Source organism: Prionailurus viverrinus, chromosome F2 (genome assembly GCF_022837055.1).
Source record: "Prionailurus viverrinus isolate Anna chromosome F2, UM_Priviv_1.0, whole genome shotgun sequence".
Lineage (NCBI taxonomy): Eukaryota > Metazoa > Chordata > Mammalia > Carnivora > Felidae > Prionailurus > Prionailurus viverrinus.
Window position 1 is genome coordinate 41,387,045 of NC_062578.1, and position 68,824 is coordinate 41,455,868.

The window sequence follows — 68,824 nt, forward strand, 5'->3', positions numbered from 1 at the left end:
CAACTTTATTTCTGTATGTAAAGTCCAGACTTTATTAGATGTTTCTGACTCTCAAAAGACCATTATTAGGCTATGTCTCATTTAGGCTTTAAAAAATTGCATAATAAAATAGCATAAGTAGGTATAAAGTTGAAACACAAAGTACATACATATTTCTTTCTAATATGAAGGAGAGTGTCAGGTTTCTTTTGGTACAGCCAAAAGATTCCCAGCACCAGGGCATCCTAGTAAATTAACACAGATGTCACAGGGTATTTTAAATTTTGGGGAGTAACACATCTGTTGGACACAACACAAACTACTACTTCAAGGTACTTTAATTAGCACTAAATTTTCCCATGACAGTGTATCTTTGCAAAACCAGGTTTTCAGCAGTTCTGATAAAAAGTACTATGCAAAAAGCATTGTGGAACAGGAAATGATACTGATGGTGTCCAAGCTGGTTCCAAAGTAAGAAGGTGGCAGTGTTCACAGTTACTCATGGTTATGATATAAATTCTTATGAAGCTGTTTGGACCCAACTGTTAATAAATAGAAGTATTAGGTACTTCTTTTGGCTTAGCTGTGCTATGAAAAAGTTACTGCAACACTAAAGGGCACCATGAGCTGAGAAAGTATTGAGGACATCTGTGGCATAGGCAAAAATACACTAAAACCAAAGTCACTTCATTGTTCATTTTCTACCTAAAAAATTTTGTAAATAGTTATATATGAAAGGGAAAAAATATATACAAACGTACATACAAAGTTTGGATTTTTATTGAAATCTTGTGTTAGGTATCAAACAAAATCTGCTTTCTTCAGATAAAAATATTCTCTCAGATGTCTCCAGATAACTGCTAAGTCTAAGTTGGTCCTTTAATGTCTTATTTTACTTTTATTGTCCTCATGAAATGTTCGTATACACTCAGGATGTTCCCAAAAGAATTTTTATCGTGTAAAGGATCGTACATGACGACCTCTACCACTGCCTCCACTGACAAACTTTCCTCTTGAGCCTCCACTGCCGCTATTTGCACTTGCCCAGGAAGGTCCAAGTCCCCCACGACCTCTGGAAGCACGGTCACGAGGACTTGGGCGGTAGCCTATAAAAAAAAGAATATAGTTTTTAGTCATAACACCCTTTAACATTCCCACTATAGAAATAGTAACCTATAAAACTGAGCTCAAACTAAGAGAGGAATTACTCTTTGCCCCTTTAAAATCCATGTGCAGGTTCTTTCTGTAAATGTGATGAAGACTGCTGAACTGTCTACCTTAAATAGGTAAATTGTATGATATGTGAGAATTATATCGCAAATAAAGCTGTTATAAAAAAGTAAGTGAATATGAAACCAAAAGCTACTTCTGACCAGAATAATTCTGGACTTGATATAGTAATGTTTGAGGAAAAACAGGTTATGTGCCTACTCACACAACACCAATATTATAAACAAAAATAGAATACACTGTATGAAGATATCTCTATTACTAAAATACTTTAGTCAAAAAAGCATCTTAAGGATTGGCTTTCATGTTTCCGATTCTGTGTCTCCCTCTCTCTCTGACCCTCCCCCGTTCATGCTCTGTCTCTCTCTGTCCCAAAAATAAATAAACGTTGAAAAAAAAAAAATTAAAAAAAAAAAAAAAAAGGATTGGCTTTCATTATCAGCACATCACTGTGAAACTGCTCAGATTATACGTGTATTCAGAATCCAGAATTTTTATTATTCCCACAGAATATGAACATTGGGCATTCATTTGCAGATATAAAATTAAATTGACTTTAGAATTATAAGTCTATGTTCTAAAATATCCTCTCTCAGAATGAGAGTATATGACATCTGACAACTTAAAAAGGAGGATTCACCACCCCCCCCCCCCACCCCACCCAATTCCCTGCCTCAGCGATATCAACTCGGAAGGATGTATACCTGTAGAACTAAGTGGTCGCAACGGTGGAAGAGGTCCTCTGTTAAAATTGCTCTGGCCTCCACGACTTTCATTGTAAGTTCCTCGAGGAGTATTCTGAGCACTCCAACTGGAGCCTCTTGTTCCCTCCCGACGACTGTAGTTTCCTAAAAAGAGAAAACACAATCAAAACCTACTATTTTCACAACTTCAACTGAATTAAAAAACACTCAACAGGCTTTTCTTATTCTTCAAAGTAATGAAAGAGAAACGGTGAAATGCTGCCTACAGTGTGGCAGCATCGTATGTGGTTAGAAGCTGAGGCTCTACAGCCAGACCGCCAGCATTCAATTACTGGTTCTGTCACTTACATTTATATATCCTGGTCAGCTGATAGTTTTCTCTTCTGTAAAGTGGGTGTACTAACAGAATCTACCTCAAAGGGTTGATATGAGAGTGTTTTACATAATAGTCCCAACACAGCTATGTATTTGCTATTAATATAAACTGCTATTCACTTTCACTAACAACCTCTTTAACTCAGCAGCATGAAAACATGTCAACAATCCACTAGCGAAGTATAATTTCTACAAGTATACCTAGTTTCTAAAATCTTGAAACTTTTTTTAAACAAGGAATAATGTTTAATAAATCACAGAAGCAAAAAATATCATGCAGTAAGTTAAAGTAGCCACCTGTGACAATCAATAAAACAAGTTTTGTGGTTTTTCTGTTACATTCCACAATAGTAGGGGCACCTGGCTGGCTCAGTAGGTGGAGTATGCAACTCTTGATCTCGGGGTTGTGAGTCTGAGTCCCACACTGGGTGTAGGGATTACATAAAAATAAAATCTTTAAAAATTTTTTTTCCACAACAGTAACTTAAAAAAGAAACAAGAGTTGTAACTTAAAGCTCTGCTGTGCAGTGGTCTCCCTAGAGCCCATAAGGAGGGTAGCATTCTGAAACAGGTATGACAGGTGTACAACATTTCAAATGGAATTCATTCACAGGCAAAATCTTGAAATAATTTAAAACAGATTAAATAGGGGTGTCTGGCTGGCTCAGTCGATAGAACATATATCTCTTGACCTTGGGGTTGTGGATTCGAACCCTATGTTGGGTGTAGAGATTTAAAAATAAAATCTTAAGGGGCGCCAGGGTGGCTCAGTCGGTTGAGCATCCAACTCTTGATTTCAGCTCAGGTCATGATCTGAAGTTTGTGGGATCAAGCCCCGTGTCAGGCCCTCCACTAAGTGTGGAATCTGTTTAAGATTTTTCTCTCTCCCCCTCCGCCCCTATCCCCTGCTCACGCATTCTCTCTCTGTCTCTCTAAAATAAAATTTAAAAATAAATAAATAATTAAATCTTAAAAAAAAAAACCCACAACAAATTAAATATAACATCAAGAAGCAAGTAGATAAGAGAATCAATGCTTAACTACTTAGAAGAATCCTAAGGAAATTGTTGCCAAGTAGAACTGTGAGATTGTATATGTACTATTCAGAAAGGATAAACACAATTTTCAATATAAAAAGGAAAATAATTAGCCAACTGACTTCTTTTAAACTTATCACTAAACATGCAATTAATTAAATATTAACTTAAAAAAGATTTTTTCTGGGGTGCCTGGGTGGCTCAGTTGGTTAAACGTCCAACTTCAGCTCAGGTCATGATGTCGTGGCTCGTGAATTCAAGCCCTGCATTGGGCTCTGTGCTGACAGCTCAGAGCCTGGAGCCTGCTTCAGATTCTGTGTCTCCCTTTCTCTCTGCCCCTCCCCTACTTGTACTCTGCTCTCTCTCTCTCTCAAATTAAACAAACATTTAAAAAAATTTTTTAAATTGTTAAAATTTTTTAAAAAATTAAAAAAAAAAAAAGATTTCTTTTTTCTATCCAATAAAGTACTCAGCAAATAGTTACCAGTGGTCTGAGAAGTCGCTTAATTGTAGTAACTGAAAAGTACTTCATCTGAATCACTTATATCTAAATCACTTCTTTTAAAAAAAAATTTTTTTTTTTAACGTTTATTCATTTTTGAGAGACACAGAGAGACAGAGCATGAGCGGGGAAGGGGCAGAGAGAGGGGGAAACACAGAATCTGAAGCAGGCTCCAGGCTCTGAGCTGTCATCACAGAGCCCTACGCGGGGCTTGAATTCACAAACTGCAAGATCATGACCTGAGCCGAAGTCGGACGCTCAACTGACTCAGTCACCCAGGTGCCCCACATCTAAATCACTTCTATTAAATATGCTAATATTCCAATATTCTAACCCACTAGAAAATATACATAAATAATTACCTTTTGAAGCAGGTGGTGTGAAAAACCTATTCTGGCTGTGAAAAGCACCCCGTCCTCCTCGATTGCCTGAAAATCCACCACGAGAAGAAATCTTCTGTGATACTTTGAGTGGTCGTTTTGGTGGGGGTATTCCATCTTGAGGGACCACTTCTTTACTTTCAGCCGCAACAAAGTCATCCACGTGCATAGATGGTGGTCTGCTTGTGTTCTGTTTTCTCTGACGAAAAATATCATGGGGTCGTATACCCTGTCCAAATCCTCCCCTGCCCCTTCCTCTTGGTGGTGGCACAACATGAGCTCGTTTGGCAGGTTCGATGTATTCAGACTTCCCGCTATTAAAATAAAAACACTCCATGAAAACTTATTCTTTTTTTTTCTATTTCCAATGAATATTTAAGTCAGTCTTTGTAATATTGAAAACTACATTTCAATTAGTTCTTATTTCAATTGTGTTAACACTGCAAACATCTCTATTCCTCTCCAGGGATGGACAACAAAACTAGCTAAGAATGGTACTCACATTTTATAATATGACTAACAATTATTTAAAATAATCCAGTTCACCTCTTGTTCAAACCTTCCAAACTCTCATAAAGTAGAAGAACATAATAAAAGTACCAGGGATATCCTGGCCAAAGTATTATCTTAAAAAAAATTCCAGGGGCACCTGGGTGGCGCAGTCGGTTAAGCGTCCGACTTCAGCCAGGTCACGATCTCGCGGTCCGTGGGTTCGAGCCCCGCGTCGGGCTCTGGGCTGATGGCTCGGAGCCTGGAGCCTGTTTCTGATTCTGTGTCTCCCTCTCTCTCTGCCCCTCCCCCGTTCATGCTCTGTCTCTCTCTGTCCCAAAAATAAACTAAAAAAAAAAAAAAAAAAACAAAAAACAAAAAACAAAAAAAAATTCCAAACAATATTCATGACTCAAGTATTATGTCAACTTCCTTTTTTCTCTTATAGTTAGTGTCTATCTTAAAATACATTGCAAGAAATAAGCTTCCATGACCACAATCAAGATCTTCAGTAGAAAAAGTTTTACCTTGAAGTTATAAAGGTCTCATGCTTGTGCTTCCCAAGTTTGAATCCTTTAGTAGTCTTAGTTCTCCCTGGAGATGATGGTTCTGACAAAAATGAGCGCTCTAATTCTGAGTGCAAGTCAAAGTCACTACAGCATTTTTCAGAGAGCTCAATTAGGTCAACCTTTACCTGCAATCATAAAAATTAAACAAAATGAAAAATAATCTTAAATATAATTATTAATGTAACATTTATTAAAATTCTTATTTCCTATAAACTAGCTATGCTATGACTCATAATAAATAAATTATAGGTCGGCCTCTTTCCCTCATCCTTTTTTTTTTTTTTTAATTAATTAATTTTGAGAGAGCGAGAGAAAGAGAGGAGAAAGAATCCCAACCAGGCTCTGCACTGTGAGCAGGGAGCCCAACACAGGGCTTAATCCCACAAACCAGAGATCATGACCCGAGATGAATCCAAGAGTGAGACACTTAACCAGCTGAGCCACCCAGGTGCACCCCCCCACTTTTTTTTTAAAGAATTTATTTTTACGTAATCTCTACATCCAACATGGGGCTTGAATTCACAATCTCAAGATCAAGAGTTGTATGCTCCATTGACTAAGCCAGTCAGGCACCCCTTTCCCTTATCCTTTCAAAAAGCAACATCATTGGTAGTCAAAAATCTTAGGAATTCAGCTGCATTTTGGAGGGATGGAAGAGAGTGGCATTCTTCCTCAAAGAAGGGTTGTCAAATTTGGGAGTCCTCTGCTGTCTGACAAGGAACTCAGAATTTATCTATATAAATTAATAAAGTAGCTCTCCAAAACGTTTCCCAAAGAATCTGAAAATAACATATTTTGTAAGCCCTGTATAGTCAACATATCTATTATAAAAGGATTCTGTGCCACAGATCTCAAAGTTCTACGCATTTAATGAGGGTCCAATCTAAGTTTACTTCCAGAGAAATAAAAATTATGTTTACTTCAGTTTTATTTAAATTTAGCAAACCTAAAACCCCAAATTTTCTAAACCATGTAAGGTTACAATAAAGACAGTTGTGATTCAATATAAAACTTATAAAGAAAACAACATCCTTCTAACAAATATTTTAGATCTATGATGCTAGATATGGTGGGTAGTCCCTTAACCTCTTGTGCCTATTTAAATTTAAATCAATTAAAATTAAATAAAAAATAAAATTCAGTTCTTCAGTCACGCTAGCAACATTTCATTGTTCAACAGTCACATAAGGCTAATGGCTACTATACTAAACAGAGCACATTTCTGAACATTTCTGTTACTGCATAAAGTTCTATTGGACAGAACAGTTCTAAAGAATCATTGACAATTTACACTAAAGAAGAAATTATTTTTTTTTTTAAATTTGAGAGAGCGTGCTAGCAAGGGAGAGGGGCCAGAGAGAGAAAATCTTAAGCAGGCTCCCTGTTCAAGGTGGAACCCAACATGGGGCTCAATCCTACAACCCTGGAACATGACCCAAGCCGAAATCAAGAGTCAGACACAACCAAATGAGCCACCCAGGCGCCCCTTTTTGTAATTTTTAAGCAAGCTTTATGCCCAATGTGGGGCTTTAACTGAAAACCCCAAGATCAAGAGTCACATGCTTGCTCTACTGACTAAGCCAGCCAGGCACCCCAAGAGAATTAATTCTTTTTTTAAATTTTTTTTTTCAACGTTTTATTTATTTTTGGGACAGAGAGAGACAGAGCATGAACGGGGGAGGGGCAGAGAGAGAGGGAGACACAGAATCAGAAACAGGCTCCAGGCTCTGAGCCATCAGCCCAGAGCCTGACGCAGGGCTCGAACTCACGGACCGTGAGATCGTGACCTGGCTGAAGTCGGATGCTTAACCGACTGCGCCACCCAGGCGCCCCAATTCTTTTTTTAAAAAATGTTCATTTATTTTTGAGAGAGAGAGAACAGGGGAGGGGCAGAGAAGAGGGGGACAGGGAGTCTGAAGGAGGCCCTACATTGACAGCAGCAAGCTTGATGTAGGGGTCGAACTCATATAAACTGAGATCATGACCTAAGCAAAGTTGGACACCCAAATGACTGAGCCATCCAGGCACCATGAGAAATTAATTCTTTAATGCAATTTAAATCGGATTTTATGCGATATTAAATTTTTTAATGTTTATTTATTTTTGAGAGAAAGAGACAGAATGCAAGTGGGGGAGGGCAGAAGGAAAGGGAAACACAAAATCCAAAGCAGCTCCAGGCTCTGAGCTGTCAGCACAAAGCCTGACACAGGGCTCAAACTAACGGGTGGTGAGATCCTGACCTGAGCCAAAGTCAGACACTTAACCAACTGAGCCTTCCAGGCACCCCAGATTTTATGCAATAGTTTAAAAGAAGGGAAAGGAGCTCTCAAATATATTAAATACACCTTAAGCATGAAGTAAATAATTCTTTTAGTCTTACTGCATATAATAAACACTAACACTTTTTGGACCAGGGACTATCCAAATATATTTATTTTTCTGATCAAGAAAAAAATAATATATAGTATAATATGTGGCTGAAATCATCCTCCCTAATATGGCTCTGAGAAACATAAATCAGCACGCTTCTAATTTTAAATGTTTAACTATACTCTTACATGTTCAGCATTATGTTTAAGAATGTGAATTCCCTTTTGTACCTATGTTATTTTAATAAATAGATTCTTCACATTTGCCCCAAAATTAAAAGTAGATTGCCACAATACCATTCCTTTCCTTAAACCCCAAAACAGAAATGAATTATAATTCTGTGGGATACTTTTCTCTATTCTATACCCTACAAATATAAGAAAACAAAGTGCCTCAGAGTACTTAGGCAAACACATAATCTTTCCCCAAAGAATCTCATTCTCAGGGCACCTTGGTGGCTCAGTCAGTTGAGTGTCCAACTCTTGATTTTGGCTCAGGTCATGATCCCGGGGTCAAGCCCTGCATCGGGCTCCCCACCGAGAATGGAGCCTGCTTAAGATTCTCTCTCTCCCTCTGGCCCTCTCCCCTGCTCTCACTCTCTCTCTAAAAAACAGAAAGAGAAAAAAGAAAGCATCTCATTCTCAAATATACGTATCACTAACTAGAAAGAAGCAAAATAAGTAGCATAAGATACTGAATGTCCTGGATACCATTAAGTGGGCAGCCGATATGAAAATAATGCAGTACTGGTCCTCAAACGGGCCTTTTTTTGTTTGTTTTTAAGATTTTATTTTTAAGTAATCTCTATTACCCACCGTGGGGCTCAAACTTACAATACAATGAAGAGTTGCATGCTCTACGACGGAGCCAGCCAGGCATCCCCTCAATGGGCTTTTAACAGCCACACAATATGTATCTTATTTTAGTGCTAATAATACACACAAAAACCAAAAAAATCAACAATAACTTTTTTCTAAATATTTAGTAATAAAATTACTTATACCAAATCCAGATCTGTATCAATCTCTTCAGCCTGAAATGGAGTGAACCACATGGATTTCAACTGATCATCCATGACATCAGCTAGCACATATGCAGTCCTAGAACAGAAAAGACATTTGGTAAAAAGCAGAATTCCAAAATCAAATTATTTTAGCTTATCTTCTAAGCAAAATCTGTACAATGTACAATTTAAAATGTCACCCTCGAAACTGTTAGTAAAATTAGTACTTAAAAGCCAAGTTTATTACACTGTAGCAATGTGTACAGAAACTGCCCATATTTAATTTTTCTAAATTTAGAGAGTAATTCCATCACACTGAATAGTTATGCTTTAGAAGTATCAGTAAAGTATAGCCTCCATTCTGCCAGCCTGCTTGTGTACAGCCTGTAAGATAGAAATGGTTTATTATTTAAGTTTTGTTTCATTTTGTTTTTAAGTAGGCCTCACACCCAGCACAGAGCCCAACATGGGGTTTGAACTCACAACACTGAGATCAAGACCTGAGCTGAGATCAAGAGTCGGATGCTTAACTGACTAAGCCACCCCAGGTGCCCCTATTATTTCAGTTTTTTAAAAAAACATATGAAACAAACAAAATGCTACAGAAGAATATGCAACAGAGGCTGAATGTGGCCTACAAAGCCTAGAATTTTTATTATCCAGCCCTAACAAAAATAGCTTGTTGGCCCTCTCTAGACCTCGGTCATTAAATATACAATACTCAACCACAAAACATTGCTTGTTTTACCTATTATTAAACAGATTCTGGAGAGATTCTGGAGCTGAAAGTACTGGTTCTATATCCTGGTCACCAAGAGGTAAAGGATCACCAGATGACTCCAGCATCTGCTTAAGTCCAACTACATTGTCCAACAAAGAATCCAGATTGTCATCATCTTTTGAATGTTCCTAGATATAGACAAAAGCAGAATAAGATGATACAGGTAAAACTTGAACATTTATGCCCATAATCTACTGACTCTTTAGTAGAAAAGGTTGTATTTTTTGATTACTAAGAAATTTGGAATACTGTCAAAAACTTATGAACATTAAACATACTCAGGTAAAACAAATACCAAAACATTTGTCATTTTATTTCTAAAGAATGGTAGCAAGGGACACCCTGCATTCAAATAGATAATTCAAAAACTAATGCCTTCTTCCTTAAGATTCATAACAGTATGGAGGACTTCACTCCAAATTATTAATTCAAAGAGTTATGTCAAATTTTATTACAGGTATCCAACTGAAGGTACACTATTTAAAAAGGTCACTGAAAAACTTGCACTAGTCAAAAAGAGAAAAAAATATATCTTAGGAATGAGCAAATATGTTTATTTTGCTTCTGGTTTTTTTTTTTTTTTTTTTTTTTTTTTTTTTTTTTTTACCAAAACAAGCTTCTCTAGTTCAAGGAACAAATTTTCTGGACTTTCTTCTTTGCTTTGTAGAAGCTGTTTTAACTCTGCAGCATTAATACTCATTGTCCGTGACGGATGAGTTCCCTCTACTTCCATGAGACCACTATCATCTCCACAACATCCCTGTAAATGTCACACACAAGTTAAATTTGAGAGCAGAGAAATTTGCAAAGATGCTTCCACACTTATACAGATATTTAAGCCATTTGCTGCAATCTTCCCCTCAGTGTTTTGGTTTTACACCAGTATAAATGGCTAGTTTTAAGAAAGAGTTAATCAGCTTAAGGCTGAAACACATTTTCTTTGAGTAAGACTCACATAATAAATAGCTAAACACACATATTCAATATACTAGCAGCAAGGTTTCTTTTTTTTTTAATTTTTTTTTTAACGTTTTATTTATTTTTGAGACAGGGAGAGACAGAGCATGAACGGGGGAGGGGCAGAGAGAGAGGGAGACACAGAATCTGAAACAGGCTCCAGGCTCTAAGCCGTCAGCACAGAGCCCGACGCGGGGCTCGAACTCACGGACCGGGAGATCGTGACCTGAGCCGAAGTTGGCCGCTTAACCGACTGAGCCACCCAGGCGCCCCTAAGTTTCTTAACAAAAATATCCAATGGCAAATACACTGGCACTTGCTGGGCATGTAACATACTGATTGATACTTAAGTTAATAAAATGCCTACTACTAAAATAAAGAACTGATGAAACCTGAATTTATCTTTCTAGAGATAAAGCAAACAACTAAAGAAAACAGTAACTATTGTATTTAGGGCTATATTCTGTAATGAAAAAAGTTAATATTTCCTGTTTTAAAAAAAAGTAAGCCATATAGTAAAAGGTATTAAGATAGTGATACTCCCAAATTTCAATACAATTCCTATCAAAATCCCAGCAATTTTTTTGTAGAGACTGACATAGAGATGGAAAAGTAGATTAGTGATTGCCATGGGCTAAAAGGGGAAAAGAGGAGTTTCTGTTATGGGCACAGAGCTTCTTTTTGGGATTACGAAAGCATTCTGAAATTACATAGCAGAGATGGTTGTACAATATACTAAAAACTAAAGGGGTGAATTTTATGAGATGTAGATCATACTTCAATAAACACATTACGAAAAAAGCAGCAGCAGGAAGGAAATCTAAGGTAATAGTGGTAAAATACAAAAGAAAATGAAATATGAAAGGTATTATAAATAAAACTGATACGAATGACAGCTGCTGAAGAGGATGAAGAAAAGGAGGAAAGTTGGCTACTATTTCATGATTTCTATCGTGAAGGTCAGGGAAGATCATGATATAAAAGTAGGACAGATAAATCAAGTTTATGGGGGAAGATAATGAATTTGATTTTGGATATTCAGAGATTCTATCAAGTAGCCACGGGCAAGGAGAAACAGGAGAGGGAAAAGGTGCTAGATAGGATATTAGAAGGTGTAAGATATATGTCATAGATAGAAATGAAGTGATGGGGGAGGGGGGAAGGGATATTCTCCTCTGATTAAGGAAGGAAACAACAGGTCAGAAAAAACAGGGAAAGAATCTAAGGGAGAGTGAAAAGATTGAGAAACCAAACAGGATGGCCTTGATCTTCCCAATGAAGGAGGTAAGAAAAGGAAATGCACTGGTGAGGGATGAATAAAAGCATTAATTAGCAGTCCTCAGGGACCAGCAGCTCCTGGATAACAAGAATGAACACTGGTTAGTGGTTTTTGATTAGAAACTGTTTAATTGATGACATGCATAAGAAAATCTGTCAAACTGATTTATTAACAACATACCACTTAGGATCTGGTAAAACTAATTAGTCTTCCATTACATAAAAACTCCTAAAATTTCTTTATGGTAGCTATAGTCCTACCATTAAATATGCTATTTACCTTTCAGAATCTTTAAGGATCAAAGCATCTGGTAAACTTAATCACTTAAATAAAGTATATCTGACACAAAGCAAACACAAATCTGCCAGTAAAATCAGTATAAAAAAAACTACAAAAACAACAGGGAGCCAAGAGGTGCTTACTAGAGTAAAACAGAAAAAAATTTTTAAGTAGGCTCCATGCCCAATGTGAGGCTTGAACTCATGACCGCAAGAGCCAAGTCTCATGCTCTCCTGACTGAGCCAGCGAGGCATCCCTTACTGGAGGAGTAGATATTCTTAATATAAATTACATGCATTACATGTTTACTAAACAGTAATTTTACTTAACTTTACCTTATGAAATCATCCCATATTATATTTATTTTGGTAAAACTGAACTAAACAGGTCCTCCACAATTCTTTCCAAACACAAATCTTAAATATGAGCTGAATTTTTTTTTTTTTTTTAAAGAAAGAAAGCGTGAGCAGGGGAGGGGCAGTGAGCTGTGCTGACAGCAGCAAGCTGGATGTGGCATTTGAACTCACCAACCATAAGATCATAACCTGAGCTGAAGTCAGATGCTCAACCCACTGACACACACAGGTGCCCTTGAGCTGAATTTCTTAAACCAGTGTTGACAGAATACAGACCCACAGGATGTTAACAGTATATGCACATGTACACACACACACACACACACACACACACACACACACACACACACAAAGTATTTTGCAGGCAATCCATTTGGGAAAAGCTAGATTAGACTATAGTAAAGCAAGTTTCTATTTATCCAGGAACTTTCAGAACTTTTACTATACTAATGTGCACAGTTAAGTTCCATCAGGGGAGACTTTTCCAAACTTATCTGACCAAAAACACTTTTTAAAGGCAAGCCTATTAAAGGTTTCTGGAATTGTGTCTACAACATATACTAGATTTTGGAAAATATGATGGGAGAGATTTTTTTTTTTAAGTTTATTTATTTTGAGAGAGAGAGAGAGAGAGAGAGAACGAGCACACGTGAGTAGGAGAGGGGCAGAGAGAGATGGAGACAGAGAATCCCAAGCAGGCTCCACGTGGTCAGTGCAGAGCCCGACGCAGGGCTCAAACTCACAAACCATGAGATCATGACCTGAGCCAAAATCAAGAATCAGAGGCTTAACAGACTAAGCTACCCAGGTGCCCCAGGAGAAATTCTTAATTAGATTTTAACAATAAGATTTTAGAGAAATAGATACTTAGTATCTATGATGGATCCAAAATACCCTAGTGTAATAAACTTTGCAATCACCCCAAAAGCACAATATCCAAAACACAATGAGTAAATGCTCAATTAAATGACAGAAGGTAAATATCTGATTAAGAGACTAATAAAATTCGACTGCCCTGAATGTCCCTGGCAAGATAACTCAATGTAAAAAATTATATAAAAGATGAAGGCTCTGTAAATAGTATTTTTCTCTAAGTTGCCAAGTTACAGAGTATTCACAAATTAATGATGTTTAATAGATTTAAAAAGAGTTCAGTAAATTCTACTCTAAAACACCTATCTTTTTTAGAAATCAAAACCTTGCATTTATAGTGGAGTAAGGACACAGAAAAAAAAACACTATTCTAAGTTCAAACTTCCAAAAACCATTTCAAGATATTTTTGAATGCAAGTGATTTAACTTATGACAAAAGTCTATAAATTTAAAAAATACCAAATACATACATATACATTTATGTACACTTACCATTGTGTCAGAGTTAAGAATTTGTCTCATAAATTCCAAAAATGAAGATGCAAGTTCACCTGTGTCCTTACTAAATGTGCTGACCACTCGTTTCAGTAAACTATGCAGAGCATTACTGTTTTTCCTCAAAGAACTGTAAATAAAGAGAGAATATGTCTCAAAATTTGAACATATAAATCTAGTATGAGAAATAAATGATCTCCAGTTCAGACAGAACAAAATTCAATCCATCATTTAAAAAATGTTTTGGTGTGCCTATGTACACACACCATTTTACAAAGCAATATCTACAGATACCTTCTTTTAAAAATAAGCTTCAAGTCCCCCACAAAAAAAGAAAAAATTTCCCCCAAATAATAAAGATATAAAACTTAGCAAAAGAAACTCCAAATTCTCTATTTTTTATACTTTTTATAGCCTGAGGATTTCTCTAGTACAAGGAGGTTATAGCTGTCTCAGAAGCCTGACCAGAAAGCCTGCTTTATGTAATAATTATTATGTAAATTATTTAATAATAATAATAATAATTATTATTACTATAATTTGACAGAAGAAAATCAAGGGTATAGACTGGGGGTCTGCAAACTTTTTATGTAAAGAACCTAATGGTACATATTTTATGCTTTGCTGGCTAAATAAAAACGCAGTCTGTTTCTCTCTATACACAACACCAGTGTCAGTCACTACTCAACTCATTTGTGTAGTGGGAAAACAGACACAAACACCACATAAATGCTGGCTATGCTCCAACAGAACTGTATTTATAAACACTGAATTTGGCCTGTGGCCCATAGTTTGCCAATTCCTGATATAGGTAGATTTAAGTATAACAATCAACCATATCCAAGTCCTGCTAAAATTATTCTATACAATTACACAGCTCTTTGTTGATCAAAAGAGAATTTCAAGGACAAAGTATTCTAATATTCAATTGTGCCCTTTGAGTTGTAACAATTCATAATTAATCAAAATGAAAATAAGATTATATTAACACTAAACATGCAGTGTTTACATTTGAAAAATATAACTCAGATGGATTCTGAGATGCCATCATAGAAGACTTTGGTAAAACAATACAAAAGAGAAAGATAAAGACTCCTGCTCTTGAGAACTTTATAAAATACTGGAATGGACAGGCACAACAGACAGGAATGAGATTAAATACAAAGATAATATGATTAATGGAAAAAGAATGGATATAAACTGGACTACACCAATTACTAGTCTCTACATATAACCTTAAGCAAATACTTCCATGATCTATTAAAATCTGGGGTCCACTACATACCTATTAGAATATCTAAACTTTTAAGCTGGTATTTTTATTGCTCAACTTTTTTTTTTAAGTTTATCTTTTTATTTATTTTGAGAGAGAGACAGAGAGCAAGTAGGGAAGGGGCAGAGAGAGAGGGACACAAAATCCCAAGCAGGCTCTGAGCTGTTGGCATAGAGCCTGACGCAGGGCTCGAACTCACGAACTGTGAGATCATGACTTGAGACGAAGTCAAGAGTCAGATGCTTAACCAACTGAGCCACCCAGCTGCCCCTGTTGCTCAGCCTATAAAAAAGTTGTCTATAAAAAGGTGGTACACTGATGGAACTGTTCTGTATGCAACTGTGGCAATAAACACATGACTCTATACATTTGTCAAAATCCACACAACTGCACAACATGAAACATGAATAAGGTTACAAGGAAGGAGAGAAAGCTAGAATCAACATCTAATATTAGAGTCAAAATGTCACTATGGACTCATTTAAAAAAATACATACAAAGTGATGAATCACGGGAATCTACCCCCAAAACCAAGAGCATACTATATACACCGTACGTTAGCCAACTTGACAATAAATTATATTTTAAAGAAAAAAAAGAAGGAGGAGGAAGGCACTTCAATCAACCAGAGCAATGAGGCAAGCTGGATCCTGTCTGCCTCCCCTTGTTACAAACAGCCAAGCACCAAGCTCAGGAATAGAAGGGCTATTCTCCTTTGGGATATCTGATGCTGATGGCTGTTACTGAGCACAGAACCCAGTGGGAACCTGATGGCCAACCCTAGGAGCCCGCTGAGTAAGTGCCAGCTCCATGGCTCCTAAGGGTGAACGAAGACAGAGTCAGAAACACAGTAACAGAGAGGGAATCACTGCAGCCAAGACCAAAGTGCGTTCAACATTTCCATCCAATGGGAATGTGATCAATGTAGAATAAAGATATTTAACTTTATTTCCCTTAGGCCCAGCAAAGAGGCCAGCTCCCCACTAATACATCTGGCCCAGCCTCCATACAAACAGCTCTCGGCAGGACCCCTTCTGATGCCCTAGGGCTCTGGATGTCCATGTAGTCCTAAAACCAAAAGGCCAGGGCCCCTTTGGCTCAACCTGTCCCACAGTCACAAGGGCTGGTCCACATTTGACATACGCAAGCCAGAGATAGTACTCTGAAAGACTGAATTTGTATGGACCCTGAAATGAACTCTGATGGATAATAAAGCAATGTCATGAAACGTGAAAAAAAATAATAAACAAAAACAAAAACAATACATACATACAAATAAATAGATACAAAAAGAAATGTAGACATATATATGCATGAGTTAGGACACAGGCATATATTTCCTAGCTCTATCCAATAAGAAGAAACAAAATCAGTGACACAAGCTGAGCAACAAAATGAATAGCAATAGTATCAGATTATCATACAAAGAGAAAAAAAATAATGTCCATAAATTCATACTTATATCCCTGAATAAGTAAATAAACGAGGAAAAAGTGGTAATTCTTCTTTATAGAAGGATAATTAATAAATTAAAAAGGAATAAGAGAGAGGCACCTGCGTGGCTCAGTCGGTTAAGCTTCCTGACTTTGGCTCAGATCATGATCTCACAATTCCAGAGTTCGAGACTCATGTTGGGCTCTGTGCTGACAGCTTACAGCCTGCAGTCTGCTTCAGATTCTGTGTCTCCCTCTCTCTCTGACCCTTCCCCGCTCATTCTCTTTTGCTCTCTCAAAAATAAACAACCATTGGGGTACCTGGGTGGCTCAGTCGGTTAAGTGTCTGACTTCGGCTCAGGTCATGATCTCGCGGTTTGTGAGTTCAAGCCCCGCATCGGGCTCTGTGCTGACAGCCTGGAGCCTGTTTCAGATTCTGTGTCTCCTTTTCTCTCTCTCCCTCCCCATCTCAAGCTCTGTCTCTCTCTCTCTCAAAAATAATAAACATTAAAAATTTAAAAAATTAAAAATAAACCATCAAAAAAAATTAAAAAAGGATTAAGAGAAATACGAAACCAGCATTGGGATACCACAGTAAAACCTGCCATATGCCTAGATTCACTGATGAATACTAAAATTAGTGGACAAAAGGGTTTTTGTTTGTTTTTAACAATACTTTTAAATGTTTATCTATTTTGAGAGAGAGAGAGAGAGAGAGAGAGAGAGAGAGAGAGAGTGTGTGTATGAGCAGGGAGGGGCAGAGAGAGAGGGAAAGAAAGAAAATCCCAAGCAAGCTCTGCACTGTCAGTGTAGAGTGCGACCCAGGGATTGAACTCACGAACTGTGAGATCATGACCTGAGTGGAAGCTGGATGTTCAACCTACTGAGCCAACTGGATGCTCAACCTACTGACTAAAGTTTTACACAGAAATAAGATCCTGTATTTGCACAATGGAAATATATTTTGGAAATATATTCTCCAAAATATTTAATTAAAAATGGAAAATTATTAAGTTTACAGTGCAGAATCCTGACAGACAGCACCTCAGCCAAGTGATCAAAGTGGATATCATCAGAAATATATCAAGCATTTCCTAATACGGTGCACTGAAAGAGGTATTTCTGTGTAATCTTCTCAATAAAGCATAATCTCAATCTAATTATGAGAAAACATCAGACAAAGCTAAATTGAGGAACATTCTACAAAATAACTAACAAGTACTCTCCAAAAATGTCATGGTCATGAAAAACAAGGATACAGGACACAAAGGATACATTACAACTAAAAGCAATGTAGGATCCTGTCTTGGATCTTAAAACAGAAAAAAACATTAACAGAAAAACTATAAAATCTAAATAAATTTTGTATTTTAGTTAATAGTATTATGCCAAGGTTAGTTTCTCAGTTTTGATAAATATTCAGTGGTTACATAAGACATTAACATAGGGGTAAGGTGGATGAAAGGCATATCTGAACTCTGTACTATTATTTTTGTAATTCTTCTGAAAGTACAAATACCTCAAAAAAGAAAATTTTTTGTGACATGCTTCAGGGTTGTTGTTAGAACTATGTAAAAAGCATAATAGTGACCTGCTCATAAGAAAAAAAAGGCAGATAAAAAACCAGATCATTCTTTGCCTCTGCTCAAAATCTTACAATGGCCCTTATAATAACCCTAAAGGCCCTTGATCTGCTGCCCCCCACCTTCCCCCCAGGTTACTTCTCCGACCTATGCCCTATCATTTTTCTCCTTGCTCTCTTATTCCAAAGATAGCCACCGTGACCTCATGACTGTTTCTCAGACACATTAGGCATGCTATTTGTGATTGTTCTCCCCCAGGATATTAACATGTTTCACTCTTCACCTTTGGGTCTTGGTCTTTGTTCAAGGGTCACCTTCTCAGTGAGGACTTCCCTGATCACCTCCCCGTATTTCTTTTTTTTTTTTAATTTTTTTTTTTGTTTTTTAACATTTATTTATTTTTGAGACAGAGAGAGATACAGCGTGAATGGGGGAGGGGCAGAGAGAGAGAGAGACACAGAATCGGAAGCAGGCTCCAGGCTCTGAGCCATCAGCCCAGAGCCTGACACGGGGCTCGAACTCACAGACCGCGAGATCGTGACCTGAGCTGAAGTCGGACGCTCAACCGACTACGCCACCCAGGCGGCCCTCCTCCCTGTATTTCAAATGACAACTCCTACCCTCACTCTGGCACTCACCAGCAGCTTGAACTGCTCTATTTAATGTTTTTCTGTAATATACTATGTATTTTATTTACTCAATCTTTAGTACCTAGAACAGTATCTGGTCTAGAAGAGGCATTCAATAAGTATTTGTGGACTAAATGAATCCAGTGTCCATTTTTATTCTTTCATAGAGCCTACTATGTACCAGGTTTCTAAATGCTGGGGGACTAAAGTCAAGAAGACACAGTCTCTTTCTTAGGGTAGCTTATATTCAAATAAACAATAAATCTACATAATGCAATGTCAAACAGTATAAATACAGTGAAAAATATAAAGGGGGATAAGGAATGGGGACTCAAAAGATAGACTTATTTTAGTGTTTTGTTGTTGTTGTTTTACTTTAAGTAGGCTCCATGCCCAACATGGGGCTTGAACTCATGACTGTGAGATTAGGAGTCACATGCTTGGGGTGCCTGTGTGGCTCTGTCAGTCAAGCGTCTGACTTCGGCTCAGGTCATGATCTTGTGGTCCGTGAGTTTGAGCCCCACATCGGGCTCTGTGCTGACAGCTCGGAGCCTGGAGCCTGCTTCAGATTCTGTGTCTCCCTCTCTCTCTGCCCCTCCCCTGTTCGTGCCTGGTTTCTCTCTCAAAAATAAATAAACATTAAAAAAAAAAAAAAAACTTCACATGCTCTACCAACTAAGCCAGTCAAGCACCCCAGGATAGACTATTTTAGACAGGTATTTTGACAGGAAAAATATTTATACATATACATGAGTGAAGTGAGAAATAAGTCTTATAAGGATCTAGAGGAAAAACATTTTAGGAAAACAAAACAAAACAAAAAAGTCTGGAGGTAGAAATGAGCTTGACAGGTAGCAAAACTGAGGATAAAAAAGCTATGAGGTTAAGTCAAAGAGATGAGCAAAGGCCAGATTGTATATAGCCTTAAAGAACATTATAGAGTTTGGATTTTACTGCAGTATAATAGGAAACCACTGGAAACATTTCAGCAGAACAACAAATGTATCTGTTTTAAGTTTAAAAAATCAGTCTGAATGCTCAGAAAATAGATTTTAGGGGGACAACAGTGGAAGCAAGAAGTAGACTGGAGGCTACTGAAATGAGTCATGCACGAAATGACAGTGAACTGGACAAGGGTGGTAACTACAGAGTGGACAAAAGTGATCAAATTAGGGATAAATTTTGGAGGTATGATCCACTGGACTTACTGATAGGTTGCACGTAGGAAGTAAGGAAAAGAGAGAAATCAAAATCTTGGTGTTTTGTGTGGACAGTTAACGTGATAACACTTACTGGGATGAACAAGACAGAAACATATTTGAGAGCAAGAATTTCAAGAGCTCTGCTTTAAATCTGTTCAGTTTGAGATGTCCAATAGAAAGTCAAGCAGAGACATCAAATAAATGGATGGGTTATTTGGACCTTAGCAGAAAAATTAGAGCTAAAGGGAGAAACTGGAATAGGTTAAGACAACTTAGGAAAAGATTACCAATAGAAAAAAGACCAGAAACAGGAATCCAGCAAAATTAAAAATATCACACATAATACTATGAGAGCTTAGGAATGGAGGAATCAAGGAAAGTTTTTTGGCTTTCCTGGAGATGGAGAGTAGAAGATGAGCTTTAAGGATATAGAGTAAATACCCAGGCAATAGGAAAAGGGGCATTCCAGAGTAAAATGTAAAGATTATGGTGAGAGACTAAGAAGGGGGGGTAGGAGGAAATGGAAAACTTGGATTTTCAGCAGGTGCCACCAACTGAAAGAGAATATAAAAGAGGAGACAGGTTTTTCAGGAGAAGGAAGTGGAGAAGGTAGGAGCCAGCACCAAAGAGCATTTGGAACGTAAGTTTTCAACCAATGTTACAAGAATTAACGAGAGGCACAAACATGTTTCCTCCTCCTTCCTGTCTCATAATCCTACAAACTTCTACAAATTTCCAAGCAAATCTACATAACATCCAGCTACCTTCCTAGAGAAGAAAAAGATGAGGGCATGGACAGAGAGACTGAAGCAGAAATTACACTTGAGGTTTACATCATCTCAAATTAATTTTATCTCAGCCACTTCTCTACAGAATAAAAAACACAGAATCAGCACAGAGTATCACAGCACCATCACAGCACCATCACTTCTGTTTGTTTGCTTGTTGTTTAAGTAGGCTCCACACCAATGTGGGGCTTGAACTCACAACCCTGAGAAAAAAAGCTGCATGCTCTACTGACTCAGCCAGTCACGCACCCTACACCAACCATCACTTTTAAAGGACTACAGGTAAATGTATCAACAAAACAAAAACAGTGTGAATTAATATCCCTGGAACAGTAAGATTCCCTTCTTAAATACTGTAAGATGTCCACATTAATTTGTCTATCTATTCAATTTATATTTTAATGCTGAAGATTGGATTACTAGCACACTTCACTACTAAAAAATCCTTTCCATAAATACAAATTTCTCCACATGAAAGAAATCATATCTTCAGCCTTCTACAACAGCAATGAGTTAACTAATTTGGGGAGGGATGATAGAGTGAAAAGTTAAATCCAAGAATATATTAAATTAGATAAAGCATTACCTTTTTAAATGAAATAATCCATAATCATGCTCTGCAAGAAACATCATTGTTCTGACACATGTCAGTAAACAGCTATAACTGCTCTCAGAGTTAGCTAGCATAGCCAGTAGACAGTCACAGATTGAGGCCATCAATTCTTTGTTTGGTAGAGAATTGGAGAGCTGCTCCAGTTCAGAAATAGAACCTTCAGAAGAGTTTGGCAAAATAAGCGCAATGTCCTGTGAGGGTGGAGAGGAGTAGGGAAAAATTTTCTTTCATTATTATCACCATCGATTAACATTTTTATTTCAGAAACACACAGCAACTAATACTTAGTAATTATCTCATCAAAACATTGTCACCTTCCTACACCAAATATAAATTCAAACACATTAAGAACAATAGCGTCATTTTGCTCTTCTATAAAAGGTAATTCAAGGATATACGCTTAAAGAAACAAAGACAAATATTTTACTTTACAATATTTTTACTTTAAAAGAATATCTCTTTTTAAGCTTGCACTTATTTATTTGTTTGTTTGTCTGGCTCTATGCCCAACGTGGGGCTTGAACTCATGATCCCAAGATCAAGATTTGCATACTCTACTGAATGAGCCAGCCAGGTGCTCCTACACATTTTTCCTTCTGTACTGCACTGAGTGTAGTTTCTATCTTCAAGTGGTTACATTCTTTTGGTACTAAAAGATTTTAAATCATGTGTTATTGATTCATTTGAATATCTTTTTAATTTATAAAGAAATCATTCAATGAAATAAATTTTTTAAATGTTTATTTAGTTTGAGAGAGAGAGAATGCATGTGCGGGAGAGGGGCAGAGACAGAGAGAAGGATAGAGAATCCCAAGCAGGCTCTGACTGAGCCACCTAGGTGCCCCCAGTGAAATAAATTTTAATGAACATATTGGAATTTAAAACATCACAAAAAGAAATGGATAGAGCAAATAAACATTTAAGCACTGTCTTTCAACTAAATATTTTATTTTCCTCTAGTTTTTATATACTTTTAAAATTCAAGTTTTTCAGCACTAAGCAAGTTTAACCAACAATAACTAAAAACTCTCACCACTCTCTTTATAGAAGTAAATAAAGTAGATCTTACAGAAACATTTTTAGGGATGTCTCATTGCCTTTAATCACTTCAACATACTGTAAACTAGTATTCAACATGGGTTACAACCAAAAAACAAAGTTTGAATCTGAAGGCAAATATAGTAAGATGAGGCCAAGAATGAGGTTTACGTGATCAGGGCAGCTATGGTGCTATGGTGTCATTCAGATTAGTCATAAAACCTGACCTGGGTTATATAACAAACACCAGTCAAATGGACACTTTAGGGTATAAGGACTTAAAATATCCTCTCTGCCAGGTCCAAAACTATATTCTACCAGGTCCTCTTTTTGTGAAAACAAGTCACACCAAAAATGCTCCTTCTTAGGTGTTAAATGTAACCAAACTGGATTTTTGTCAGCTGAATAAAGATAATCTTCCAACATGGGATCCTATTAAAAATATTCTGCCTGGGGGCACCTGGGTGGCTCAGCTGATTAAGAATCCAACTCTTGATTTTGGTTCAGGTCACAATCTCAGAGTTCGTGAGATCAAGATCCCCATCAGACTGCACTAACAGTATAGAGCTTTGCTTGGAATTCTTTCTCTCCCTCTCTCTCTCTGCCCCTCACCCTGCTTGTGCACACATGTGCACTTAAGTAAGTAAATAAATATTAAAAAATATACATTCTGCCTGAAAAAAATCACATCTGATTAGACAGGAGCATTATGATAAGCTAAAGTACCATTAGGTATAGAAATCTTAAAAAATCTCAATCACAATGAGCTTTAAAAGTTAAAACAATTTTCATTAACTCATGGAATTATAAACTGGAAGTCAATAATATACAAAGGTAGAAATACTACTACTTTTGGTCAACATCTGTAAGGAGAGTAGTCGGAAACACACTAAAACTGTAGTAGCCTATGATACCTTCAAAAGTTGTCCTAACAAAAAAACACATGGTATTAATTCAACCAATCGCAAAGCTATAAAATTCAAGAATGAATCTGTGTATAAGTGGAATGAAAATGAACATGCTGGACATAACCAACCCCAACGAATATAGTGGCACATAAAGTAACTATCCAATGATGCAATCTCATAAAGACCTCTTCAGAGAAACCTGTGAAGTACAAACCCAAAGAAAGCTATGAAGCACCAAACCATTTTATTATTGGTTCACTGGTCAAACAAGATCTCCCCGAACAACAGTAGGAATAATAAAACAGATGAGATCTCTGTGTTCACAGACAAGATTTATATCAAGGGAAGCTTTGGAACCATATACAAAAAATGAATTTATAAAATAACTATAAATACCTGATCACAGAGAGACTGCAAAATGGATGTGATATATTCAACACATTGTTGGCGAATAACACTGTCTCCAGGAGACCGCACCAAAGCTAACAGATCCTGGAATATCTCTGCATATCTTTCATCACCTTTAATAGTTCCATTAATTAGATGCAAAATAGCTAATTTACAAGCTTTGTGTGAAGCCAGAGCATCAAGAAGAGCAAGCAACCTGGTGGTTTGGCTAGTGTACTGTTTTTCTTTATCTTCTGAAGTGCTGAAATAAAATCAATACATTTAGTAAACAAAATTCTTAACTTTAATATTTAACTAATATTTATTTTCCAACACGTATCATCTTACACAAATCTTGTATAAAATATTTCAATCCTTGGATATGATGACTTCTCTGGAATTTTACAATTATTATAAAATTTTATAAATTCAGATTTCAATATGTATTTTTTTAAATCAGAGTACTTTATAGTTCACCTTTTAAACACCCAAAATCAAGACCTTCAAGGTATCTTGCACGTGAAATAAAGTTTTCCAATTAAAAACAATCTATATATATTCATATACATACACAAATGTGTATGTATACCTGTGTATATGTGTACACACACACACACATATATATATATATATATACACACACACACACACACACACACACAGACATATATTATCTGAGCATTCTAAACCCTGGTTTCCACATTCTAAGTGAAAAAAAATGTATGTGTCAAAAATAATTTGAGGAAAAAATGTTTAATACCTTTGCAAGTCTTCTACAATCAAATCCAACACAGTTCTCATAATCAGAAGTGCAGTTGGTGAGGCAAGATCACACAATTGAACACAAATACGCCGTAACATATGTTGAATGGGCTGGCAGGTTGTGCCAGAGAAAGAGCGAACTATTTCTTGGAGCAACTTTGCTTGAACATGAAGGTGCATGCTCCACAATTTTCGGGTGTTGAGTGCCACTGATATATCATGTGGCTCAATAACCTGTTAAAAAAGTATATTGTGTGTGTACGTAGATTTTCTTTAATATTTATTTATAGTCACAAAAATTGTTCAGGAAGAACTGTTACGAAAAGAACACATGCTTAAAACATTTTTCTATTATACAATTAAACATTTGCTTGAATTCAATTCATCTAGAAAATCTTATTGTTCTCAGGTTAGCAGTCAGTAGAACAGAGTCCATTGGTGAACCAACCTAGTTAATGGCAAATTCTAACACATGATAAAGGGGAAAAAAAGGATTTAAAAATAACAAAAGTACAAGTATACATAACAGCATAATAAAATTCACATTAACAAAAATTTATTAAAATGTTGCCCCCCATATTTCTTTAATGACCAACTTGCTTCAGTTTTATCTCACCCTCATCCAGTTATTTTATGTCTTTTTTAGGGGAAGGGGATGAGGGTTGTGGGTTTGGTTTTTTTTTTTTTTTTAACAAAATCACTGGCTTTTTTTAAAGTGTTACTGCAGTCATTTATAAGATGCATGTTATATGGAAGTGATACCTGAGTTGTTTGCATGGGCAATGGTAGAGGCAGCAGCTCTGAAAGTAGTATGAGTCCAGAAAAAAATCCTTCAGGAACCTTCAAGATTGAAGAAAGAACTTCTTTTAACATTAAAGACCAAGTATTATTGGCCAGTGTCTCTTCTGAGATTGTGAGTTTTTCATTAACTCCTTGTGTAAAAGTCAGTAAGATATCAATGATATCATTTTGAATTTTCTGTTCATCACTATCCAAACGACCTGAGAGAGGGATAGAGCACAGGAGCATGTGTAAAGTCACAAGTGCTGAAGGAACACGCATGTCCTTAAACTCAAAGGATCCACCTCTCAGGAGTTCCGTTAACATAGTTTTAAGAAGAGTGAGTGTGCAGCGAGCCATTGAAATAGTAGTAACTCTGTGAAGGGTAGTCCCCATGTTGACATGGAGCCTCCAGGGCTGAGTCAGAATACTGTTCAATTTTTGTAGAACCCGAATAAAGGTGTCCATTCCTTCAGCAGAAAAAAGCTGAATAACGGCAAGATTCCATTTCAGGTCTTTCTGTTGACCTTTATATAGGATAAGGGGGGAAAAAAAACTAATTACTTAATATGTTAATCATCAGTTAAAATTTTTTAATATTTTATTTAATAAATGACATTTATACTAGGCCTTAAGAATAGTTTTTAATGTATAATAGCCATATTACCTTCAACAGGAGGTGGTGGACACGCGACATTACAGAGAACACGCAAGGCGGTGGTAAGGCCAACTCCTTCTGGGGTCATCAAATTATCGATATTCTTTAAAAATAAAAATGAACAGAAAGTTTAATTCTTGGTGCTTTGATACAAATCGAGAAAAAATTCCCAAGAAGGCATTAGTTAAAAATACATTTCATAGTAAGTACTTACACTTTAAGTATCTTAATTAAATGTAAAACATGAATAATGCTTATGAAGTTTATAAAGGTTATTTTATAAAATGAATAATTACAAAGTGCAAGTAGACTAAAAAGTGCTGATTAAAAACAAAGGTAACATACAAAACTGAATGAGACTCCTTGTATTAAGAATTTAAAATAGTTCTTTATCATATACTCTTTCTAAATACCCTCCCTCCCAAAAATGAAGCAATAACTGATTTTACAGAGTCTTGTGGGCACTAAACCTCTTTTAAAACTGAGGAAGCAACAAGGAAAGTTTTAGCACTATATAACACACTTAAATATAGATACCTAGTTGTGATGGTCAGTTAGGACATGGTTAAAGGGAAAAGAAATACAGTTGCCTATGTCCTTAGCACCTGCCCATGCCATGTTTCCTGACAATAGTTATGTCTGTTTTTGTAGTTTCTACAGAGAAGCACAGATGGTTTGAAAATCCTCAGAAAAAATAACGTTTAAAAATGTTACTCTTTCAGCTTCTAAACCTCAGAGGAGGAACTTAAAAATTAGAAAATTCCTTTCCCTTATACATTTTTCACCTTACATCTTTTCCTCTGATTTCTTCCTTGCTGCCTTTCCATGATAATTCCACAAACTACATAAGGCAGCATGGAGCCACCAAGGGAAGTTTCAGTCTCAGATGAACTGCTTTTGGTATATCTTGGAATAAGAGTCATTCATTATTAAGTATAATTAACGAATAAGGATTTACAGAAAAGTCAAAATTCCTTTAATTATAGCACGTAATTTAAATTTCTAGAACTAAATTTCTTACTGGTTAAAATCTTGTACCCAAGTATCTGATGTTTACTGGATGTTTCCTTATATATTTTCCTGACCACACACAAGTACCCTGAATACATGACAACTTAAATTTACAGACCAAAAATGATCATATTTCTGCCAAATAAAAGACTGAATATAATGAGAAGCTCCAGACATCATACAAAGCATAGAGTGAGGAACACAGAAGAATATGATGGCACCAAAGGAGATTAAAGTACTCTTAGGAAAGATGGAGTAAAAGGAGAAGATAAGGGAGACAAGTCAGTAAAGAAAAATCTAAAGCAGAGAAACCCAGATTAGAAAGAAATACATGTATGTTATTTTAATAACACATTTCAACTCCAAGACCAAGATGTTTTACACACACACATACACAAAAATACACACAGTTTACCTGTTAAATGAAAGAGGAGATAATTCAAGGTTCATTCTTTTAGCTTAAACTTTTTATGCATCTATGACCACCTTTAGCCCTTCTTCCTATGTTACACTAACTTCTAAAACTGACAGTACAACAATCTTAGTGAATTTTTAATTACTAATTACTTGAATTGTATATGAATTTTTCAAATGTACTATTATGAGTTTTATGATTTTCAACTTTCATGAATATTTTATTTATAGATGTGACCATCCCAAATTAACAAATTTATAACTAGTCCCCACTGTGATTATCTGGAATTGACTCTTGTCAATTTTTGCCTAAAAATTTTGAAGGAAGTTCTTTTTTCACTAAAGTTTAACTTAAACAATTATATGTTAAATTACTTAACTTTAAAACACTGTTGTAAATATCATCAAAATGGCAGTGATATTATTCCAATTTGAGAAAAAAAATATGAAAGAATCTCGTAGTGGAAAGCAGTACAGTACACAGGGTTGTGTGCATGTGTATTCCCATATACACACGGTCACATACCCATCTACATATATGTACGAATCTGCACCCATAAAGTCTAGTAATCAATCAAGTATACTTAACAATTACTGCATTATCTACATAAATGATTTAAAGTAACACTACTATACACTACCATACAGTTCCATAAAATCAAGGTACTTTTAGGTTTTACTTACCTGTTTAACGTATTCAATTAGGTTTGGGATGCAGTTAATTTCAAATCTAAGGTTTTTCAGAGGTTCAAGCCACTTGCCAAGTTCTTAAAAACAAAGAGGTCATTTATAATATAATATTTTAAAATAAAAGCCTTTATAACAAAGGAAGTAAAGGTATTCTTTTCCAAAGAACATTGTCAGATTCATACTGATTTCAATAATCTAAACTTCATACAGGGATGAGCTTATGTCTAATTTTTTTTAAAAAGTTTTAACATGAAATGTAAATGGACTACTACACTGGTTTAGAAGTAAGAAGTGACCATTCTTAGTTACTTGGTTTCTGAAAACTTAAGTGTTTACATGCTTAAACAGGACCATCAACTTACAACATTAAAAAGATTTATAAAAGACTTTTTATAAACTAACATAATAAAATAGTGTTTATTCACTTAATGCTACTGCTGCCTCCCACACCCCCCAAAAAGCATGCACAAAATATATTAATTTCTAACAGGATCAACCCTGTTGGGGGAGTGGTAGACATTTGCTGAGTGTCTTTTCTCTTAACATAAATTTTAAATTTTATCAATTTCCTTATTTGTCTTTATAAAATTAAAAATAATCACTATCATCCCAAAATAATAACACACTTTGCTTATAAACAATTATAAGTGAAATATACCATCTACCACAAATGAATTTAAAACTCTTCTAGAAAAAAATGAACAAACAAAAAAAGAAAAAGCAGATCCATAAATATAGAGAAGAAACTGGCGGGTTGCCAGAGAGGATGGGGGTGGAAGGATGAGCAAAATGAGTGAAGTGGAGTGGGAGGTAAAGGCTTCCAGTTATGGTATGAATAAATCACAGGGATGAAATATACAGTGTAGGAAATATAGTCAGTGGTATTATAATAGCACTGTATGGTAACAGATGATAGATACACTTGCAGTGAGCATCAGCATAACCTTATAGAGTTGTGGAATCACTATGTTGTACAATTGAAACTAATGTAACATTGTGTGTCAATTATACTTAAAAAAACTGAGTGGAATAATGTAAAAAAAAAACCCTCTCCTAGAAGCTACGCTATAATACCTATACTTTATCACCAAAAATGTTTTAAGAAAAGCATTCTAATGTAAAAAGTGATATGCCAGTTCCAGACACTTTGTAGGAAAAACTAAAGGAAACTGAACAGTCATGTCTCTCCTTGGTTCTACATACTCCTCCATGAGGATTACAACCATGCACGTGAGTATTTTTCCTATGTGTTTTTAAATTAACTCTTTCATATATACAAAATATATTGTCCCAATGAAAAATATAAGGAATAATAAAACATATATGTGTACCCATCACCCAGAATAAGTAGTAAGCATTAATAATACCTTTGAAGATGTTGTGTGACCTCCTTTTATATAGGCACACTACAGGGAAAAAACCTATTTCCTAGATGGGAAGCTGAATTTACTACCCAACTTTTACTGGTAGTACCACACATAAAATTTAAGATTAAAAAGAAAAAAGGCCACATGCTATTTATAGTATTTACTCAATGTTTTCAAATTTTCTATTTGGTAAGGTCAGAAAGCCAAAAATCAAAGCAAAATAATAAAAAACTGTGATTAAATACCTTCGATTTTTCAGGACTGCCCATATAAGCTTTGCCATAAACTTCATTCAACATACATTTAAATATTTTAGAAAATAATGCTCGGGGTGCCTGGGTGGCTCAGTCGGTTAAGCATCTGACTCTTGATTTTGGCTCAGGTCATGATCTCGCTGTTTGTGGGTTTGAACCCTGCACTGGGCTCTGCACTGACAATGCGGAGCCTGCTTGGGATTCTTTCTCTGCCCCACCCCTGCTCATGTTCTCTGTCTCTCAAAATAAATAAATAAACTTTAAAAAAATTATTAAAAAAAGAAAAGAATGTTCATATTCACTATCTTTCACTGTTAAAGACAGCACAATGTGTTAATGACAAATAGATTTCTAAGTTGTACTTAGAATAGTGTTATACTTAGAAATATATATAGAAAAACACACACATATGCAAACTATACACAAAACTCAACTTTTGAATTCACCTTTAAGCTACTTCTTCCATTTTGATTAGTAACTTCAACCAACCACCAATTACCATGATTTTCCAGGAAAAGGTACTTGCAACAACTTCCTAAAAATTTTTTTAAGAACACCATATAAAACACTTTCGTATAGGGTACCTTGAGGCAATAACAGAGTATTACTATGTATATTATCAAAACATGATAAAGTACTAATTACAGATATTCAAAGACTTTTCCCTTCACATATCATAAATGCTTAAACAACTTCAAGTACCATACCTTGTAATTTAGCATTATTTTCATCTGCTTTACAAAGCTTCAAGAGAGATGCTGCATGCTGTTCTAGCATTTGGACATCACTGGAAGACTGAACCACCACCAAAATAAGTATGCATGCATAATTATAAGCTACTGACTTCTTAGACTTGGAATCACTGAAACAAAATAAGGTTTTAAAGTTTTTGGTATGAAAACAATTCTTCCAGGAACAATTTTAAACATTTTTTTTTTTTCTATTTGGTTTTAAAGAGACCAGGGAATTTTACAATGAAACATGACTAACTTCCTGAAGACATGAAATCAGATTTTAACATTCACCTCCAATTCACCTGAAAGCACTACTTAAGAGTATGTAAACAAAGAACATGTATCACAATAGAAAGTGAAATTCTATTAATTCTAAAATCTTATTCTATAAGATTGGAAGAACAATGAAATATTAACAATAAAAGATCCAGAAGTCTACTTCAATGGTCTCCTTTAAAATGTTTGTCCACTCCAGATAAGTAGGAACAAGTGTGATGAATCAATCTACTGCCATCATCACTCAGTCTTCTACTGTAAAACTGTTGAGGTAGAGCTAGGCATGGAAGCCAATGGTGTTTGCCTTTCATAGCCCCCACCCCCCCAAAGACCTATCACTCAAGGAATCATAGCAAGACCCTGTTGTGAGGCCAGCTACCTGGATGTCACTGCTCTGTATGACATGAGCCAGGAAGAGCATGTTTACCTCCTCAGACACTAAAATCCTCTGCCCTCCAGGGCAGCTCTTGAAAACTAGTATCATTCTAAAATCCCCCACATCCATTTAGTCAAAGTACGTCTGAAACCAGAGCACCACAGTGTTAAAGGTGAGGGAAAATTCAAGACAGCAAGATAGTCCTCATTACTCTGCAAGTATATATTTTGGTGCCTTAGGATTACTCTACACACAAATTAGCAAGGGTACTACAGTTGCAATCTTGTGAACACCAAGGGGAAACTGGAAGAAGCTGCAAAAAGATCCATTTCGTTGCTTTATAGCACATCTTATATTTTAGAGATTTCTGTCATACTAATCCTTAATTAACAAATTATGTATTATGTCAAAAAATAATTACAGTTTTTACTTTCAAATGCAACACCTACTTTTAAGAAACTAGCCCTTTACTTGACACAGTTTTCCTGAATAATAAAAAATTTAACAAGTAAAAAGAAAATTACCCTAAGGCTTCTTTGGAATAGTACTCCATTAGAGTAATAAGACTTTGGAGATTTTTCTCAAGACTGAAAACATGACCAACAGCTGATCTTCCCACAGGGTTAAAAGTAATCAAATAAAGATTGTGAAGGGTTCCCAAGAGATCTGAATGGTCAGTTTCTTCACTGGCTGTACAACGCTGAAAATGGCTGAAGAGCTCTGTAATACACTGCAATGTCTGTGTTGAGTCCTGTAGCCACAAGGCAAACGCATCATCAATGACACCATCAGACTGAAGACCCTCCTCTTCATCTTGATCATAAAGGTGACACAGAGCTCGGATCAACAAATTTGTTGCTTCATATTCCGACATAAAAAAAAGAAGACCCTTTTGTGACTGTGCAAGAAACTTTAAAACATCTTTTGTGGCTTGCAGCACACCAGGGTGGGCACTTGTTACCGGAATTGACAGAAGCAAGGTAACTAACTCCAAGAAGTGATGACTATGAAGATACCTGTAGAAAAATTAATTGATACGTGTGAAGTCAGTGCAAAACATTCTTCATTTACTCAATATCCGTTAGATAGGAGAGAGGTAAAAAAGTTAATGGCCACAATCTTTACCCTCAGCAATATACTACTTTAAGAACATAATGCAAGCAGCAAGTCTTCTCTCCACTGGGTCAAATAAAAGTGAAATTGCGTGAGGCTTTTTTCTAGCTAACATTCAATGGACGTTCAACAAATAACTGTGGACAAGTTTTCTCTTTCCAGAATCAACCTTGACTTTAAATTCTGGGTCTTCTTTCCAGGCCACTTATCAAATATTTCTTTTTCACCATGGTCTTCCTCTACTCATGGTATATACCAGTGTATCTGAATTAAGTGTATCTAGGAAAAATATAGTACATGTACTACAAAAAATACGTAGTTTATTCAGATTTACTATAGGTAGTATATCTGAATTAGTACTTTCCACTAGAGTAAATAAATTAAAATTATCAATGTTTAGTATTTGAATAGTTAATACTATCATATAGCACTTTTATCAAATCTAAGAACCATTTTTTAGCATACATACTTTTAGTAGAAAAAAGCATGAACTTACTCAACACCCCAAAATAGACACAAGTGCTACTGCGTTGTCCTAAAAATACTGTGCTCCATGTATTTATCCATTTCCCTCCCTCCAACCCCTGGCAATCGCTGATCTGTTTACTGTCTCCACATAGTTTTGCCTTTTTCAGAATGTCATGTATTTGGAATCATACAGTATACAATTGCTTCCTCATATTACTCCTTTAACGCAGGCTTCTACTTCAGGATAACAAACACCCCCCAGTAACTTATTGACTACAAAAGCAAACAATCCTCAAGAAGATAAAATCCCAGAACCACTATACTCTAAGAGCATCTTTTAACTACTTTGTGGAGTGTTCAGAAACCGTTAATACTGCAGGCCTCAGACTGCTTACTCTTAGAAACGCCTTCTTTGAGGCTGGTCCTTGGCTGGCATCTGGGAACCCGGATTTGAGGAGGGGGAGGGTTGCATCCCCCAATTGGTAAGAATGCCCACTTTGCCTAAAATGTTTACGTAAACAACATGGTTTACAGGGAACACCTGCTTTCTTTCTGGAAGGAAAGCATTACTTCAAACTAATCTCTCCAAAATGCAATTATTTCCCCTTTCAAAATTCATTGCCCCTCCTAATTTACCAGGTTCTATCAATAAAATCCCAGTTCTAGTAGGTACCCCCTAGCTAGAAACCTCAAAACACCTTTGGCTCCTTCTCGCTTTCTCTTAGCTATTAGGTCCAGTCACCAAGTCCTAGTAACTGCTCTTTCAAAACCCTCTCGCTATTAGCACAATATTTGTCTTTCCATTCCCTGTAAGTGCTACTATATTTGGTAAGTACTTAAAGTACAATCTAGACTGGCTCATCTACTTCCTTAACTCCAATTTCTTTTCCATTGCAATATATCTTAACAACATAAGATCTTAGAATGCTATTTTGATCAGATCTACTACTCTGAAATAGTGAAGAGCTTCCCACATTCTAAAAAAAATCCAAATTCCTTAGCACAGCATTCAAGGCCCTATATTTCAAGTCTGATATCTAAATGTACCTTCTCCAGTTACAGAGGAGAAAACAATACTTAATAAGCCTTTAATTATTGGTTTCTCCTCAGTAACTAAGAGCATCACTCCCTTCCTTAAAGTCACTACCCTCAGGTATCCTCAGTGCATGACTTCACCTCCTATCTTATTAAAAATAAAGGGGTCAGTGTGAAGTGTCTTTGCTCTTTTACTGTCTCCATGTTATAAATGTATCTATATTTGTACACATAAGATTTCCTTTCTCCTGTTCAAAGCCAAACCTCTACACTTGTACTCTTGACCTCATCTCTTACCAGACCTTGCTCTAGCATTATCATCTTTTATTACCGTAAGAACTCAAACTAAGGCAAGATCTAATAGTTTCAGCGAAAAACAGGAATGGGTATGTACAGATTTTAGAATGGTTAAGATCTCATTTTCTGTTAATGCAGTATGCCCTAAATCAAATGAAAAATTAATCACCGAAATAAGGAATAACAATTAAAATGCCATTTTCTCGTTAGCTACAAAATTATTTACAAGCAAAACGCCAAAAAATAAATTATCAAAAATTAAAACAAAATTTAAAAATCTACTGTGGGTGCTGATCCTAATAATGTCAAACTCTATCAACAAAAAGAGTTAGATAGGGGCACCTGGCTGGTTCAATCTGTGAGCATTTAACCAGGTCTGTAAAATTAGGTTAGTAAAATGTAACTTTAACTTGCAACGTATTAAAATGATAAAGTACAAAGAGGTTCACACAGAAAAGTTCTCTCCTTCCTGGGCCATCTTCTTGTACCACCTTCCCAGAAGCAACTCTACAGTTTCTCATTTATTCTTGCTCATAGACATGCTTATGTAAGCACTGTTGTTAACTATCACTATCTTTAACTTAAATTACTATTACTAGTTTAAGTATAATAAAATGCAGCTCTCCCACAGTAGCATACTTCTCAGTTTCACCACTCTTTTGAAATAGAGTATTCTTACACAGATATGCACTGCCTACAGACAGATTTGAAAAACCGAAATCAATCACACAAAATTGCCTGTAGTGATTTGTGAAACGTATTTTCCCCAACTGAAAATGTCTTACCTAAAGAGAACAGGGTATGGGTCATCCCTTTCTGGAGGTCCAGTAATACGTGCCATCGTTGGGAAAGACTTAACAGGAGGCTGGATCATTGTATGAGGTGCAGTTTCCATTAAATGGAAAACTTCTTCCAGGAGGTTAATAAGCTTTTCTATTTCCCCTTCACTTATATTTGAGGATTCCAAAAGATCCATATCCATTGAAGCCTCTACCTCATTTTCATATTCTGGGTTTGTTCTCTCAAGTCCTGCATCTGTGTCATGATCAGGTTCACCGTGGTTAGGAACAGATGAAGTCTTCTCTGCTAAATGGTCACCAAGTCTTTTAATCTCTGACAAGATTTCATAGAAATGGCACTTCTGAAGAATAGCAGAACCAGCAGTGACAACTCTCACAGTCTGATCTAAAAGAATGAGCTCCAAAAGTTTTTGATAGCCACTTTTTTCATTCTGCCTACCTCTTAAAAAAGCTTCCATTCCTTCTGTCATACTAATGACACTGTCCAAAGCTTTAAAAGCATTTAACTTAAGAGAAGATGAGACATGATCAGCAAACAGGAGCTCAAATAATCCATTGATTACTCCTGCTTGTAGCAGTCCCATGACTCCTTGAGCCCCACATTCTGCTAGTGAGGACACTAATTTGGTCCCAGCTTTGAGTTGTCGGACATTTAAGGCAATGGGTTGGCGAAGAGCTACTTGTAAATTTAAAGCTTGCATGGTCCAGTCTACCAACTGGTCAAGAGAGTCTTGTTTTGTGTTTTTCAACTGCAAATAACTTAATCCTTTTATTATTAAACTTGGAATTTCTTCTAAAGCTGTTACCCACTTTGCACCTCTATCTTCCCGATACAAATCTAACAGTTCAGTTAACTTCACTGAGGCTTCTACTGCCCCTGAATTTTCTTTATCTGGACCTTGATCCTTCATCCTACTGATTTCAATTTCAAAAGTAGTCTTGTATGGACAGCTGAAGTATAAGAGTGGTACAAGTTCCCTATCATATGGGTCATATGTCATAGGAGGAACTGAAGCTAAGTCTTCAGCAGTGTATTCAACATCAAAGTTTGGATACTTAAATGTTTCACGTTCCAAGTCAGCAATTCCATCTTCATCACTGGAAATTTGTTCATAACCATCATCCCCTGAAAATCAGTTTGAATATTTAAATATTACTGTTGTTTAATGCAAAAAAAATCTAGTTAATCAAAAAAATAATTTAGTACTATGACAAAAAATTAGAATGATTTCTTCAATAAAATGAACTTCTGCTCCAACATCTTATCAACAATTACCAACATTTTATAATTTCTAATAGAATAATTAATAAGAAACTTCATAAGCAAAGTCTTCTATCTGTTCAACTTTACAACTGACTCTTCTATGGATATCTTCTCTTCACAGAAATGTCTTGGGGTGCCTGGGTGGCTCAGTGGGTTAAGCGACAGACTCTTGGTTTTGGTTCAGGTCGTATCTCACAGTTCATGAGTTCAAGCCCCCCGCTGGGTTCCGCACTGACAAGTGCAGAGTCTGCTTGGGATTTTTGCTCTCTCCCTCTCTCTGCCCTTCTCCACCTTGTGCATGAATTCATGCTCTCTCTCTCTCTCTCTCTCAAATAAATAAATTTTTTAAAATGTCTTAAAGGAATAAAAAACACCTCTCTCAAGAAGGAAGAGGTTAACCTTGCCCTCTTTTAAAAAAAAAAATTTTTTTTTAAATGTTTTTATTTATTTTTGAAGGAGAGAGAGAGACAGAGCATGAGCGGGAGAGGAGCAGAGAAAGAGAGAGGGAGACACAGAATTCGAAGCAAGCTCTAGGCTTTAAGCTGTCAGCACAGAGCCCGATGTGGGGCTCGAACTCACAAACTGTGAGATCATGACCTGAGCCGAAGCCGGATGCTCAACCAACTAAGCCACCCAGGCGCCCCAACCTTGCCCTCTTAAGAGTATTTTTAAGATGGGGGAAAAACTGACAGGCAAAGATTATTAAATTTAACTGTAACACCATAATCACAAAGCTAAACCAAATTTTTCAGTGAAAGCATTTTAAGTTCTTTTTTAACATTAATTTCATATTCCCCAATTTTTTTAAATTTAGATTTTAGTTAACATATGGTGCAATATTGGTTTCAGGAGAATTCAGTGATTCATACACTATCCAGTGCTCATCACAACAAGTGCCCTCCTTAGTACCCCCAACACCCACCTGGCCCACCTCCCACTCACCTCCCTCTGTCAACCCACGCTTTGTTCTCTTATCATTAAGAGTCTCTTATGCAGGGTGCCTGGGTGGCTCAGTTGGTTGAACAACCGACTTCAGCTCATGTCATGATGTCACAGTTCGTGGGTTCAAGCCCCCTATCAGGCTCACAGCTGACAGTACAGAGCCCATTTCAGATCCCCTCTCTCTGCCCCTCCCCCACCCATGTGCGTGCACGCATGCACTTTCTCTCTCAAAAATAAACTTAAAAAAAGAAAAAAGAGTCTCTTATGGTTTGTTTCCCTCTTTTCTTTCTCTTTTTTCCTCCCCTTCCCATTTATTCATCTGTTTTGTTTCTTAAATTCTACATATGAGTGAAATCATAAGGTATTTGTCTTTCTCTGATTGACTTATTTCCCTTAGCATGATACATTCTAGCTCCATCCATGTCGTTGTAAATGGCAAGATTTCAGTTTTTTTGTTTGTTTATTTTTGAGAAAGAGACAGAGCACGGGCAAATGAGGGGCAGAGAAAGGGAGATACAGAATCTGAAGCAGGCTCCAGGCTCTGAGCTGTCAACACAGATCCCAACTCGGGGCTCCAAATCAAGAACCACGAGATCATGACCTGAGCCAAAGTGGGACGCTCAACACACTGAGTCACCCAGGCGCCCCAAGATTTCATTCTTTTTGATGGTTGAGTATCATATTCCTGAATTTTTATTTCTCTTCATTTACCTGCCACACAGACCTGTATTTTTTAAATTTTTCAAAAAAGTTATTTATTTATTCTTGACAGAGAGAGAGAGAGAGAGAGAGAGAGAGCGCACATGCACGTGTGTGCAGGGGAGGGGAAGAGAGAGAGAGAGAAAGAGAGAGAGAGAGAGAGAGAGAGAGAGAGAGAGAGAGAGAGAGAATCCCAAGCAAGCTCTGCACTGTCAGCACAGAGCCAGACTAAGCCACCCAGGCACCCCTCCTAGGTCTGTATTTTATTTTTATTTTTATTTTTTAATTTTTTTTTTCAACGTTTATTTATTTTTGGGACAGAGAGAGACAGAGCATGAACGGGGGAGGGGCAGGCAGAGAGAGAGGGAGACACAGAATCGGAAACAGGCTCCAGGCTCTGAGCCATTAGCCCAGAGCCCGACGCGGGGCTCAAACTCATGGACCGCAAGATCGTGACCTGGCTGAAGTCAGACGCTTAACCGACTGCGCCACCCAGGAGCCCCTGTATTTTATTTTTAAAGAAAATTTATTCACTTAAAATGCTCAGTTGGACCAAAACAAAGCTTTCTTATCATTATACATGTGCAACTTTTTCCTGTATTTCAAATAAAACAAGGTTAGAGACAAAACTTGGTTTTACTTTTTAACACTGCTATTGCCTGGTTGTGGGAAAACTGAAATAATTGCCTACATAAGAAAAGGAAATGTTTCTAGAGTATTCTTCCAGCATCAGCCATCTGTAGACATCCTTTTGTTCAAAACAAGTTTGCTTTAGCCATATATACTCATCATTATTTGAAAAGATAAGGGCCTACAGAGGCCCGACTCTGGGATAAGCCAGATATCTTCTATTAAAAACCAAATTAACCAGCCTCTTTCTCTCACCTTCTCTACAAAAATGATTAAGAAAATAGCCTGCCTGAAATCTAACTACTATTTGCCAAATACAATAAACATAAAAAATATTATTTGCTAATCTGGGAATGGGGGAAGATACAAAAGTATCACTCAATAACCTAATTATTTGTATTCTGTAAAAGGGCACCTGTGATACCAAAATGACCCTCATTCTCATGGAGAATAATCCTCACCCTATTTTAGAAAAAAACAAGGCAGTTTATGTTATTTTACATAAATGCTTTAACATTACATGCCGTTTCTTAGACACCTTAAGAGTCAATTAGCTTGAGTCGCTCTCACTTTTTGCTTTCAAAGGAAAAATAAAGCCTAATGAAAGGACTACATCATGCTGTCATACATCCCTGTATAGTTGAGATTTTTTTCCCCCTGGATTTCTAAAAATGTAGCATTTGCTAAAGTATCTAGGTGGCAGGCATCTTTAGGAATTCCACCCAGCTTACACCATTCCTTTCTGAAAACAGCCCACCAAATCTCTACTCATGTATTTCCTACATGATCTTGCTTCCTGGCCAAAGCTGATGGTACCAAGGGACAAATGATATTGGAGCAAGCCAAACAATCTCCCAGAAAAATGCAAACAAGACTGAGATAGCACAGGTAGTGTAGGCTGGTTGGTTAAAAAGAGATTAAACCTGGGGTGCCTGGGTGGCTCAGTCAGTTAAGTGCCAACTCTTTTTTTCTTTTTTTTAGTGTTTGTTTATTTTTGAGAGATAGAGAGACAGAGCGTGAACAGGGAAGGGGCAGAGAGACAGGGAGACACAGAATCTGAAGCAGGCTCCAGGCTCTGAGCTGTCAGCACAGAGCCCAACACGAGGCTCGAACTCACAAACCGTGAGATCGTGACCTGAGCCAAAGTCGGACACTTTACCGACTGAGCCACCCAGGTGCCCCAAGCACCCGACTCTTGATTTCAGCACAGTTCTGGGTTTGAGCCCTGTGTCAGGCTCTGCACTAGCAGTATAGAGCCTGCTTGGGATTCTCTCTCTCCCCTCTCTCTCTGCCCCTCCCCTGCTCTCTCTCTCTCTCAGAATAAATAAACTTAAAAACAAAAAAAGGAGATTAAACCTGTGGGGTGAGCAGAGAAACAACAGTTGGCTGACAGAAAATAAAGCAGAAACATAAAGCAAACAGAAAATGGAAATCCCCGTTCTAGTCAAGCCTTGAGGTGCAGCTAGAGTCTATCCCTTGAGTTTCTTGAAAGTCATTTATCTTTGCTATGAATTCTCTTGGATTGCTGAGAGCTACAGCAAGTCAGTTCCTAGTACTTAAAACCAGAACGTCCTAACAAACATAACCTACCTTCACCTTCTTCATCCTCTTCACCTTCTTCCTCTTCATCTTCCTCTTCCTCCTCGGGGATACTGTCGACTGTATGGCGATCATCCTCATCCTCATCCTCTTCTTCCTCTACGTCCACATCATCTTCATCATCTTCTCCTTCTTCTTGCTGTTCCTCTTCTACTTCTCCTTCATCAGAATATTGCCCTTCTTGGGGAACAGAATTCCGATCAGGAGAAATGGGTTCAAAGTAATCTTCTCTGTGAGAAGCATCCTCTTCCTTATCACCAGATACTGAAAAATTGAGATTTAAGGCACAGATTATTTTAATGGTTTAAATAACATAAGGCAGCATACTGGATACTGCAACTAGTTAATGACATTTTGGATGATTTAGCTCATAAATATCCTTTAAAAAAAAGTGGTTAAACTACTCGCTTTTAAAAATATTAAGAGTATATGTTGCACAATTTTACACAGTAAGAATTAATAAAGTATATTATTTTATGTTGTAACACCGCAAACTAATCCTTTTCTTTATAGCTATTAAGTACACAGGTTGTTTACTTCTTCCAATACATACTGCTTATTTTTAACTGGTATTCTTCTGTATACACCACTACAGTAAATTATTTTCAAAGCAATGCCGGTACAGCTTCAAATGAATTAACTGATTTTTTTTTTTTTTAAAACAAGTTCATTTGCCAAAAGAAAACACAAGGAAATATCGCATAGGATAAAGTGTGAGGGGCATTCATCAAGATTTGATTAATGATATCTAATTTTTCCTTTAATCAAAAAGCACTATAACATTAATCAGGGGATGAAAAACTAGCACTGATTTTGTTCACACCTGGCAAAGGTATGGGATCATCCTCATCATCATCAGGTGGAGGTGGTCCTGGAGGAGTTCTTGGTCCCCTAGGTTGTGGTCTTGGAGGGCTTCCATTAAACTGATCTTCTTTCTCCCCATCAGCTTTTTTATTAGAGACAGAAAAAGAACTTTCAAATTATTAAAGTGAAATGAATGCATGACAAAAATGCTGTTATCAGCTGAGTCTTTCATCTTCAGAATTTATTGTTAAACTTTTCCTTCCTAACAGCTAACAAATTTTACAAATTAATTTATATTACAAACATTAGAATTTCTGACTTCCCACATACCAAAATATACTCTTGGGCATTATCCCAGAGAAATGAAGACTTATCTTCCTCAGGAAGATGTACACAAATGTTCATAACAGCTTTATTTGCAAAAGTCAAAAACTGGAAAACATCTAAGTGTCCTTCAATGATTGAATAAATAAACTATGATATATCCATACTATGTAATACTACTGAGCAATAAAAAAGAATGAACTATTGATACACAAAACAGTGGATGAACTTCAAAGAAATTATGCTGACTGGAAAAAGCCCATCTCAAAAAGATACCTACTGCAGGATTCCATTTATGCAATACTCATGAAATAATATAATTACAGAAATGGAGAACAGATTGGTGGTTGCCAAAGGTTTGAAATGGGTAGAATGGGTGTAGTTATTAAAAAACAACACCAGGCAATCTTGTGATGGTACAATCAAGTAATTTGATTGCAGTAGTGGTTATGAAAGGCTATACATGAATAAAACTGCATAAAACTACACACACATACAGGCACACGCACAAAGTGCACATATGACTGGTGAAATTTGAATGAAGCTCTACAGATTGTACCAATGCCAATTTTGTTTTGATATTGTTCTATAGTTGTAAAAGATGTTAACAGTGAGGGAGCCTGGGGAAAGAGTGCACAGGACTTCCTCATACATTTCTTTGCAACCTCTTATAGATCTATAATTATTTCAAAATTAAAAATTAAAAACACATACATCCATATAAATAAATGGGTGAGCACAAATGCCAATTTTAAAACAATTCAGTAAATTAAACAAAAATTTTGAGTAGCCACTATATACACTAGGCACTGTGATAAAACTAGAATATAAGTAAAATATACTCTCAGCCCACAAGGAGCTCAGAGTCTGGTAAAAAAGACAAATGAGCACAGAAAACTAAAGGATTAAAAGAAAAAGTGAAAGACTAACTGCACTCAATAGGTAAGATTTAAGAAAAGACATGAAAATATGGTGTGTGACCATCAAAGACAAAGAGCTCACACGACACTATTAGATGATGTTTAAGAGAAGGTCATTTTATTTACTCATAAAATGCTCATTGTAAAGCAAAAGGTTTTTCCTAGTGACCTCAATTATAACTTGAAAATGTATTCCTGAATCTCCATATTTCAACAGCTTACAGTAATAATACTGGAATAAGGAGATGAGACCCTCTGAAAGAGGAGTCCAACTACCTGCCTTATAGAAGGAGAGTCACTAAAGTTTAATGGAATTCTTATTTTTCTTGTCTCCACTTAATGAGCAAAAGGTTCTCAAAAATGGGGGGAGGGGGGGAATCTGCATTTAGACATCTAACCAAATCTGAAAAGCACTCCTGAAAAAAAAAATACCATTAACATGAGTATTCTAACCATATATACCAAACTTACTGCCTATTCCTCAATTCCTTTGGAGATAATTTTGATATTAAACCATGAATAAACACTGGAATACATTTCACTTACATATTAAAAAAAAAACCCCTCAGGTCAATTAAAAAAGTATCTAGGAAACTAGAGGAAGAAAATGTAACCACTTCAACATAAAAATAAACTCTTTTATAGGAAAGAATTGTGAGACTGACAAAGATATCTTCTCAAGTTTTAAGGAAGTTTCAAAAGTTCTTCAAAGTTTCGAAGAGCTACTTCGATTACCTTTTCCTATTATAATGAACATAGTGTCACTGACAAAGACAAATTTAAAATTCTCACCATGTTTTGGATTCCTTTTCAAACTTGGCTGTGGCTGGGGAGGAGGTGGAGGTGGAGGTGGAGGTGGTGGAGAGTCTCTGTCATGACTTATCACTCTATCCACTGATCCATATATTGCCAGTGTCAGACAATTATACCAGCCTCTTAGCACCAAACCATCAGTATTCACCTAATTTGTTGGGGGAAAATATCTTCAAGGTTAATCTTTTAATATGCCAAAAGTAAACTGATATCAAATTACTCTATGGTTAAACTAAAGTCTTTAAAAGTATGCTGAAAGTACAAAGGTCAATATTGATGGAAATACATCCAGAGGCATAGCTTTTATATGGCTCTCCAGAAGTGCCATACCTAAATTTGTCTCAAGACTACATCTCTCCTGTCTGATACTTTACATCAACTCTGTTCAAAATGCATAACCAGATTCCCAGTCAAGAGAAGGGAAATGAGAATGAAATTAAGTGAGAGTTACTGCCAATTAATAAATTAAACTCCAATAGTTATAGAGGTCACGGAGGTGCACAAAAGCACAAATTATGCCCAGTCTCAAGAATTCTAATCTGTAAAATTGTACAGCATTCTTTTTATATGCCCAACTCATACATGCAAGTATACTTAATGTACCCATGTTGTACTTAAAAAGGGTAACCAGAAGCATTAAACAAATTGTTTTTGCAAAGAAACTTTCTCCTAAAAAGATCAAAGACTTTATCAATGCAATTAAACCTCAATATTTTCTTATAAAATAAAAAACAACTTGTTTTTCAATGCTTATCTACATTAATTGCCATATTTCCACAATACTATGAGAGGTAGCCAGAATGAGTACAAATATATAAGAAAATCAGAGTGTCAGTAGAAGAACCTGAACCAGAAACCAAAGCCCCTGACTTCTGAGTTCCTTCCATTCTACCATGTTGAGTAAAGATGAAGTAATAAGTAGTAATGGGGCCCATTCTGGAGGCACGATAAGGAAGAATGAAATTATTATTCTCCTTGTGAACTCTAGCAAACTCCAGTAAAGGGAAACTGGGGACCAAAAGAACGGCTCAAAGACTATGTCCAGGAATTGACAGATTCTAAACAGAAGCCCCACTGGAAGACAAATAAAGAGATCAGGAAGATAACTTAATCTAAACAGCAAATAAAGGATTAAATACCCACCTCCCCACCAAGAAAAAAACAAACAGCCTAAGTAAGTAGCCCCATACTAGGACAGTTTTTTTTGCATTTCAGATCACCCATGATTTAGCTTTTCTAGATGCTTATAGAATGGCATTTGTTAGGCGCGCCTGGGTAGCTCAGTCGGTTAAGCAGCCGACTTCGGCTCAGGTCATGATCTTGCAGTCCGTGAGTTCAAGCCCTGCGTCGGGCTCTGTGCTGACAGCTCAGAGCCTGGAGCCTGTTTCAGATTCTGTATCTCCCTCTCTGTGATCCTCCCCCGTTCATGCTCTGTCTCTCTCTGTCTCAAAAATAAACGTTAAAAAAAATTAAAAAAAATAAAAATAAAAATAAATTAAAAAATGGCATTTGTTATATCAAGAAAAAAGACATACTTTTGATACGAAAGGAATATAAAATATATATTTGTTAAGAAACCTAAGGCACAGTGGTGTCTAGTAACAATTTACCTTCCTGTCATCTTCTGAACTTGCTCACCTAAATGAAAGAAGGGCAAGCACAAATGCTGGCCTCTTCCTGACTCACACTAAAATTAGAGGAAGAAAGAGCTTTATAGGTAGACAGTGACATTAGAATGTCTTTGCTCCATTTTAAAATAGCTTCTGGATACAAGAGGAATCAGACAAGAAATGATGTTATCCTGCAGCACTAGAACCAAATAGGCTGATATTCTGCATCACTGGTTTATTTAGATCAAAACTCTCAATGAAAGTGAAAACAAACAGTAGTAACAAGATGAAAACTGACTTCTGCAATTACCTTTGAGTTGGGTCTAAAGATGATAGAAGTATTCTCATCATATTCCAGGCTGCCAAAAGAGTAGGAATAAATATATAGGCTCAAACACTGAACATCATTATTCATGAAGAAGTCTTTCTCAATTTAAATGTCTTAATAAAACCAAATACTAGATTATTGTTTTAATAAACCACTAAGTTTAGTTTTAATTTACTTCCCCCAAAATGTTATCAAGTATAAAACAAACTCCCCAGAGATTCTGATTTAATTGGTTTGGGGTAAGTGTAGGTATCAGTATTTTTTAAAAAGCACCCCCAGTAATTCTAATATACAGCTAAGTAGAGAACCATTGCATTACAGCCTTCCTAAAATGTATAATGGGACCAAATAGAGAAAAATACCTATTTTTAAAAGTAGGTACTGACATAAGAAAAACATTCCATAATATTAAAAATTAACTACTTCACATTATCTAGGTTTCCTTCATTAAAAAAAAAAGCCAAATTATCAATATAAATTAATATTGAGTGAAAGATCAATAAAATGACAAGTGAAATCTAAAAAACTTAATTCATGACAGGGATAGAAATTTTTCCATTTTTAAGCTGCCTTTAAGTTTTTTTTTATTTTATAAATGAGTTCTAGGGGGCACCTAGGTGGTTCAGCAGGTTAAACATCTGACTCTTGGTTTTAGCTCAGGTCATGATCTCACAGTTCGTGAATTTGAGCCTCATATCAGGCTCTGCACTGACAGTGGGGAACTTGCTTGGGATTCTCTCTCTCTACCTCTCTCTTTGACCCGCTCCAGCTTGCTCTCTCTCTCTCAAAATAAGTAAGTAAAAATTTATAAATGAGTTCTTACTAAGCCCATTTAATGGTCAATTATTTTGCAGACATCAAAACAACTAGTTTTAGTAATACCTGGCAAGTATTAAATAATCCAAAATAGAGGATTCTATTAACAAAATTCTCATTTTACAAAATATGCCCATGGAATTTTAAATTATGAAATAGTCTGATGTAAAAGATACAAATTATTAGTTACCAGAGTGTTTATACAGTTCTTTTAAAGAAATCAAAAAGCAATTTTTTCCAAGTTAGAAGATTATTATTAAATCATTTGATGTGTGTATAAGAAATGTATTCACCAATAAAAAGCAAACAAGATGGCTAATGTTTCACACATTTAAATTTTTACTCTGTAAAGAAACTCAACATCTTTCTAGGAGCTTGACATTTCTTTAATAATGCCAACTGGTAAAATAAACCCCGAGTTCTTGGGTCCACCAACAGATATATCTTTTTCTTCTATCTAAAGAATAAAAAGGTTTTGCCTATTAACTCCTAAATTTCTGGTGCAATTACCTTGTAGGTACATACCTTCCCAACCTATCGAAAACTGGGGCACTTGGTTTGCTTACATTGTTAAAGAATAAGTCTAATTGAAATGTGTGCGGAGAGGTCTCCCTGTGAATGAAACAAAGTTGAAACATCAGCCTTTGCAATAATCAGTTCCTAAATTAAAACAAAAGACAAAGTAAGTACAAATTTAAAAGCAATCCTAGAATTATATCTTAAGATTTAAATAATAAAAATACACAGTTAATTGTAATTATTTTCTGTAATTTTTAAAATTCATATTCAATTTTTAAGTAGACACCTATGCGTTTTGAGTATTACTGAAAATGAAATTTTAATCAACAAGTATCTTTAGCTTGCTACTTGGGCCATTCTAATACACATAAATATTTTAAAGTCTTAATGTATTATAAAGACAAATGCTGACTAATTGTAACACCTATTTTTATAATTCATTATAGCATGATTCCCTTCCATTAGCAGAAAGAATCAGGAGTTAACTAACTTCGAGTTATATAATTACAATTTGATTTCAACTTAACCTACATTAATACAAGATTATAATAATAATTTTGGCATCAGAGCCCTAAATTGTGACTTAAAGCCTAAATTCAAATCTGGATAGTAGCAATTTAGATAAATATTTTGATGTTTTTGTAGACTTACATAGTTAAGAGTAAAGCCTATTTAATTTGTGTTAGAATGAAATCTTACTTGATATATACTTTACCCTTGGCTGAAATTCCTCAGACTCAACTAAAAACCTTGATTCTAAACATCACATATTTTGTTATTTACAAAAAATTCAAATGGTAAAAGGAGTAATGCCCAAAGTATATCACATAGGTTCCCTTATGCACTGATAGAAGTACAAACACGCGCAGTTGTTCTGAAAGGCAACATGGCAATAAAATTCAGGAGAATGAGAAAATGTTCATACCATCTGATGCAGAAATACCTTTTTTCTAGGTGTTTCTATGGAAACACTGATACACAAAGAAAGATTTTTTTTCAAGAGAATGTTCATCATACTCTTATTTATAATTTGAAAAGCAAAAAACACCTAATGGTCCCCACATAAGGAACTAGCCAAACAAATTACAGTACAGTAGTACCCCCTTATCCACGGGGGATACATTTCAAGGCCCCCAATGGTTGCCTGAAACCATGGATAGTACCAAACCCTAAATATACTGTTCTTTCCATATATATTTGTACATATATATATGTGTTTGTGTGTGTATACACATATATACATACGTATATTAAAGTTTAACTTCTAATTAAGCACAGTAAGAGATTAACAATAATAATACAATAGGACAATTATAACAATATACTGTAATAAAAGTTATGGGAATGTAGTCTCTCTCAAAATATCTTATTGTATTGTACTCCCTCTTATTGTGATGTGAGATGATAAAATGTCTATGTGATGAGATGAAGTGAGGTGAACGACATGGGCATCATGACTTAGCATTAGGCTACTACTGACCTTCTGACGATCTGTCAGAAGGAGGATCATCTGCTTCTGGACTGCGGTTGACCGCAGGTAACTGAAACCCGGAAAGTGAAACCATGGATAAGGGGGGGACTACTGTACAGTCATTCATTAGATTATGCAACCATTAGAAATTATATTTTCAAATAGTATTTAATGATGTGAAAGTACTCCTGACGTAATGTTAAGTAAAAGAAAGAAATATACAAAACAGTACACAGCTGGGTTAGAGTAGCAAACATTTACCTAACCCAAATTCAACCATATATGTGCAACATCTCTAGTCTCTCCTTCATTTCTTCAAACAAACTAGACCCTGGCCTTCAGTATCTAAGGAAAGGAAAAAGGTAACTCAAATGTAAATTCTTTACTTTTGAAGCCCCAAAAACTCAAGCACTGGTCAGTGAAAAGCAACTTAAAGAATCAGTGGTGATTTGACTGCACTAGACTTCCATCTTAAAAGTTGACTCTAAAACCTAACCTCACATAAGATACCACACTTATAAAAAATAACAGCAAATTATACAAACACCACATATAACAATAAAATATACAAATATACACATATACATTAAACAACACAATGCATCAAATGTAAGGATTTTCTTAGGAGGGAGGGATTACAGGGATTTTAATTTTACCTATACATTCCTGAATTTTATAATGAGAAAAAACTTCTTGTTAACTATTTTAATTTGTTGGCTAGATGTATAAAGATGTTTATAATGAGAAAAAACAATGCTGTAAAGTATGCTGCACAAATATCACTCGATCTCTAACATTACTTTCTGACATCTTACATTTATTTGCATTACTGTATTAATACTTTAATTTACTGTTCTATAACATATTAATGATGTATAAAGTTGCTGATAATTTCATATTTGGATTAAAACATGAACTGCCATTTACCCCCAGCTAAGAAATACAAGAGAGAAAAAAGGGAAAATTTAACAATACTCCTACCCATTGCAGCTAATGGAAGAGATCCATTTTGCCTGTTGTGCTAGCCAGCCTCCAGGACAGCCCCAGAGACCCCTCATTCCTGGTATTCACACCTTTGTAGTTTCTTCCCACACCATACCAGCAGGACATGTAATGAACAGAATATGGTAAAAATGATGGTACATCACTTCTGATACTGGGTTAGAAGTATGCGCTCTCACTCACTCTGGAGGAATCCATGTTGTGACATGAGCAGCACCATAGAGAAGATCTCCTGGCAAAGAACTGAAGTCTCCTGACAACAGCCATGTGAGTGAGTTTCTAAGCAAATTCTCCAGTCCCAGTCAAATCACTGCAGCCCTGGACTATATCTTGACTATAATCTCATGAGGGAACTTGAACCAAATAAGCCACTTCTGGATTCCTGACCCTCAGAAAAAGTGTGAAATAATAAATGTTTACTGTTTTAGGCTGCTAAATTTGCTGTAATTTGTTATGTAGCAATAGATAACTGATAGACCTTCTTTGACCAAAAGCAGTACAATTAGAGAAGACTGCTAGATTACACTGTCATCACCCCATCTTTTCCATTCTACACACATCTCCCTTTATAGGAAAAAACAAGAAGAAATGATTGGAAAACATGTTTTTATTTCCTTAAATACGGATAAAAAAGATATATGAAGTCAGTGATGATTTCTCATTATAAACATTAAATATTTTTATTGTTTCATTTTGTATTTGTTGTATTTTTGAATGATCTGAAAACCTATAAAGATTTTATATCTATTTCTACAAATAACCAACTACTTTTCATAATTATGAAGAAATGGGCCCTTCACTTTGAATCTGTACCATAACACTAAGTAGCTGGTTTAACTCAAGTTACAGAAATTAAGCTATTAGAACATGCACATAATAAAATGTGGTACTGAGACTATAAGCTAAAAACTCATATAAATATATTTAATGTATATGTTCATGCTTCCAAAACCAAAATTTGGCTTATACTTCCAATTCATGTAATTAAAATAGGAAGAAGAAAATGATTATTCATGGTACAACAGAGATCAAATTCCTCTGTTTTAGGTCAGCTGTTAAAGTTATCAACAACTCCACATCAGAGACCATGTCTTACATTTCACTTATTTCCCACAGAGCCTAAGAAAGAGAAAGCATCAAATTAAGTACTTGCTAATTAAAACTAAAGGCTAATATGAAGCTACAAATTTATAAAAAGACACATGTATCAGGCTAAGAAGATCACCATTAAGTCATGAAAACTGATATAAAATAATATAAAAGATACATTTCTAAATATTCAGACTAATTCTTACTTATTTTCAAGGAAAAAGCCAGGTTAAAAATACTTCAATTACTAGACTGTACCACCCTAGAATATTTTAGAAAATATAAACCTATTTCACCGATTAAAAAAAAATGAAGAAAATTTTTTTTCTGGTACTTAGATCAAATAATTGCTCTTTTCAAATTTATAATAATATGTGGATTATTTAGAAAACCTATATCCAACATAACATAACTGAGTAAAGTTTTAGGTTGTTGTTTGTTTTACTTAAAAAATATTACCTCAAATTTTTGCACTTAAGAATATGTCTAGGACAATCTTTTGTCACAAACACTTTTAAAAAGAAAGCTCACTTACCCGTATGCTCTATTATCTGGCAGGCTGCTATGGGCTCTTACTCCTGGGGGTATGACTCGGACTTCGTTGATATAAACCACACATGGAAAACGTACTACATCTATATGAGAACTTTGCTTTAAAAAAAAAGAAGGACAGGGACATACTGTAAGCAAAACCAAACACTTTCTCCATTCAAAATTTATTCATCTTCAATTTAATTGCTTTCAAAATGTCACAAATAATCTTAAACTCCATACCATTAAACAGCATCTGGTGCCAGATGCTTTTCACAATCCTGAATTTCTGGGTTTTTAGAAAGGCAGTATGATACAAATATTACATGTTACTTAACACTCTCTGCTTCTGCTTTTGATTACCTTGTCATCAAAACATTAATATTTCTGCAGCTACATGTATAAACATTCATACTAAAAAAGATTGTAACTACCATGCCAGTTCAGATTAGACTGCAAGACCAAATGAATTCAGGGTGGACTTTTCTGCCATTTTTGAATTTCTGAATTATAAATAAGAGACTGAGACTACAGATCTATACTTAAATCAGTTTAATTTACTAAACTTACATACAACTAATAACAAGAGATCAAGGAGAGTCATTTAGGTATTTAATAGTTGAAGTTAAGCCCTCCCTGAAATAATCTGAATCCACAAACTGTTTATCAAAATAAAAGAAATGGATAGCATGAATTATATTTAGTATACACATACTTCTATGTATTATTTGACACAGTATCAGACAAAGATAGCTCTCGTGATCAGTAATTTAAAATGAATGTTTCACATTGTTTTTGGACTATTTTACACCAACTTTTCCTAGAAGTTCAGCCAACCTGATTACTTAGTGATCAAAATTCATGAGAAAAATGGTTCATGTTATTTGTATCTAGAAAGAATGACTCTTGAGTCTCTCTTGGAAGCTGCAAAGAATATCATGCATATCAACAGACCAAAAGATTATTCAAGTTAGTCTTTCCTAAAATGTGAGAGGATGACTTCCCAATTTTGCATTTTTTAATTTAACTTTTTAGTTTAGAGACAGAGAGCATGTGAGTGGGAGAGAGGGGCAGAAAGGGAGAGAGAAAGAATCTTAAGCAGTGTAGGGCTTGATCCCACAACCCTGGGATCATGACCTGATCCAAAATCAAGAGTCACTCAATTGACTGAGCCCCCCAATTTTGCATTTAAAAAAATTTTTTTTAATGTTTTTATTTATTTTTGAGACAGAGAGAGACAGAGCATGAGCAGGGCAGGGGCAGAGAGACAGGGAGACACAGAATCTGAAGCAGGCTCCAGGCTCTGAGCTGTCAGCACAGAGCCCAACACGGGGCTCGAACTCAGACTGTGAGATCATGACTGGAGCTGAAGTTGGACACTTAAGCCAGTGTGAACACCTAATCATAACTTTTTAAAAAATTATTGAGTTATTTTACATTCTTTTCAAGTTTATTTATTTTGAGAGAGAGTGAGAGTGTGAGCATGAATGGGAGGGGGCAGAGAGAGAGAGAGAGAGAGAGAGAGAGGGAGAGAGAGAATCCTAAGCAGGCTCCATGCTAATAGCATAGAGCCTGACATGGGGCTTGATCTCACGAACTGTAAGATCATGACCTGGGCCAAAATCAAGAGTTGGATGGTTATTAACCAACTGAGCCACCCAGGTACCCCATGATTACTAACTTCTGATCAATGGGATGGGAATGGAAATGATGCAGGCAACTCCAGATCATGTCCTTAAAGGCAAGGTTCAGACTTTAGAAACTCCTTCTACTTCTTATTCCAAAATTCTGCTGCCTTTCTAGAACACAGATGTTATCAGTGAGCTACCTTGGACAAGGCAGGCAATACCCTAAGGATGGCAAAGGAAAAGGACAGAAGGAATACGGGCCCTTGACACTGTGGAACTGTCATATGAGCCCTAGAATACTTAACAACCAGATTGAGAGAAAATCCTATTTTATCAAATCCACTGTTATTTTAACTTTTGTGACAGCAGCTGAACTTGTATACTTATTATTACAAATATACTATAGGTATTCTACATATACTACATAGTTTTACACAAAATAAATTAGCATTTTGCCTCAAACTTTGGTGCTATGTTTCCTTCAAGAACTTCTCTACTTACAAAGTATACTATATTGAAGATCCTTTGCTTACATATTATAAATTCTCATTAATATGTACAAAGGAAACTTAGAACAAAAGTTATTAATTGCATCCTCCTCTACCTTGCCCTCTACTGATTAATTAATAGTATCAGTTTTTAGGGTGTAATCACTGTGGACCTAAAAAAAATGAACTTAAAGTTTTATGAACAGACTTTCAAAATCCATTTTGTCTGTAAGTAGAAGAGTTTCTGTATTAGTTGCTATCCTTTTATTCAGTATTTATTTCTAAACATTTATTAAATATCTATTATGTTCCAAGGAATCCCAGGTCCCAAGGATACCAAGACAAAAACATAATCTCAGCCATTAAGGAAGAGACCATCTATTGTGGTAGACAGATATATTGTTATGATACAGACTCACAAAGGAGTCTATGCAAAGTCAAAGAGGTACTTACCTAACTCAGACTGTGAGCAAAAATTTGTGGAGGGGAAAAGAGGAGTGTCAGGAAAGATTTCCCCAAAGAAACAGCACTTGAGCTAAGTAATCATAAATCTTCCATGATTTTAAAAAAAATTTTTTTTAATGTTAATTTATTTTTTACAGAGAGAGAAACAGAGCATGAGCAGGGGAGGGGCAGAGAGAGAGAAGAAGACACAGAATCTGAAGCAGGGTCCAGGCTCTGAGCTATCAGCACAGAGCCTGACGTGGGGCTTGAACTCACAGACCGTGAGATCATGACCTGAGCTGAAGTTGGATGGTCAACCAACTGAGCCACCCAGGCTCCCCGAGCTAAGTAAGTCTTTAAGGCAAACAAGAATCAGTGGAAACGGAGGAGAAGGAACAACTTTCCAAGCAAAGGGAGAAGCATGCACATAAGGAAGGCAAACAAGAACCTGGAAGGTTCAAGAAATTGCAAGCATAGTTCACCATGGCTAGAGGGCAAAATGGAGGAGAAAAGTAGGGCAGAGTAGCTAAACACAATCAATAAAATTACAAGAAATAAAACTTTCATCCATTGCCATAAGTCAACTCCAAATATAAATCTCCATTTATGACCTCTCTCCCAAGCCCCGGACCACTATAACCAACTGCCAACTGGACATCTCCACTTGAATGTCCCTCTGGCACCACAAACTCAAGTCCAAAACTGAACTCTCCTATATCAGTGTTTGCAACACCATCCACACAATGACCAAGACAGAAACCATTATTATCCTTTGCTTCTTTCTCATTCTCTCACCTAAATCATTCATCTAAATATCAAGTCCCAGTGATTAAACCTCTAAAAAGCTCTCAAATCTGGTATTTCTCTCCATTACTGCTTCACTTCTCTAGTTCTAGACACTATTCACTCTAATCTGGATTACAGCAATAGGATCCTAACTGGTTTGGGGTTTCTTTCTTGCCCCCCTCCACCCATTCTCCTATTGCAATGTGGTCCTTCTAGAAGATAAATGTATCACTCCCCTGCTCCCCAGGCCAAATTTCTGGTCTTATAAACAAGTATAACCTCTTCTGATCAGTTCAAATTTATAGCCCCAACATACCATGCTCTTTCTCACCCTTCATGCCCTCACTCATGCTATATTATCTCTGCTCCCACACTCCGTCCCAACTCCTTTTAGAGTCCACTTTTTTAAGAGTTTTTTTTTTAGGTTTATTTATTTTGAGACAGAGAGAGAGAGAAAGAGGAGGGGCAGAGAGAGATGGAGAGAAAGAATCCCAAGCAGGCTCTGTACTATGAGATCATGACCTGAGCCGAAATTAAGAGCCAGACGCTTAATCCAGTGAGCCACTCAGGCGCCCCTCTTTTTATTATTATTATTATTATTATTATGGGGGGGCGGGGGTGGAGAGAGCAAGAGCACAAGAAGGGTAGGGGCAGAGGCGCCTGGGTGGCTCAGTCGGTTGAGCGTCCAACTTCAGCTCAGGTCATGATCTCACAGTCTGAGTTCGAGCCCCAGGTCGGGCTCTGTGCCCAACAGCTCAGGGCCTGGAGCCTGTTTTGGATTCTGTGTCTCCCTCTCTCTCTGCTCCTCCCCTGCTCATGCTCCGTCTCTCTCTCTCAAAAATAAATAAACATTATATAAAAAAAAAAAAAAAAAAAAGAAGGGTAGGGGCAGAGAAAGAGAATCCCAAGGAGGCTCTGCGTTGTCTGAGCTTGATCATGAGATCATGACCTGAGCCGAAATCAAAAACCATACGCTTAACTGACTGAGCCACCCAGACACCCCTAGAGTTAACTTTCTCTTGGAACCTGTGCCAGAGCAAGTCTAGATAGATGCCTCTCCTTGTGAATCAAAAGCCTCTTATCAAACTAAATTGTAATTGCTTTTTTTATTTCTCCCATTACAGTTGTATCTCAAGAAGACAAGAACCAAGTCTCAGTTTACACTTTGTTATAATCAAAGTGCCTAGCATATTCATTTAATGAATGGAAGACTTTTAATAAGTGCTTAATAAAAGTTGACTGAATTGTGTTTTCAGAGAGTTGCAAATATTACAATGAAGTAGGCGCTTAAGATATCTAGAGGAGTACTTAAACCTAGGAAGACAAGGGGAATCATGGAAGATTTATGATTACAGAGATAGCAGGAATGTGAAGAATAAATTGGTCAAATTTCAGGACTCTGAACCACATTTACCTTCAGAAGGAGTCATTGTGTGTTTACAAGTCACAGTATAGCTGTCTCCCCCTCCTTACTCTTTTATCCCTGCAACTATTTTCCCCTCTTCGTTTACCCTCTCCTTAAGGGTAAGCTAAAGCTATCTCATCTATTCCTACCACTTCCATTATCACTTCTGTTCAGATGAGTTCTAAATTAGTTTCTTAAAGAAACTCTAAAATGAAGCAGTACTTTCTAGCATCAATCACTATTGTAAGACTGTATTTTAACCTAGCAATTCTACTCTAGAAAGTAATATTCATAAAATAACTTAAATATTTTTAATTTAAATAATCAAAGAATATCACATCATTGTAAAAAGTTAGAAACCTAAACGTAGGGGCACCTGGGTGGCTCAGTTGGTTACGCGTCTGACTTTGGCTCAGGTCATGATCTCATGGTTCATGGGTTTGATCTCCGTGTTGGGATCTGCACTAAAGGTGCAGAGCCTGCTTGGGATTCTCTCTCTCAGCCCCTCCCCTGTGCGTGTGTCGTGTCTCTCTCTCTCTCTCTCTCTCTCTCTCTCTCAAAATAAATCAATAAACTTAAAAAAAAAGAAACCTAAATGTATGAGAATATAATATAAATAGCATCACCACTTAAAGAAATATTATGCAGCCAGTAAAAATGGAATTATATAGAATACCTAGGCAAAGAAACATGATGGCTAGAGGACAGGGACAAGAAAAAGCCATACTTTTTACTGTATACCCTTTTGTATCTATTGAATTTCTACCTCACACATGTGTTACCTAGTCAAAATAAAAAGATCCTGTTTTAAAATAAAGTATATTTTTAAAATGTTATACAAGTACAGGACACCTGGGTGGCTCAGTCTGTTAAGCATCTGACTTCAGCTCTGGTCATGATCCCCTGGGGTTTGTGAGTTCAAGCCCCACATTGGCCCCACGTCTGACAGCACAGAGCCCACTTTAGAATCTGCTGTCTCCCTCTCTCTGCCCTTCCCTTGTTCGTGTTCTCTCAAAAATAAACAAACATTAAAAAAAATAATAATAATAATAGGGGCACGTGGTTGGTTCAGTCGGTGGGTTCTCAGCTTGTGGGTTCACACCGTGTCAGGCTCTGTGCTGTCAGTGTAGAGCCCGCTTTGGATCTGCTCTCTCCCTCTCCCTCAAAAATAAATGTTAAAAAATAATAATAATAATTGCGGCACCCGGGAGGCTCAATACATTAAGTGTCTGACTCTTGGTTTCGGCTCATGTCATGATCTCACAATTCAAGGGTTTGAGCCCCGCATCTGACAGCATGGTGCCTGCTTGAGATTTTTTCCCTCCTCTCTCTCCCCACCCCCACCTTTTCCCTCCGCCCCTCCCCCATTTGTGCTCTCTCAATCTCTCTCAAAATGAGTAAACTTTTTAAAAAATTTACTAAGTTTTTAAAATTTTTAATAAAGTGGCATACAAACCACAAACACAATTTGTAATTCATTTAACACGACTCAAACCCCTTTCAGTATTCCCCTTGGGAAATGTGACTAAATATTTTCTTCACCAGATAACAAACTTCTTTGAAGGCAAGGGCAATAGGTTTTGGGAGTTTTTATTTTTTTGTTTTCTTATTTGTATTGCCCCTCCTGGTGCTGTACCTCACCTTCAGAAGTATTTTTCATAAATGAAATTGTTAAAACAAATTTCCAAATTCCTACTTGAGCAAATCTCTCTGGTGTACCACTAAACACACCAAAAACTAAAATTATCTTGTTCCCATCAAACCCAATTTCAGACTTTTCTATTATCAATGGCCCTCCCAATTCTCTAGTCTCTAAAACTGTAACTCTAGAACTTTTAACTACTCTTTCTCTCTCACACAATCAGTTGCCATGCTATCAACTCTATATCCAAAATTTATCTTGTACCTATCCCCTCCTACTTAGTCCTACTGAGACACAGTATGGCATGGCTTTAGAGCTACATTACTGTGCCTTCAACCTGCTATGACACTTTAGGAAAATGACCTAACTTCTCACACTCACTCTCCTTATCCATAAAATAGGGATAAGGATCTTCCAAAATTATTAAAAGAATTAGAGATAGTATATTTAAATTACGAAAGCACCGCATCTTGCACAAAATGAGCATTCAATAACTGTGGACAGTGATTACTGCCCATCTGCTAAACCCAAGCTTTCATGACGTCTCACTTTTTCTTCCTTATTTGCCATTTCTAATTTTTCTGAATCATTTTAGGTATTACTGATCAATTAATTGACTTAATGAATTTTACTAGTCATTTAATTTGCCTGCTCAAAAACTACCTATTTCCTATAAAACAAAGTCCATACTCCTTTGCTGAGCATTCAAGGAACTCCATGATCTGGCTTCGAACTGCCCTGCGGCTGCCACTTAATACGAATATTTTTGGCATACTCCACAGAGGACTGACTACTCCAGGAGAATGCCCTGCTTTCTTATCTACAATTGTGGAACATTTCCTCTTCCACCAAAGACCAAGTTCACATGCTAACTGCCTTGATGAAGTCTTCCCTGGTATTCTCAAAAGAAGAGTGATCTCTCTCTCTCCCTCCTCTGAAATCACATAGCCTTATTGGTAGCACCAAATGGAGCTAAATATATACTCATCGGGGACCTAATACGTCAGAGCATTTTGGAATAAAGATGATAAACCCTCGGGTGCCTGGCTGGCTCAGCCAGTGGAACATGTAACTCTTGATCTCAAGGTCATGAGTTCGAGCCCCACACTGGGCACAGAGCTTACTTTTAAAAACAGAGAGAGAGAGACAGAGAGACAGAGAGAAAAGAGAGAGAGAGATGATAAACACCAAGGGATTCCCACTGTTTCTTTAAACACTCATTGCCTTCTAACTTGAATCATACTTTTGTGGACCTAACCTCCAATAGTCAGTTATAAGCTCCTTGAGAACAAACAGCTCAATATTCCATATTCCCCACAAACCCTTAGTCTTCCTTCAAGACTCTGTTCAAATGTGATCTCTACTAAACCTCCCTCAATCATTGCAGAATTGCTCCTGACCTCTCCTGGTCCTCAATGTTTGTCTAAGAATGAATGAAGAAACACTAGATATTTATTAATTTTTTAATGTTTATTTATTTTTGAGAGAGCGAGCGAGAGAAACACAGTGGGGGAGGGGCAGAGAGAGAGGGAGACACAGAATCCCAAGCAGGCTCCAGGCTCCGAGCTGTCAGTACAGAGCCCGCCCGGGGGCTTGAACCAACAAAGCTCCAGATCATGACCTGAGCCGAAGCTGGGACGCTTAACAGACTGAGCCACACAGGTACCCCAAGAAATACTAGGTTTTTAAATATACAAGTGAATTAACGCCGATTTACCTAAACTCATCATCAACTCATCACAGACTTCTTTCTTTCACTTTTAACAGTTCTTTATTACTGTACACATGACAGGTTCGTTCTGATCCAACTACTAACTCCATCATGAGTTTTCTAAAGCTTAGCTGGAAGTACAGTCACAGAAGTACGGGCAGTCGTTGGGACAAGCAGAGCTTACTGACCCACAAGAAATGAGACCACAAACTCATTCATTGTTAGTAAGACATGTTCAAGTTTCCAAAAGTTTTTATTTCCACACACCTACAAACCACTCGTTGAAATAATTAGAAGACCACCAAGTTGTCAATTTTTTTATTTTGCCAAACAAAGCATTAAGATACAACCACTACCCACTATCATCACTAGCTCCGAAGAAAGAACCGTTCACTAAACTAAGTTTACACTGGAAGAGAAATGTGAGCTCTGGGGCCGTTTTCATTCTCTCTGTGGACCTGGTTAATGTTCATTTGGGCCAGCTTTCGGGAACCGTTAGTTAACTAGCTCCTTTCCACTTAAATATCGCAGAGCCACTCCGACGTTCAGGGGCACTCCGGTCATCACAGAACGAGGAGTCCACACCACCCCCACCCTCGCCCCTCCGAACGACAAGACAGTTATGCTGCACAGACAGATGAGCTACAATCCTCTCAAGTCTCTCTTCTTCGCAAGTATTCTCCACGCAAAGGGCGTTCCGTGTAAGAACTTCGCGTCCTAACGTGTGAAATCCTTCCAAGAGGTAAGGATTAAAGTTTCAGGGCAAACTGGAGAACGCCGCAATCCTGAACCGAACGAGTGTCACATCTGGACAGCAGAACTCCTGTCAGGAAGGAAACCTAGGAGGAGGGATTCAGGAACCACGAAACCTGCGGGACCCTACTCAGTCACCTGCGCTGTCAAACTCAAGCTGTCCAAGACCCCTCCCAAACACCACCTCAGGTAAACTTGAAAACCGTGATCCTTCTCCAGGTCCGAAGCTGACAGGAACAACAGCACAACAACAAAAGAACAAGGCAAGCGGAGCAGCCAGCTCGACCAAAGGCCTGGGGAACTAAGGGAAAGCCGGGGGAAATGGGGGGGTCTACCGCCGCCCTCCCTCAGACGCGGTGCCTACACCCAAGCTGGGGGGGAGGGGGCTAGGTCTGTGAGGCGTTAAAGCGGCAATCGGCGGGAGGAAAAGTCGAGGCCCGCCTAATGACTTTTTGTAAGGGTCCACGAGTCGGCAAGCAGGATCGGAATCAAGTCGGGAAGCCTTACCTCGGCGCTCGGGTGCTTAAAAGTATCTAAAAATAGCAGCTCCATCGCCGAGTCTACCGCCATGTTTGCCGCGGGCGGGGGATAGGGAGAGGACTTCCGGGGCAGAGCTCCAACCTCGGCGACCGCGGCTCCGGAGAGGGAGAGTCCGCAGAACTTCCGGTGACCGGAGCGCTGGCGCCGCGAGCATTGGCCTATCCCGAAGAGTGTTGCTGCCGGAAGTCTCCGACCCCGCCTTCTCCAGCGCGGCGGAGGGCGCCGCAGGAGCACCGAGAAGGGCGGAGGGAGAAAAGGAGGGGACTACGGCATCGCTAGTGGTCCAAACCCTGTCCTTCCACCGCGTTGCAGAGCCACGACTGCCTTCGGATGGCAAGGTGCCGAGCGGGATTCGAGGAGGGTGGAGGAGGGGTAAGGAACACCGCCCGGTGGACGCCCGGCCCAGTGAAACCTCTTTTCCAAGCAAGCAGCCTTCCCAGGGCTGACAGGAAAAAGGTTCAATAAGCGAGGCTGAAAAGTAAGACTTTTTTTTTTTTTTTAAGAAGCAACTATAGTCTAAAAACGAAGAGATTTTTTTTTATTTGTTTTTTTCATCTGCAAATGTGAATAATAATGCCCAACCCAGTCTTAGGGTGAGGACTAATTGAAGCAAAACCAGAAATTGTATAACGTGAAATGCCATGAACATCGAAATGTAGAGTGAAAAGTAAGTCTCATGGCCTCGGGGTTGATGAACATTGAAGCAACTGGAATTGTTTTGTAGTCTAAATTGGCACGAGTGCTTGGGAGAGCAATTAGGAATTATTTAGTGAAACTACACGTGTCTGCCCCACTTCTAAGACAATTCTCACGCATGTGCCCAAAGAAATACCTACGCATACTAGAATGTTCACGATAAAACTTAATAGTTGCAAAAACATCTGTTAATTGACATCAACAAGAAGCAATAAGTAAATTGTGGTATGTGTATACAATATAATAGCGCATAGAATAGAATGAACCAGTGTCATGTCTAACATGGATCATCTGAAAAACGACTAAGCGAACAGACTGAAGTGTAAAATAGTATGTATCGTGTTCAAAACATGCAAACAATATAACTTTCCAAGGGCATGTATATAAATTATAAAATTACAAAATGCGTTGGAATGACAAACACTAAAATGTCAAGATAGTAGGAAACTGGAGGGAGGTGTAATTGAGAAGCGCACAAGGGCTTGATTTTGGTTTATTCTTTAGGTTGGTGATGGTTTCACAGGCATGCCTCACATTACTGTTTGTGCCTTTTGGTATGCTTGAAATATTTAATAATAAATAATTTTGAAAAATTTTTAAAGTAAATCTCCATTCACCCCCTTCCTCAGCCCACTAGTTTCTGCCTTTACCTAACAGTTCATCTCTTTTACTATTTGTTTTTTCAAAGAACTCGTTCTTGCATTCATAGTTATTATTCCCAGCATTCTTCTCTTTTCTGATTTTTCAGTTCTGCTTTTTTTTGTTGTTGTTGTTGTTTTTAAGATTTTATTTTTCTTGGGGCGCCTGGTTGGTTCAGTCAGTTAAGCGCCTGACTCTTGCTTTCAGCTCAGGTCATGATCTCACTGTTGGTGAGTTGGAGCCCTCTGTCAGTCTCTGAGATGACAGTGTGGAGCCTGCTTCAGATTCTCCGTGTCCCCCTCTCTCTGCCTCTCCCTCACTCACACACACTATCTCTGTCTCAAAATAAACTTTAAAAAAGTATACTTTGTTCTTCTTAAATGGAGAATTTCAAGCTCTCACCCCATATCTGCTGAGTCAGAACCTGAATTGTTTTTTGTTTATTTATTTATTTTGAGAGAGAGGGAGAGTAAGTGTGCATTAGCGGGAAAGGGCAGAGAGAGAGGTGAGAGAGAATCCCAAGCAGGTTCTGTGCTGTCAGCTCGGAGCCCGATATTAGGATCTGAGCCAAAATAAGAGTCCCACACTTAAACAACTGAGCCACCCAGGCTCCCCTAAGATTTTATTTTTAAATAGCCCAGTGTGGGGCTTGAACTCACAACCCTGAAACCAAGTAGCACGCTCCACTGACTGAGTCAGCCAGGCGCCCCAATTTCTGCTTTTGAATTTACTAATTCCTTTCTTCTGCCTTTTTAAGGCCTATATGCAGTTCTTTTTCTAATTTCTATGGTGATGCTTAAATTATTTATATTCATCATTTATTGTATATGTCTACAAACTTTCCCCTAAGCTCTGCTTTAACTGTAAGTAATATATGATGTAGTACCTTTATTATTGGTATTTTTACATACTCTGATTTTCTTAGTTTTAATTTTCTTTTTGGCCTAAGAGTAATGTGAGGTAGATATTTTTTTTTAATTAATAGACTATTTTTTAGAATTGTTTTAGTTTTACAGGAAATTGAGCAGATAATACTGGAGTTCCCATTTATTCCCTTCCCCCCTGTTCAGAGCATCCTCAATTATTAATATCTTGCTTTAGTGTGGTACATTTATTACAATTGATAAACCAGTATGGATACATTATTATTAACTAAAGTCCATAGTTTACATTAGGAGTCACCATTTGTTTTGTGTTGTACATATACGCTATATGTGTATTTGAATTTATAGATTATCTCTGAAAGAATTATTTAAGAAACTGGTAATAGTTGTTGCCTCTAGGGAGGGGAGTTTGATGGTTAAAGTATAAAAATAAAGGTAATCTATTGCCATGTACATATATTACCTGTTAGCAAATTTTGAAAGATGAATAAGAATCAAGGAGTAAAGGGGCACCTGGGTGGCTCAGTTGGTTAAGCGTCCAACTTCAGCTCAGGTCATGATCTCATGGTGTGTGACTTTGAGCCCCACATTGGGCTTTGTGCTGACAGCTCAGAGCTTGGAGCCTACTTCAGATTCTGTTTCTGTCTCTGTCCCTCCCCACTCACCGCTCTGTCTCTAGTTAAAAATAAAAGAATCGAATAAAGAAAACTTGAATACAATACCTCTTTCAAGAACTTTTGTTGCATAAAAAGCGAAATGAGGTGGTTGTGAGAGGGGGACCTGGGGTCAGGAAAAAATGTTTTTAAGATGGGAAATAACAGAGCATGTCGACTGGTGGGAATGAAGCAATGGAGAGAGAAACAGTGATGAGAAAGAGGCAGCAAAATAGTGAGTAGGTGGGTTTGGGGGGTGGTACCTGGTAGCCAAGTAGAAAGTGACCTTTGCTAGAAATGCCTACTCCCTGGTGACCAGGGGCAAGAAGGAGTCCATGAGTACACATGCAAATGGGAGTAATAATTTAGTGTGTGGAAATGAGAGAGTTCCTTTTTCATAGTTTTCTATTGTCTCAGTAAGATCATCAGCTATGATTCAGAGGACAGAAAAATGTGTAGGAGGTCAAAGAAGATACAAAGTACTAACCAGATTTCTAGGAGAGCCAAGAATCCCTAATTGACTGTCTATCACTTCTCACAGAAGTGTCTATCACTTCTCAAATTCGCTTTTACTTGCTCAGTTTTTCACCTTTTTCCTACCACCATTTGATCATTCAGCCATTCCCAGCTAGATATGGCTCCCTTTATACAAAGGTATTTCACATCACTGTGCCCTATGGCTTACATGGTTTCCTCTGCTTTAAATATGACTCCTGTGAAATGGCTTTCAAAAACCTACATACAGTTACAATAGCATCCAAAAGAATAAAATACCTAAGGAATAAATTTAACCAAGGAGGTGAAAGCCTTGTACACTGAAAACTATAAAATAATTGCTTTTTTTTTTTTTTTAATTTTTTTTTCAACGTTTATTTATTTTTGGGACAGAGAGAGACAGAGCATGAACGGGGAGGGGCAGAGAGAGAGGGAGACACAGAATCGGAAACAGGCTCCAGGCTCCGAGCCATCAGCCCAGAGCCCGACGCGGGGCTCGAACTCACGGACCGTGAGATCGTGACCTGGCTGAAGTCGGACGCCTAACCGACTGCGCCACCCAGGCGCCCCATAAAATAATTGCTTTAAAAAAATTAAGACAAATGGAAAGACGTTCCATATTCATGGATTGGAAGACAATATTGTTAAGATGACAATATTACCTAAAGTGATCTACAGATCCAATGCAACCCTTATCAAAATCCTAATGGCTTTTTTTTTTTCAGAAATGGAGAGTCTGATCTTCAAATTCACATGGAATTTCAAGGGACCCCCAAATAGCCAAAACAATCTTGAAAAAAGAAGAACACATTTGGAGGACACACACTTCTTGATTTCAGAACCTACTATAAAATCACAGCAATCAGAACTGTAGTAAAGCCATAAAGATAAACATACAGACCAATGGAATAGAATTAAGAGGCTAGAAATAGGGCACCTGGGAAGCTCAGTCGGTTAAGCGTCTGACTCTTGATTTCGACTCAGGTCATGATCTCATGGTTCGTGGGATCAAGCCCGCTGTCAGTGCAGAGCCTGCTTGGGATTCTCTCACTCTCCCCCTTCTCTGCCCCTCCTTCTCGAGTGTGCTCTCTCTCTCAAAATACATACATACATATATACATAAACTTAAAAAAAAAAAACTCAAAATGAGTTGAGGGCCTAAGCTAAAACCATTCAACTCTTAGAAGGAAACATGGGTAAATCTTCATCACCTGGTTTTGTTCACCAGTACATCCTTACTTAGTATGTGGCATACACTAAACACTCAAAAATGGTTATTGAATGAACCGATTTCTTGTTTGCTATTTTGAATCACTTAGAGCATTACATATTGTATATGTGTTATATATGATATGATTAGGTTGTACTATTCTTATTCTTTCATTTTTGTCTGTCTTGCTCATCAGATTATCAAACTCACCCTGAACAGTGCTCTGTAAACAGTCCATAGTAACTGTTGCTATTTGGCCAGCCATAGTGTCTTTGCCTCTTTGATTTCCACCACCCCACAGTGAAAAGAGCAACTTGAAGGAAAGCGAAAATTGCCTTTGATGTGAAAAGCAATTTGTGTGGATCTGAATGCATGCCAGGAGCAACTTGACAAAAAGGCAAAGATGTGGGAGGGAGCTAACCAGTCCAGGATAACTCAAGGTTGCATTTATTCGGTAACAGATGAGCTCCTTTCCCAGGTGACTGACATGCACACAAGTATACAGAGCAGGAGGAGGGTCTGAATGAACTGCCAAGCATTTCAACCTCTCCAGAGACCAAGTATATCAAGAACAACTGATTGGGTAATCTGGCAAACTGCCAACTGTAAGACATCCATCCACCAGCAGGAACACAAAGAGCTTTCATTTTCCTCCCTAGCTGAGCACACTGATTAAAAGTAACAGCTGCCACCCTCTTTCCATGAGACTTGATTATGATAATTCCCCACAGCCAAAGGCTTGCTGTGAAACTTCTACATCATTCTTCAAAATGTAGTCTGGAAATTACCTAAAAATTTGAGAAACAAGGATTGTAAGCTATTATCTACACAAAGTATCTTGAAATAAGTACACCGATTAGTGCCAATTGTTCCGAAAGGTTTAATGACTCCAGCTATTTTTCAATTATTTTGCAGCTTCATTTTTTTTTTTAACGTTTACTTTTGAGACAGAGAGAGACAGAGCATGAACGGGAGAGGGGCAGAGAGAGAGGGAGACACAGAATTGGAAGCAGGCTCTGGGCTCTGAGCCATCAGCCCAGAGCCCGATGTGGGGCTCGAACTCACGGACCGCCAGATCGTGACCTGAGTTGAAGTCGGACGCTTAACCGACTGAGCCACCCAGGTGCCCCATTTTGCAGCTTCATAAAGGCATTAACACTCTGGGATCCTGGCTATTTTAAAGATAGGCAAATAGGGGTGCCTGGCTGGCTCAGTCAATAGAGCATGTGACTCTTGATCTCAGGATGGTGAGTTCTAGCCCCGTGTTGGGTATAGAGGTTACTGAAAGGTAAAATCTTAAATGTTTTTTTTAATGTTTATTTATTTTTGAGAGAGAGAGAGAGAGAGAGAGAGAGAGAGAGAGAGAGACCATGAGCGGGGGAGGGGCAGAGAGAGAGGGAGACACAGAATCCAAAGCAAGCTCCAGGCTCTGAGCTGTCAGCAGCACAGAGCCTGATGCAAGGCTCAGACTCACAGACCATGAGATCATGACCCGAGCCGACTGAGCCACCTAGGCACCCCTACTTAAAGATAAAATCTTAAAAAAAAAAAAAAAAAAAGTAAATAAAGATAGGCAATGGGGTGCCTGGGTGGCTCAGTCGGTTAAGTGTCCGACTTCAGCTCAGGTCACAATCTTGCGGTCCGTGAGTTCGAGCCCCGCGTCGGGCTCTGGGCTGATGGCTCAGAGTCTGGAGCCTGCTTCTGGTTCTGTGTCTCCCTCGCTCTCTGCCCCTCCCCCGTTCATGCTCTGTGTCTCTCTGTCTCAAAAATAAATAAACGTTAAAAAAAAAAAAAAAAAGATAGGCAAACAGCCAAAACTTCGTGGCTCAGTTCTACCCTTCAGTACAGAGCCTGCACTATGTAGACTATAAACCTTACATAAGGCACTTTTTTTTAATTGCTCTACTGTATTTAGCAGATGAATAATCTCTCAAAGCATGTTCCCTTAATAAGCCCGTGGGAAAAGGTTTCCGTGATAAAAAAAATAACTTGGGAAATTCTGTATACCCTACTTCCCTCTTAGAGCTTCATCATGCATATTATAAGCTCTAAAAAGTACACAGAGAAGCTTCTCTAACTTTTTAGAACTTAACCACTAGCCCTTGCAGCTTAAACTTGCTCTTAACAACTTCAATGATTTCTATACCCTTAAGAGCTAGTGACATCAGCCTTACGGATTATTCTTTCAGCACTTTCAAAGAAAAGCATAAATACAAAGGTTAGGTGCGATTTGAATGAAGATGGCTGTAGAATGAATAGAGTTGACTAAAAACTTACTTTTATATAAGAACTTTATGTTAGTTGATGAGCAAATATTAGTTAGGTTCCTCTCCCCCTGGACCCACTTATACCCCCGCATCAGAGATTCTACCCCTATCTAAATCTTCCTCAGTTTGTGCTCTCCCAGCTTCAGCTAATTGGAACAAGGATAGTCACCTGGCACAAGGTAGGTTGTAGGGAGTCCTCAATTGGCAGCAAGTTCTGACTCAAAAAGATGAGATATCGGAGTGAAATTACCAGCTGGTAGTGAGACAAAAGGATGCAGATTCATGGAGCAGAACCAAGTCAAATTAATCACAAAGGATTAGACTGGAGCAAGCATTGATGGTCACCTGTGCTGAGGTCCCAGTGCTGAGGTAGGCCCAGCCATTTCACTGCTCTTGTTTGAAATGAATGCTTCTTACCATAATCCCCTTGTATTTAAATAGTTTGTGTGGGTCTCTATTTCTTGCAATCAAACAGTTCTACATTAAAACAACTGTTTACCAAGTGTTCTTCTGAGATCAATGAGACATATGCTACAAAATGAAATATGGTAATGATCTTAAATGAATGAATAATAGTTACAGAAATAAAACATAATTGTTAGATAATTGATCATCTAAAAGTATTTATAAAATTATAGAATAGAGTATAAAGAGTATGACTGGACTTTATTAAAACATGAATTTTGGGGGCTCAGGACTCAGGGTTTTGACAGGGAAGAGGTGGCACATTCAAAATGTTTAATTCAAGAATGTTTAATGAGGGGCACCTGGGTGGCTCTGTCAGTTGAGCATCCAACTCCTGATTTCGGCTCAGGTCATGATCCCAGGGTCATAGGATCAAGCTCAACATCGGGCTCTGCGCTGAGCTTGAAACCTGCTTAAGAATCTCTCTCTCTCCCTCTGTCCCTCTCCAGCTTGTGCTGTGTCTTTATCTTTCTCTCTCTAAAATAAAAATAAATTTAGTAATATGGGGTGCCTGACTGGCTTAATTGGTGGAGTATATGACTCTTGATCTTGGGGTCATGAGTTCAAGCCCCATGTTTGGCACAGAGCTTTAAAAAATGAATGTTTATGGGTGCCTGGGTGGTTCAGTCAGTTAACCATGATCTCATGGTTCATGGGTTCAAGCCCCGAATCCAGCTCTGTGCTGACAGCTCAGAGCCTGGAGCCTGCTTTGGATTCTGTGTGTCTCTCTTCACCTCCCCCATTCACACCCTGTCTCTCTCTCAAAAGTAGATAAACATTAAAAAAAAATTTTTTTTTTTTTCAAAGAATGTCTAGGGGCACCTGGGTGGCTCAGTCGGTCAAGCATCTGACTCCGGCTCAGGTCATGATCTCATTGTTGTGAGTTCCAACCCCGTGTCAGGCTTTGTGCTGACAGCTCAGAACCTGGAGCCTGCTTCAGATTCTGTGTCTCCCTTGCTCCCTGCCTCTCCCCCACTCACTCTCTGTCTCTGTCTCAAAAATAAATAAACAGTAAAAAAATTTTTTACATAAAAATTTAAAAAGACGAATGTTTAATGATAATTTTTTTAAAAGAAAGAATGTTTAATGAAACTTTTGAGGTAGAGTATGGTTATTGGTCATAGTGATAGGTTTAAAGTGTACATTGTCAAAATTCGCGTGCTCCACACTTTAAATTTGTGCACTTTACTGAATGTCAGTTATGTTTCAATAAAGCTGGGGGAAAAAAAAGGATATTTCATGAAGGAACTATTTAGGAAGTCTGAGCAAAGTCAAGGGTAATGCATCTATGGACAAACAATCCTGAGAAGCCATTACCACCCTAGGGCTAAAGGAGCACTGGGAGGAAACTTTACAGGAAATCATCAGAGCTATAGCTGTAAACATGGGGCCAGCCATCTACAAACTGTTTGTAACCATCTAGGAAGAGAGAAGGACAGAAACTGAGAGTGAGCATTTAGAAACTTCTATACCAATTTAACAGACTAATTTTTTTTTAACCAAATGTCATGTTTTAGAAAACCTGAGGATCATATTTTGTATGTATTTGGTTTTTAATTTCACTTTTCTAGTAATTCACTTTTGTTACTTATTTTTTAAGGTGTTGGTCATTGGTGGGGTGGTTTAAGAAGGATTGTTCATCACTAGTTTGAGAAACACTGATCTAAAGAAATTCAATCTCTGATAAAACTTGAGCTGTGCATGGAAAAAGCTAGGGAACATGCATACGTCAATCACTTTCCTCCCACACTGATCTCTGTCTTTCCCCTGGACCAAACCCAATTAGAAGCCAGGTGACAGAGAAGTTCAGGTGATGCAGTATATAGCCAGCCATGGCAAAGAGCCCAGCAGGGAAGGGTGGATCTGGAGGAACATACAGAGAATACGTTGTACTCTGGGCTGTGACACTCAGATGTGTGATCATCAGAGAGTAATTTAGTTTCAATGATCCTTAGTTCACCTCACCCCCAAAGAAATGGGGATCCCTAGACCACCATTCACTTATTCTACCACTCTGCATTCGCTTCTTAAACTAGAGACTTGGCAGTCATGTTTTATTCTCTTTACTCCCATCCCATCCAGTCAGTGCTGATTGGCTCACCTCCATAATGACATTTACATGTGACCCCTCCTCTCCATTCTATGCCCTGCCGGAGCTGATAAATTTTTTGGCATTTGTCTGCTGAGCTGCAACAGCTTTCTAACTGGTC

General features: G+C 37.3%; 1 protein-coding gene across 3 annotated transcripts; it reads right to left on the reverse strand.

Annotated features, from left to right (window-relative positions):
* Positions 1-737: 737 nt before the first annotated feature.
* On the reverse strand, positions 738-59,421 carry VIRMA (vir like m6A methyltransferase associated). 3 transcript variants are annotated; one of them, XM_047841795.1, is made up of 24 exons: positions 59,273-59,421; positions 49,913-50,028; positions 45,822-45,908; positions 44,463-44,511; positions 42,522-42,690; positions 40,505-40,627; positions 39,673-39,945; positions 34,533-35,673; positions 31,359-31,850; positions 30,156-30,310; positions 27,822-27,904; positions 25,722-25,815; positions 25,037-25,581; positions 24,273-24,508; positions 23,522-23,774; positions 21,153-21,370; positions 13,656-13,788; positions 10,027-10,179; positions 9,387-9,547; positions 8,639-8,735; positions 5,224-5,390; positions 4,190-4,521; positions 1,914-2,057; positions 738-1,085 (listed from the first exon to the last, which is right to left on the reverse strand). In XM_047841795.1, the coding sequence occupies exons 1-24, from the start codon at positions 59,333-59,335 to the stop codon at positions 931-933; spliced, it is 5,439 nt and encodes a 1,812-aa protein (XP_047697751.1). In that variant the 5' UTR covers positions 59,336-59,421; the 3' UTR covers positions 738-930. The 3 variants fall into 3 exon arrangements, with proteins under 3 accessions (XP_047697751.1, XP_047697749.1, XP_047697752.1); XM_047841793.1 differs by having other exon boundaries at positions 45,807-45,908; XM_047841796.1 differs by lacking the exon at positions 10,027-10,179 and having other exon boundaries at positions 45,807-45,908.
* Positions 59,422-68,824: the final 9,403 nt, after the last annotated feature.

Bases quoted from the DNA above. Each gene is read 5' to 3' on its own strand.
- VIRMA (XM_047841793.1), bottom strand. From the start codon at position 59,335: ATGGCGGTAGACTCGGCGATGGAGCTGCTATTTTTAGATACTTTTAAG. The intron at 10,180-13,655 runs GTAAGTGTACAT...TGACATTTACAG, and splicing joins TTCTTAACTCTGACACAATG to GGATGTTGTGGAGATGATAG. The intron at 5,391-8,638 runs GTATAAGTAATT...TTATGATTGCAG, and splicing joins TTGATACAGATCTGGATTTG to GTAAAGGTTGACCTAATTGA.